The 72,089-nt window shown below is 40.0% G+C and overlaps 4 long non-coding RNA genes across 4 annotated transcripts in view; all 4 read right to left on the bottom strand.

The window, feature by feature from the left end:
- Positions 1-582, bottom strand: part of LOC121683189 — a 1,603-nt gene extending 1,021 nt beyond the window's left edge. The window contains exon 1 of the long non-coding RNA XR_006022694.1: positions 519-582. This is a non-coding gene — a long non-coding RNA (uncharacterized LOC121683189). The remainder of the gene's footprint in view (positions 1-518) is intronic.
- A 14,513-nt stretch (positions 583-15,095) lies between these two features.
- Positions 15,096-16,698, bottom strand: LOC121683181. The gene is made up of 3 exons (XR_006022690.1): positions 16,635-16,698; positions 15,903-16,016; positions 15,096-15,155 (listed from the first exon to the last, which is right to left on the bottom strand). It is a non-coding gene; the product is annotated as an uncharacterized LOC121683181 (long non-coding RNA).
- Positions 16,699-20,440: 3,742 nt separating this feature from the next.
- On the bottom strand, positions 20,441-22,043 carry LOC121683188. Its single transcript, XR_006022693.1, has 3 exons — positions 21,980-22,043; positions 21,248-21,361; positions 20,441-20,500 (listed from the first exon to the last, which is right to left on the bottom strand). It is a non-coding gene; the product is annotated as an uncharacterized LOC121683188 (long non-coding RNA).
- A 3,744-nt stretch (positions 22,044-25,787) lies between these two features.
- Positions 25,788-27,368, bottom strand: LOC121683180. The gene is made up of 3 exons (XR_006022689.1): positions 27,305-27,368; positions 26,573-26,686; positions 25,788-25,847 (listed from the first exon to the last, which is right to left on the bottom strand). It is a non-coding gene; the product is annotated as an uncharacterized LOC121683180 (long non-coding RNA).
- Between the last annotated feature and the right edge of the window lie 44,721 nt (positions 27,369-72,089).

Here is a 72,089-nt window from a genome sequence, read left to right as displayed (position 1 = left end):
GCAGTTGTAAACAAGACATTAATTAAACAGATTTTCTGCTGAAGAGTGCTGCCAGGTTTAGTAAATACTTAGAACTATATATGTAGTAAGAGTTAAGGTCACAGAAAGCTCAGTTTGTGTTTGCCATGCCTAGATGCATTTTCCATGAATGCAAAAATTTGACCCTGTAAACCAAATTTGGAGATTTGTTTGAAAACACTTACAGGTTAGAAAGATGCAAGCACTGCGATCTGCTTTCTACAGGAGATCATTCACAAGACAGGTGTCTTCAATTTACTCACACTTGCATAAGAAATGTGCCAATTAAAATCAGCTGGTTTAGAGAAAGATTGGAACCATTGTGGCCCAAGCAATCAGTGGACAGTAGACTTCCCTCAGCATTTAAGTCAAGTTGATACACAATAGCCTTTTTCCTTGATTGAAACCCAATTTAATGTACTTGACAATGTTTAACAAAACTCAAAGCAAATGTGTAAACTACAGAGTCTTCCAAGTAACAAATAAATAAATTCCCTTACCAGTTACTCCATCAGTGGCAGATGACGTTGTCTGGTTTTGGGCACTTGGGGTTGCAGTTACCACATCATCTTCACTTGCCCCATCTTTATATTCCACATAAGTGTAGTTTAGTGAGGGGTGGAAGTGGAATGGTCCATAACTACAACAACATGCTACATTTATGAAGCCACAAGTGACCCAAAGTCCTTACCAGCCTCTCCAGTTTGGGCAGCAGCTGTCTGGTTTTCGAGACTTGGGGTTGCAGTTACCACATCATCTTCACTTGCCCCATCTTTATATTCCACATAAGTGTAGTTTAGTGAGGGGTGGAAGTGGAATGGTCCATAACTACAACAACATGCTACATTTATGAAGCCACAAGTGACCCAAAGTCCTTACCAGCCTCTCCAGTTTGGGCAGCAGCTGTTGTCTGGTTTTGGAGACTTGGGGTTGCAGTTACCACATCATCTTCACTTGCCCCATCTTTATATTCCACATAAGTGTAGTTTAGTGAGGGGTGGAAGTGGAATGGTCCATAACTACAACAACATGCTACATTTATGAAGCCACAAGTGACCCAAAGTCCTTACCAGCCTCTCCAGTTTGGGCAGCAGCTGTTGTCTGGTTTTGGAGACTTGGGGTTGCAGTTACCACATCATCTTCACTTGCCCCATCTTTATATTCCACATAAGTGTAGAAGTCCTTACCAGCCTCTCCAGTTTGGGCAGCAGCTGTTGTCTGGTTTTGGAGACTTGGGGTTGCAGTTACAACATCAACATTTAGTTTTGTCGAAACATCAACCTCATGAGCACCTCCTTCCTTGACATGCCTCTTTGGAAGACAGAAGACTGCTCAAAAGAAAAAAGAAATTATTACTTAAATCAGGATTTCTAAAAAAATAATTAAACTGCAAAAAGACACTTAAAACACTAACCATTACTGAAAGTAGCAATCAGAACCAACACAACAACCTTTGCCATTACTGCCATGTTGAATCACCAAAAACAATGAGAAGGTTGAGTTCAAGCAGGCCTTATGGAGGCTTATAAAGGCATGACGCTCATGCTCAATTCAATGATAATTAGAATCACATGACTTCCAGGTGTATATCGTTTAGCGATTCATGGGGCTTAACAATAATGAGGAAGGCTAGTGTCGCAGGAGACATCTTGGACTATCTTGGATCAATTTGGCTTTGTTTTCAGCCAGAAAGCTTTTTTAACATGGTCTAACTGAATCAAGCTACAGTGGGTATTAGCAGAGCCCGTCTATGGAGAGCCTTGGCACTTCCTATTAAGCCCCATTGTATCGAAATTGGTTGCAGTTCCATTAGAATTCCACTGGGGGTGATCGCGGGCGAGCGCATGTTGAATGGGGGTCTATGGAGCTAGACGGCTAAATTTCTCTTTCACCTGCTTGTCGTGGAAGAATCATAGATTTTATTGTAGTTTATGCAAGTTCAATCTAGATTTTAGATCTGAAGTTGAATGAACGAGTACTTATGTCCTTTTCATTTCTTACAGGTTGGGTCGTTGTTGCCCATATCACGCAAGCATTGTGCTAATGAATGAAGTCATTGACATGGGCCTATTTGAAAGGCTTTTTAGAAGACTTACGTGACTTCAAAAAAGGAATGTGGAATCTGAGGAGGAACTGCAACCAGTCCAGAAACCGGAAGTAACCAGACAGTGCCAATACTCTTCCTATTAGACATTCTCTGGTATTAGTTAAGTTTGGACGGTTTTCTGCATGAATCATGCACGAATCACGCACGAATCGCGCACCATATTCTTGGCAGAAATGGCACAAACTGCAGTTGTCCCAAACAACAACCAGGTGGCACTTGGGAGTTCTGCCACCACTACTATTTTTGATGCGACTTGACTTACTGCTTCCATGACGCATCCAGTTGCCAAGTAGGCTACAGTAGGGGAGAACGGGGTAAGATGAGCCATTCTTTACACTCTTCATCATTCTAATGGGTCAAAGAGATTTTGTTTTGTAACCTTCACACCAAACAAAAATTCAAAATGTTCTACAACTTCTGTAACCAACAACTTTTTGATAACTTATAAGGGGATATAGATAAGGCTATAGGCCTACCCCATATGTAAGTAAGTTGATCCAAAACAAAGATTTCAGGTAAAACGTTTTTATTTTCTGAAAACGATCATTTAATTTCTACAAACAGTAGCCTAACATACACCAACATTTCACTGAGAATTTGTCAAATACATTCAACTGAAAATGTGCCAAGGCAGGTTTAGACCTAAAAAAAAAAAATGTTGCCTGTTTACCATTTCATTCACTTACAGTAAATAAGTCAGATTAATTTGCTGCCTAGTCTCTTTAGCTCTTACTAGGATAACACTCATGATTTCGTTTAGCCGTCACATCATAGCTTATAAGGGCACCAAGTGTAATGCATCTGAATGTTGTTCAGATGGACTTACTTCCCACTCATGGTGGTGGCTCTACGATGGGTACATCATTATGATTTATGATTTTTTAAGCAAGATCATGATTACATATCAGGTTAATTACTTATGAGTTCATCAGGTTTGTGGCCCCTCAACTAAAGTGTGAACAATGGCATGTGTTTAGAGAACTGCACAAGTTGTGTTCAAATCAGAATTTGAGTATAGTGATGACTACAATTTTGGCAGAAAAAGAAATCATGATCATTCTTAATAAATCATAATGATGCTCACCATACTTAATGCTTTAGTTGATGTGCTGTTTATGTATGAGGTCATGAATGAACTCATGTAAATTCCTGGTGATTCATGAGATATTAAGGAATGAAGTAATATGGAAATCATGGAATTCATGCATGAATTCATGATAATTCATGTACCCTTACCGTAAAGTGTTACCAAAAGTTCCCTTCCACATGTCAACTTTCGATTCCAAACAAGTTCATAAGGATTTATTTGCAACAATAAACTAGTAGATAGGCCAAGAAAAGCCCTTTGTATGCTGGAATCATGAACTACCATGCAAACTTTTAAAAAGTTCATACCCATTTTGTACACACATTGTATATAATAAGTATTCATTCATGTCTCAAGAACTAGAAAACATTAGCCTACCTCATTATCAGGGGTCAGTAAGTGGGATGAGTCCATGTTAATCACATTTTTTAGGCTTTGGCACAAGTTTATATTCTTTGCAATTTGCCTGTCTGTTGATTCTAGGCCAAGAGGTGATTTACTGCATCAGCAGTCAGTTTCTTGGAGTTTTATGCCCCCAACGTTGTCGCCAAGGCAGCGCTGCCTGGAAGGCACTAGGGTTAGGCATGGGTTAAGGTTGGGGTTAGGTTTAGGTGCCTTTAAGTCAGCGGTGGCAGCGCTGCCTGGAAGACGACGTTGGGGGCATAACACACCATCGAGCCTGTAGTTGACGGCTCTTAAAGTAATTTGTGAGTGAAGGAGACAGATACGGGATGTCCTGCTCATGCCTCCATCCTCCTATTGTTCCTTTCTCGTTCACAGTAGACACCTTAGATTTGTAATTAGACAAGCAAATTAGTTTGCCAGTGTGTTAGGAAAATTAACTAAAGCAAGGTCAATATCCACAAATTCCATTCTAAAGACAGACTCTAAAACAAACTTTGAACCAAAAATGATGTTCACATTACAGAATGAAGTCTTAAGTATATACTACAGGAGAGTCAGTAAAGAGGTTGCTAGTCAGCTTAACCACCAAACTAGACCCAAATCATGAAGACACTTCAAAAAAAGGAAAGACAATGTCTGATAAAATTTGGCCTTTATTGAATTCAAGATGGAGAAAGCCCAAGTGCAGAAAGTGACCCAGGATAAAGGAGAAGTTCCATTCACCATTAGCATTCTGAGCAGTCACTTCAGGAGTCATCATGGGAATCTACAGGGATAAAAAGCAGACTTCACTTTCAGTACAATAAGCCATTGCTTCAACCTGGGGTTAGTTAACTGGCAGACATTTTGTTGTGACTACTGGTTTATGAGGAAGCTACAGTCTGAAATATGAGCCAGGCCAGCCCACAATGTTCCATTTCTGCACCCTTGCTCTAAAGAGGGTCCTTGTACAGCATGTTGTTGGGCCAACATGAACTGCCTACAGTACATTTTTTACATAGTATAATGCAAGATGATAAAAACAGGAGATAAATACAACACTAGAAATCATTGGTGAGCAATCAATATGCTATTGTTCCAACCACAATATGCTATTGTTCCAATATGGGGCTGGATAATCACCAGAAGTTTGACTACTGGCACTGATTTTAAGAGACCTGCTGGGCTAAAATTTAACCACAACCAAGCCAGCCCACAGTGCTCAGTTTCTGTACCATTGCTCTGAAAATCCCTTGTGTGGAGTAGTAGCTAACGTGAACTGCACCTTCACAGCTCTACAATCTACAAGTAACTAGTATTTGCCTTCTGACACACCAAAAGTTCTGCACATTTCTTGCAGACACAAAATAGTCATGACTGAAATGCAGTAGAAAGTACTCAAATCTTAATAAAGCAGATTCTAATGCAGAGCACCAGGTCTGATCTGAGTCAACATTTCATCAAGATTGAAATTCTTGACAACCCAAAAATCTTCTTACACAACAGGAAATATGACAAAAAGCCAAACAATTACCAGTGATGGTGGTTCCATCTTGGGCAGAGGTAGTCCCATTTTGCAGATTCAGTACAGTGGTTAACACAACAGCATCCTCACTCGCACCATCTTGGGATTCCACGAGAGAGAGAGAGAGAAAAAAAAAAAAAAGCATGGATCCGATTTTAGAACCAAACTGTGGCGATCATAAAAGCCAGCTGAAATCCCACGAACAGCAGTTGTAAACAAGACATTAATTAAACAGATTTTCTGCTGAAGAATGCTGCCAGGTTTAGTAAATACTTAGAACTATATATGTAGTAAGAGTTAAGTCACAGAAAGCTCAGTTTGTGTTTGCCATGCCTAGATGCATTTTCCATGAATGCAAAAATTTGACCCTGTAAACCAAATTTGGAGATTTGTTTGAAAACACTTACAGGTTAGAAAGATGCAAGCACTGCGATCTGCTTTCTACAGGAGATCATTCACAAGACAGGTGTCTTCAATTTACTCACACTTGCATAAGAAATGTGCCAATTAAAATCAGCTGGTTTAGAGAAAGATTGGAACCATTGTGGCCCAAGCAATCAGTGGACAGTAGACTTCCCTCAGCATTTAAGTCAAGTTGATACACAATAGCCTTTTTCCTTGATTGAAACCCAATTTAATGTACTTGACAATGTTTAACAAAACTCAAAGCAAATGTGTAAACTACAGAGTCTTCCAAGTAACAAATAAATAAATTCCCTTACCAGTTACTCCATCAGTGGCAGATGACGTTGTCTGGTTTTGGGCACTTGGGGTTGCAGTTACCACATCATCTTCACTTGCCCCATCTTTATATTCCACATAAGTGTAGTTTAGTGAGGGGTGGAAGTGGAATGGTCCATAACTACAACAACATGCTACATTTATGAAGCCACAAGTGACCCAAAGTCCTTACCAGCCTCCAGTTTGGGCAGCAGCTGTTGTCTGGTTTTGGAGACTTGGGGTTGCAGTTACCACATCATCTTCACTTGCCCCATCTTTATATTCCACATAAGTGTAGTTTAGTGAGGGGTGGAAGTGGAATGGTCCATAACTACAACAACATGCTACATTTATGAAGCCACAAGTGACCCAAAGTCCTTACCAGCCTCTCCAGTTTGGGCAGCAGCTGTTGTCTGGTTTTGGAGACTTGGGGTTGCAGTTACCACATCATCTTCACTTGCCCCATCTTTATATTCCACATAAGTGTAGTTTAGTGAGGGGTGGAAGTGGAATGGTCCATAACTACAACAACATGCTACATTTATGAAGCCACAAGTGACCCAAAGTCCTTACCAGCCTCTCCAGTTTGGGCAGCAGCTGTTGTCTGGTTTTGGAGACTTGGGGTTGCAGTTACCACATCATCTTCACTTGCCCCATCTTTATATTCCACATAAGTGTAGAAGTCCTTACCAGCCTCTCCAGTTTGGGCAGCAGCTGTTGTCTGGTTTTGGAGACTTGGGGTTGCAGTTACAACATCAACATTTAGTTTTGTCGAAACATCAACCTCATGAGCACCTCCTTCCTTGACATGCCTCTTTGGAAGACAGAAGACTGCTCAAAAGAAAAAAGAAATTATTACTTAAATCAGGATTTCTAAAAAAATAATTAAACTGCAAAAAGACACTTAAAACACTAACCATTACTGAAAGTAGCAATCAGAACCAACACAACAACCTTTGCCATTACTGCCATGTTGAATCACCAAAAACAATGAGAAGGTTGAGTTCAAGCAGGCCTTATGGAGGCTTATAAAGGCATGACGCTCATGCTCAATTCAATGATAATTAGAATCACATGACTTCCAGGTGTATATCGTTTAGCGATTCATGGGGCTTAACAATAATGAGGAAGGCTAGTGTCGCAGGAGACATCTTGGACTATCTTGGATCAATTTGGCTTTGTTTTCAGCCAGAAAGATTTTTTAACATGGTCTAACTGAATCAAGCTACAGTGGGTATTAGCAGAGCCCGTCTATGGAGAGCCTTGGCACTTCCTATTAAGCCCCATTGTATCGAAATTGGTTGCAGTTCCATTAGAATTCCACTGGGGGTGATCGCGGGCGAGCGCATGTTGAATGGGGGTCTATGGAGCTAGACGGCTAAATTTCTCTTTCACCTGCTTGTCGTGGAAGAATCATAGATTTTATTGTAGTTTATGCAAGTTCAATCTAGATTTTAGATCTGAAGTTGAATGAACGAGTACTTATGTCCTTTTCATTTCTTACAGGTTGGGTCGTTGTTGCCCATATCACGCAAGCATTGTGCTAATGAATGAAGTCATTGACATGGGCCTATTTGAAAGGCTTTTTAGAAGACTTACGTGACTTCAAAAAAGGAATGTGGAATCTGAGGAGGAACTGCAACCAGTCCAGAAACCGGAAGTAACCAGACAGTGCCAATACTCTTCCTATTAGACATTCTCTGGTATTAGTTAAGTTTGGACGGTTTTCTGCATGAATCATGCACGAATCACGCACGAATCGCGCACCATATTCTTGGCAGAAATGGCACAAACTGCAGTTGTCCCAAACAACAACCAGGTGGCACTTGGGAGTTCTGCCACCACTACTATTTTTGATGCGACTTGACTTACTGCTTCCATGACGCATCCAGTTGCCAAGTAGGCTACAGTAGGGGAGAACGGGGTAAGATGAGCCATTCTTTACACTCTTCATCATTCTAATGGGTCAAAGAGATTTTGTTTTGTAACCTTCACACCAAACAAAAATTCAAAATGTTCTACAACTTCTGTAACCAACAACTTTTTGATAACTTATAAGGGGATATAGATAAGGGTATAGGCCTACCCCATATGTAAGTAAGTTGATCCAAAACAAAGATTTCAGGTAAAACGTTTTTATTTTCTGAAAACGATCATTTAATTTCTACAAACAGTAGCCTAACATACACCAACATTTCACTGAGAATTTGTCAAATACATTCAACTGAAAATGTGCCAAGGCAGGTTTAGACCTAAAAAAAAAAAATGTTGCCTGTTTACCATTTCATTCACTTACAGTAAATAAGTCAGATTAATTTGCTGCCTAGTCTCTTTAGCTCTTACTAGGATAACACTCATGATTTCGTTTAGCCGTCACATCATAGCTTATAAGGGCACCAAGTGTAATGCATCTGAATGTTGTTCAGATGGACTTACTTCCCACTCATGGTGGTGGCTCTACGATGGGTACATCATTATGATTTATGATTTTTTAAGCAAGATCATGATTACATATCAGGTTAATTACTTATGAGTTCATCAGGTTTGTGGCCCCTCAACTAAAGTGTGAACAATGGCATGTGTTTAGAGAACTGCACAAGTTGTGTTCAAATCAGAATTTGAGTATAGTGATGACTACAATTTTGGCAGAAAAAGAAATCATGATCATTCTTAATAAATCATAATGATGCTCACCATACTTAATGCTTTAGTTGATGTGCTGTTTATGTATGAGGTCATGAATGAACTCATGTAAATTCCTGGTGATTCATGAGATATTAAGGAATGAAGTAATATGGAAATCATGGAATTCATGCATGAATTCATGATAATTCATGTACCCTTACCGTAAAGTGTTACCAAAAGTTCCCTTCCACATGTCAACTTTCGATTCCAAACAAGTTCATAAGGATTTATTTGCAACAATAAACTAGTAGATAGGCCAAGAAAAGCCCTTTGTATGCTGGAATCATGAACTACCATGCAAACTTTTAAAAAGTTCATACCCATTTTGTACACACATTGTATATAATAAGTATTCATTCATGTCTCAAGAACTAGAAAACATTAGCCTACCTCATTATCAGGGGTCAGTAAGTGGGATGAGTCCATGTTAATCACATTTTTTAGGCTTTGGCACAAGTTTATATTCTTTGCAATTTGCCTGTCTGTTGATTCTAGGCCAAGAGGTGATTTACTGCATCAGCAGTCAGTTTCTTGGAGTTTTATGCCCCCAACGTTGTCGCCAAGGCAGCGCTGCCTGGAAGGCACTAGGGTTAGGCATGGGTTAAGGTTGGGGTTAGGTTTAGGTGCCTTTAAGTCAGCGGTGGCAGCGCTGCCTGGAAGACGACGTTGGGGGCATAACACACCATCGAGCCTGTAGTTGACGGCTCTTAAAGTAATTTGTGAGTGAAGGAGACAGATACGGGATGTCCTGCTCATGCCTCCATCCTCCTATTGTTCCTTTCTCGTTCACAGTAGACACCTTAGATTTGTAATTAGACAAGCAAATTAGTTTGCCAGTGTGTTAGGAAAATTAACTAAAGCAAGGTCAATATCCACAAATTCCATTCTAAAGACAGACTCTAAAACAAACTTTGAACCAAAAATGATGTTCACATTACAGAATGAAGTCTTAAGTATATACTACAGGAGAGTCAGTAAAGAGGTTGCTAGTCAGCTTAACCACCAAACTAGACCCAAATCATGAAGACACTTCAAAAAAAGGAAAGACAATGTCTGATAAAATTTGGCCTTTATTGAATTCAAGATGGAGAAAGCCCAAGTGCAGAAAGTGACCCAGGATAAAGGAGAAGTTCCATTCACCATTAGCATTCTGAGCAGTCACTTCAGGAGTCATCATGGGAATCTACAGGGATAAAAAGCAGACTTCACTTTCAGTACAATAAGCCATTGCTTCAACCTGGGGTTAGTTAACTGGCAGACATTTTGTTGTGACTACTGGTTTATGAGGAAGCTACAGTCTGAAATATGAGCCAGGCCAGCCCACAATGTTCCATTTCTGCACCCTTGCTCTAAAGAGGGTCCTTGTACAGCATGTTGTTGGGCCAACATGAACTGCCTACAGTACATTTTTTACATAGTATAATGCAAGATGATAAAAACAGGAGATAAATACAACACTAGAAATCATTGGTGAGCAATCAATATGCTATTGTTCCAACCACAATATGCTATTGTTCCAATATGGGGCTGGATAATCACCAGAAGTTTGACTACTGGCACTGATTTTAAGAGACCTGCTGGGCTAAAATTTAACCACAACCAAGCCAGCCCACAGTGCTCAGTTTCTGTACCATTGCTCTGAAAATCCCTTGTGTGGAGTAGTAGCTAACGTGAACTGCACCTTCACAGCTCTACAATCTACAAGTAACTAGTATTTGCCTTCTGACACACCAAAAGTTCTGCACATTTCTTGCAGACACAAAATAGTCATGACTGAAATGCAGTAGAAAGTACTCAAATCTTAATAAAGCAGATTCTAATGCAGAGCACCAGGTCTGATCTGAGTCAACATTTCATCAAGATTGAAATTCTTGACAACCCAAAAATCTTCTTACACAACAGGAAATATGACAAAAAGCCAAACAATTACCAGTGATGGTGGTTCCATCTTGGGCAGAGGTAGTCCCATTTTGCAGATTCAGTACAGTGGTTAACACAACAGCATCCTCACTCGCACCATCTTGGGATTCCACGAGAGAGAGAGAGAGAAAAAAAAAAAAAAAGCATGGATCCGATTTTAGAACCAAACTGTGGCGATCATAAAAGCCAGCTGAAATCCCACGAACAGCAGTTGTAAACAAGACATTAATTAAACAGATTTTCTGCTGAAGAATGCTGCCAGGTTTAGTAAATACTTAGAACTATATATGTAGTAAGAGTTAAGTCACAGAAAGCTCAGTTTGTGTTTGCCATGCCTAGATGCATTTTCCATGAATGCAAAAATTTGACCCTGTAAACCAAATTTGGAGATTTGTTTGAAAACACTTACAGGTTAGAAAGATGCAAGCACTGCGATCTGCTTTCTACAGGAGATCATTCACAAGACAGGTGTCTTCAATTTACTCACACTTGCATAAGAAATGTGCCAATTAAAATCAGCTGGTTTAGAGAAAGATTGGAACCATTGTGGCCCAAGCAATCAGTGGACAGTAGACTTCCCTCAGCATTTAAGTCAAGTTGATACACAATAGCCTTTTTCCTTGATTGAAACCCAATTTAATGTACTTGACAATGTTTAACAAAACTCAAAGCAAATGTGTAAACTACAGAGTCTTCCAAGTAACAAATAAATAAATTCCCTTACCAGTTACTCCATCAGTGGCAGATGACGTTGTCTGGTTTTGGGCACTTGGGGTTGCAGTTACCACATCATCTTCACTTGCCCCATCTTTATATTCCACATAAGTGTAGTTTAGTGAGGGGTGGAAGTGGAATGGTCCATAACTACAACAACATGCTACATTTATGAAGCCACAAGTGACCCAAAGTCCTTACCAGCCTCTCCAGTTTGGGCAGCAGCTGTTGTCTGGTTTTGGAGACTTGGGGTTGCAGTTACCACATCATCTTCACTTGCCCCATCTTTATATTCCACATAAGTGTAGAAGTCCTTACCAGCCTCTCCAGTTTGGGCAGCAGCTGTTGTCTGGTTTTGGAGACTTGGGGTTGCAGTTACCACATCATCTTCACTTGCCCCATCTTTATATTCCACATAAGTGTAGTTTAGTGAGGGGTGGAAGTGGAATGGTCCATAACTACAACAACATGCTACATTTATGAAGCCACAAGTGACCCAAAGTCCTTACCAGCCTCTCCAGTTTGGGCAGCAGCTGTTGTCTGGTTTTGGAGACTTGGGGTTGCAGTTACCACATCATCTTCACTTGCCCCATCTTTATATTCCACATAAGTGTAGTTTAGTGAGGGGTGGAAGTGGAATGGTCCATAACTACAACAACATGCTACATTTATGAAGCCACAAGTGACCCAAAGTCCTTACCAGCCTCTCCAGTTTGGGCAGCAGCTGTTGTCTGGTTTTGGAGACTTGGGGTTGCAGTTACCACATCATCTTCACTTGCCCCATCTTTATATTCCACATAAGTGTAGAAGTCCTTACCAGCCTCTCCAGTTTGGGCAGCAGCTGTTGTCTGGTTTTGGAGACTTGGGGTTGCAGTTACAACATCAACATTTAGTTTTGTCGAAACATCAACCTCATGAGCACCTCCTTCCTTGACATGCCTCTTTGGAAGACAGAAGACTGCTCAAAAGAAAAAAGAAATTATTACTTAAATCAGGATTTCTAAAAAAATAATTAAACTGCAAAAAGACACTTAAAACACTAACCATTACTGAAAGTAGCAATCAGAACCAACACAACAACCTTTGCCATTACTGCCATGTTGAATCACCAAAAACAATGAGAAGGTTGAGTTCAAGCAGGCCTTATGGAGGCTTATAAAGGCATGACGCTCATGCTCAATTCAATGATAATTAGAATCACATGACTTCCAGGTGTATATCGTTTAGCGATTCATGGGGCTTAACAATAATGAGGAAGGCTAGTGTCGCAGGAGACATCTTGGACTATCTTGGATCAATTTGGCTTTGTTTTCAGCCAGAAAGCTTTTTTAACATGGTCTAACTGAATCAAGCTACAGTGGGTATTAGCAGAGCCCGTCTATGGAGAGCCTTGGCACTTCCTATTAAGCCCCATTGTATCGAAATTGGTTGCAGTTCCATTAGAATTCCACTGGGGGTGATCGCGGGCGAGCGCATGTTGAATGGGGGTCTATGGAGCTAGACGGCTAAATTTCTCTTTCACCTGCTTGTCGTGGAAGAATCATAGATTTTATTGTAGTTTATGCAAGTTCAATCTAGATTTTAGATCTGAAGTTGAATGAACGAGTACTTATGTCCTTTTCATTTCTTACAGGTTGGGTCGTTGTTGCCCATATCACGCAAGCATTGTGCTAATGAATGAAGTCATTGACATGGGCCTATTTGAAAGGCTTTTTAGAAGACTTACGTGACTTCAAAAAAGGAATGTGGAATCTGAGGAGGAACTGCAACCAGTCCAGAAACCGGAAGTAACCAGACAGTGCCAATACTCTTCCTATTAGACATTCTCTGGTATTAGTTAAGTTTGGACGGTTTTCTGCATGAATCATGCACGAATCACGCACGAATCGCGCACCATATTCTTGGCAGAAATGGCACAAACTGCAGTTGTCCCAAACAACAACCAGGTGGCACTTGGGAGTTCTGCCACCACTACTATTTTTGATGCGACTTGACTTACTGCTTCCATGACGCATCCAGTTGCCAAGTAGGCTACAGTAGGGGAGAACGGGGTAAGATGAGCCATTCTTTACACTCTTCATCATTCTAATGGGTCAAAGAGATTTTGTTTTGTAACCTTCACACCAAACAAAAATTCAAAATGTTCTACAACTTCTGTAACCAACAACTTTTTGATAACTTATAAGGGGATATAGATAAGGGTATAGGCCTACCCCATATGTAAGTAAGTTGATCCAAAACAAAGATTTCAGGTAAAACGTTTTTATTTTCTGAAAACGATCATTTAATTTCTACAAACAGTAGCCTAACATACACCAACATTTCACTGAGAATTTGTCAAATACATTCAACTGAAAATGTGCCAAGGCAGGTTTAGACCTAAAAAAAAAAAATGTTGCCTGTTTACCATTTCATTCACTTACAGTAAATAAGTCAGATTAATTTGCTGCCTAGTCTCTTTAGCTCTTACTAGGATAACACTCATGATTTCGTTTAGCCGTCACATCATAGCTTATAAGGGCACCAAGTGTAATGCATCTGAATGTTGTTCAGATGGACTTACTTCCCACTCATGGTGGTGGCTCTACGATGGGTACATCATTATGATTTATGATTTTTTAAGCAAGATCATGATTACATATCAGGTTAATTACTTATGAGTTCATCAGGTTTGTGGCCCCTCAACTAAAGTGTGAACAATGGCATGTGTTTAGAGAACTGCACAAGTTGTGTTCAAATCAGAATTTGAGTATAGTGATGACTACAATTTTGGCAGAAAAAGAAATCATGATCATTCTTAATAAATCATAATGATGCTCACCATACTTAATGCTTTAGTTGATGTGCTGTTTATGTATGAGGTCATGAATGAACTCATGTAAATTCCTGGTGATTCATGAGATATTAAGGAATGAAGTAATATGGAAATCATGGAATTCATGCATGAATTCATGATAATTCATGTACCCTTACCGTAAAGTGTTACCAAAAGTTCCCTTCCACATGTCAACTTTCGATTCCAAACAAGTTCATAAGGATTTATTTGCAACAATAAACTAGTAGATAGGCCAAGAAAAGCCCTTTGTATGCTGGAATCATGAACTACCATGCAAACTTTTAAAAAGTTCATACCCATTTTGTACACACATTGTATATAATAAGTATTCATTCATGTCTCAAGAACTAGAAAACATTAGCCTACCTCATTATCAGGGGTCAGTAAGTGGGATGAGTCCATGTTAATCACATTTTTTAGGCTTTGGCACAAGTTTATATTCTTTGCAATTTGCCTGTCTGTTGATTCTAGGCCAAGAGGTGATTTACTGCATCAGCAGTCAGTTTCTTGGAGTTTTATGCCCCCAACGTTGTCGCCAAGGCAGCGCTGCCTGGAAGGCACTAGGGTTAGGCATGGGTTAAGGTTGGGGTTAGGTTTAGGTGCCTTTAAGTCAGCGGTGGCAGCGCTGCCTGGAAGACGACGTTGGGGGCATAACACACCATCGAGCCTGTAGTTGACGGCTCTTAAAGTAATTTGTGAGTGAAGGAGACAGATACGGGATGTCCTGCTCATGCCTCCATCCTCCTATTGTTCCTTTCTCGTTCACAGTAGACACCTTAGATTTGTAATTAGACAAGCAAATTAGTTTGCCAGTGTGTTAGGAAAATTAACTAAAGCAAGGTCAATATCCACAAATTCCATTCTAAAGACAGACTCTAAAACAAACTTTGAACCAAAAATGATGTTCACATTACAGAATGAAGTCTTAAGTATATACTACAGGAGAGTCAGTAAAGAGGTTGCTAGTCAGCTTAACCACCAAACTAGACCCAAATCATGAAGACACTTCAAAAAAAGGAAAGACAATGTCTGATAAAATTTGGCCTTTATTGAATTCAAGATGGAGAAAGCCCAAGTGCAGAAAGTGACCCAGGATAAAGGAGAAGTTCCATTCACCATTAGCATTCTGAGCAGTCACTTCAGGAGTCATCATGGGAATCTACAGGGATAAAAAGCAGACTTCACTTTCAGTACAATAAGCCATTGCTTCAACCTGGGGTTAGTTAACTGGCAGACATTTTGTTGTGACTACTGGTTTATGAGGAAGCTACAGTCTGAAATATGAGCCAGGCCAGCCCACAATGTTCCATTTCTGCACCCTTGCTCTAAAGAGGGTCCTTGTACAGCATGTTGTTGGGCCAACATGAACTGCCTACAGTACATTTTTTACATAGTATAATGCAAGATGATAAAAACAGGAGATAAATACAACACTAGAAATCATTGGTGAGCAATCAATATGCTATTGTTCCAACCACAATATGCTATTGTTCCAATATGGGGCTGGATAATCACCAGAAGTTTGACTACTGGCACTGATTTTAAGAGACCTGCTGGGCTAAAATTTAACCACAACCAAGCCAGCCCACAGTGCTCAGTTTCTGTACCATTGCTCTGAAAATCCCTTGTGTGGAGTAGTAGCTAACGTGAACTGCACCTTCACAGCTCTACAATCTACAAGTAACTAGTATTTGCCTTCTGACACACCAAAAGTTCTGCACATTTCTTGCAGACACAAAATAGTCATGACTGAAATGCAGTAGAAAGTACTCAAATCTTAATAAAGCAGATTCTAATGCAGAGCACCAGGTCTGATCTGAGTCAACATTTCATCAAGATTGAAATTCTTGACAACCCAAAAATCTTCTTACACAACAGGAAATATGACAAAAAGCCAAACAATTACCAGTGATGGTGGTTCCATCTTGGGCAGAGGTAGTCCCATTTTGCAGATTGCAGATTCAGAGGTGGTCCCATTTTGCAGATTCAATTAACACAACAGCATCCTCACTCGCACCATCTTGGGATTCCACGAGAGAGAGAGAGAAAAAAAAAAAGCATGGATCCGATTTTAGAACCAAACTGTGGTGATCATAAAAGCCAGCTGAAATCCCACGAACAGCAGTTGTAAACAAGACATTAATTAAACATATTTTCTGCTGAAGAGTGCTGCCAGGTTTAGTAAATACTTAGAACTATATATGTAGTAAGAGTTAAGTCACAGAAAGCTCAGTTTGTGTTTGCCATGCCTAGATGCATTTTCCATGAATGCAAAAATTTGACCCTGTAAACCAAATTTGGAGATTTGTTTGAAAACACTTACAGGTTAGAAAGATGCAAGCACTGCGATCTGCTTTCTACAGGAGATCATTCACAAGACAGGTGTCTTCAATTTACTCACACTTGCATAAGAAATGTGCCAATTAAAATCAGCTGGTTTAGAGAAAGATTGGAACCATTGTGGCCCAAGCAATCAGTGGACAGTAGACTTCCCTCAGCATTTAAGTCAAGTTGATACACAATAGCCTTTTTCCTTGATTGAAACCCAATTTAATGTACTTGACAATGTTTAACAAAACTCAAAGCAAATGTGTAAACTACAGAGTCTTCCAAGTAACAAATAAATAAATTCCCTTACCAGTTACTCCATCAGTGGCAGATGACGTTGTCTGGTTTTGGGCACTTGGGGTTGCAGTTACCACATCATCTTCACTTGCCCCATCTTTATATTCCACATAAGTGTAGTTTAGTGAGGGGTGGAAGTGGAATGGTCCATAACTACAACAACATGCTACATTTATGAAGCCACAAGTGACCCAAAGTCCTTACCAGCCTCTCCAGTTTGGGCAGCAGCTGTTGTCTGGTTTTGGAGACTTGGGGTTGCAGTTACCACATCATCTTCACTTGCCCCATCTTTATATTCCACATAAGTGTAGTTTAGTGAGGGGTGGAAGTGGAATGGTCCATAACTACAACAACATGCTACATTTATGAAGCCACAAGTGACCCAAAGTCCTTACCAGCCTCTCCAGTTTGGGCAGCAGCTGTTGTCTGGTTTTGGAGACTTGGGGTTGCAGTTACCACATCATCTTCACTTGCCCCATCTTTATATTCCACATAAGTGTAGTTTAGTGAGGGGTGGAAGTGGAATGGTCCATAACTACAACAACATGCTACATTTATGAAGCCACAAGTGACCCAAAGTCCTTACCAGCCTCTCCAGTTTGGGCAGCAGCTGTTGTCTGGTTTTGGAGACTTGGGGTTGCAGTTACCACATCATCTTCACTTGCCCCATCTTTATATTCCACATAAGTGTAGAAGTCCTTACCAGCCTCTCCAGTTTGGGCAGCAGCTGTTGTCTGGTTTTGGAGACTTGGGGTTGCAGTTACAACATCAACATTTAGTTTTGTCGAAACATCAACCTCATGAGCACCTCCTTCCTTGACATGCCTCTTTGGAAGACAGAAGACTGCTCAAAAGAAAAAAGAAATTATTACTTAAATCAGGATTTCTAAAAAAATAATTAAACTGCAAAAAGACACTTAAAACACTAACCATTACTGAAAGTAGCAATCAGAACCAACACAACAACCTTTGCCATTACTGCCATGTTGAATCACCAAAAACAATGAGAAGGTTGAGTTCAAGCAGGCCTTATGGAGGCTTATAAAGGCATGACGCTCATGCTCAATTCAATGATAATTAGAATCACATGACTTCCAGGTGTATATCGTTTAGCGATTCATGGGGCTTAACAATAATGAGGAAGGCTAGTGTCGCAGGAGACATCTTGGACTATCTTGGATCAATTTGGCTTTGTTTTCAGCCAGAAAGCTTTTTTAACATGGTCTAACTGAATCAAGCTACAGTGGGTATTAGCAGAGCCCGTCTATGGAGAGCCTTGGCACTTCCTATTAAGCCCCATTGTATCGAAATTGGTTGCAGTTCCATTAGAATTCCACTGGGGGTGATCGCGGGCGAGCGCATGTTGAATGGGGGTCTATGGAGCTAGACGGCTAAATTTCTCTTTCACCTGCTTGTCGTGGAAGAATCATAGATTTTATTGTAGTTTATGCAAGTTCAATCTAGATTTTAGATCTGAAGTTGAATGAACGAGTACTTATGTCCTTTTCATTTCTTACAGGTTGGGTCGTTGTTGCCCATATCACGCAAGCATTGTGCTAATGAATGAAGTCATTGACATGGGCCTATTTGAAAGGCTTTTTAGAAGACTTACGTGACTTCAAAAAAGGAATGTGGAATCTGAGGAGGAACTGCAACCAGTCCAGAAACCGGAAGTAACCAGACAGTGCCAATACTCTTCCTATTAGACATTCTCTGGTATTAGTTAAGTTTGGACGGTTTTCTGCATGAATCATGCACGAATCACGCACGAATCGCGCACCATATTCTTGGCAGAAATGGCACAAACTGCAGTTGTCCCAAACAACAACCAGGTGGCACTTGGGAGTTCTGCCACCACTACTATTTTTGATGCGACTTGACTTACTGCTTCCATGACGCATCCAGTTGCCAAGTAGGCTACAGTAGGGGAGAACGGGGTAAGATGAGCCATTCTTTACACTCTTCATCATTCTAATGGGTCAAAGAGATTTTGTTTTGTAACCTTCACACCAAACAAAAATTCAAAATGTTCTACAACTTCTGTAACCAACAACTTTTTGATAACTTATAAGGGGATATAGATAAGGGTATAGGCCTACCCCATATGTAAGTAAGTTGATCCAAAACAAAGATTTCAGGTAAAACGTTTTTATTTTCTGAAAACGATCATTTAATTTCTACAAACAGTAGCCTAACATACACCAACATTTCACTGAGAATTTGTCAAATACATTCAACTGAAAATGTGCCAAGGCAGGTTTAGACCTAAAAAAAAAAAATGTTGCCTGTTTACCATTTCATTCACTTACAGTAAATAAGTCAGATTAATTTGCTGCCTAGTCTCTTTAGCTCTTACTAGGATAACACTCATGATTTCGTTTAGCCGTCACATCATAGCTTATAAGGGCACCAAGTGTAATGCATCTGAATGTTGTTCAGATGGACTTACTTCCCACTCATGGTGGTGGCTCTACGATGGGTACATCATTATGATTTATGATTTTTTAAGCAAGATCATGATTACATATCAGGTTAATTACTTATGAGTTCATCAGGTTTGTGGCCCCTCAACTAAAGTGTGAACAATGGCATGTGTTTAGAGAACTGCACAAGTTGTGTTCAAATCAGAATTTGAGTATAGTGATGACTACAATTTTGGCAGAAAAAGAAATCATGATCATTCTTAATAAATCAATGATGCTCACCATACTTAATGCTTTAGTTGATGTGCTGTTTATGTATGAGGTCATGAATGAACTCATGTAAATTCCTGGTGATTCATGAGATATTAAGGAATGAAGTAATATGGAAATCATGGAATTCATGCATGAATTCATGATAATTCATGTACCCTTACCGTAAAGTGTTACCAAAAGTTCCCTTCCACATGTCAACTTTCGATTCCAAACAAGTTCATAAGGATTTATTTGCAACAATAAACTAGTAGATAGGCCAAGAAAAGCCCTTTGTATGCTGGAATCATGAACTACCATGCAAACTTTTAAAAAGTTCATACCCATTTTGTACACACATTGTATATAATAAGTATTCATTCATGTCTCAAGAACTAGAAAACATTAGCCTACCTCATTATCAGGGGTCAGTAAGTGGGATGAGTCCATGTTAATCACATTTTTTAGGCTTTGGCACAAGTTTATATTCTTTGCAATTTGCCTGTCTGTTGATTCTAGGCCAAGAGGTGATTTACTGCATCAGCAGTCAGTTTCTTGGAGTTTTATGCCCCCAACGTTGTCGCCAAGGCAGCGCTGCCTGGAAGGCACTAGGGTTAGGCATGGGTTAAGGTTGGGGTTAGGTTTAGGTGCCTTTAAGTCAGCGGTGGCAGCGCTGCCTGGAAGACGACGTTGGGGGCATAACACACCATCGAGCCTGTAGTTGACGGCTCTTAAAGTAATTTGTGAGTGAAGGAGACAGATACGGGATGTCCTGCTCATGCCTCCATCCTCCTATTGTTCCTTTCTCGTTCACAGTAGACACCTTAGATTTGTAATTAGACAAGCAAATTAGTTTGCCAGTGTGTTAGGAAAATTAACTAAAGCAAGGTCAATATCCACAAATTCCATTCTAAAGACAGACTCTAAAACAAACTTTGAACCAAAAATGATGTTCACATTACAGAATGAAGTCTTAAGTATATACTACAGGAGAGTCAGTAAAGAGGTTGCTAGTCAGCTTAACCACCAAACTAGACCCAAATCATGAAGACACTTCAAAAAAAGGAAAGACAATGTCTGATAAAATTTGGCCTTTATTGAATTCAAGATGGAGAAAGCCCAAGTGCAGAAAGTGACCCAGGATAAAGGAGAAGTTCCATTCACCATTAGCATTCTGAGCAGTCACTTCAGGAGTCATCATGGGAATCTACAGGGATAAAAAGCAGACTTCACTTTCAGTACAATAAGCCATTGCTTCAACCTGGGGTTAGTTAACTGGCAGACATTTTGTTGTGACTACTGGTTTATGAGGAAGCTACAGTCTGAAATATGAGCCAGGCCAGCCCACAATGTTCCATTTCTGCACCCTTGCTCTAAAGAGGGTCCTTGTACAGCATGTTGTTGGGCCAACATGAACTGCCTACAGTACATTTTTTACATAGTATAATGCAAGATGATAAAAACAGGAGATAAATACAACACTAGAAATCATTGGTGAGCAATCAATATGCTATTGTTCCAACCACAATATGCTATTGTTCCAATATGGGGCTGGATAATCACCAGAAGTTTGACTACTGGCACTGATTTTAAGAGACCTGCTGGGCTAAAATTTAACCACAACCAAGCCAGCCCACAGTGCTCAGTTTCTGTACCATTGCTCTGAAAATCCCTTGTGTGGAGTAGTAGCTAACGTGAACTGCACCTTCACAGCTCTACAATCTACAAGTAACTAGTATTTGCCTTCTGACACACCAAAAGTTCTGCACATTTCTTGCAGACACAAAATAGTCATGACTGAAATGCAGTAGAAAGTACTCAAATCTTAATAAAGCAGATTCTAATGCAGAGCACCAGGTCTGATCTGAGTCAACATTTCATCAAGATTGAAATTCTTGACAACCCAAAAATCTTCTTACACAACAGGAAATATGACAAAAAGCCAAACAATTACCAGTGATGGTGGTTCCATCTTGGGCAGAGGTAGTCCCATTTTGCAGATTGCAGATTCAGAGGTGGTCCCATTTTGCAGATTCAATTAACACAACAGCATCCTCACTCGCACCATCTTGGGATTCCACGAGAGAGAGAGAGAAAAAAAAAAAGCATGGATCCGATTTTAGAACCAAACTGTGGTGATCATAAAAGCCAGCTGAAATCCCACGAACAGCAGTTGTAAACAAGACATTAATTAAACATATTTTCTGCTGAAGAGTGCTGCCAGGTTTAGTAAATACTTAGAACTATATATGTAGTAAGAGTTAAGTCACAGAAAGCTCAGTTTGTGTTTGCCATGCCTAGATGCATTTTCCATGAATGCAAAAATTTGACCCTGTAAACCAAATTTGGAGATTTGTTTGAAAACACTTACAGGTTAGAAAGATGCAAGCACTGCGATCTGCTTTCTACAGGAGATCATTCACAAGACAGGTGTCTTCAATTTACTCACACTTGCATAAGAAATGTGCCAATTAAAATCAGCTGGTTTAGAGAAAGATTGGAACCATTGTGGCCCAAGCAATCAGTGGACAGTAGACTTCCCTCAGCATTTAAGTCAAGTTGATACACAATAGCCTTTTTCCTTGATTGAAACCCAATTTAATGTACTTGACAATGTTTAACAAAACTCAAAGCAAATGTGTAAACTACAGAGTCTTCCAAGTAACAAATAAATAAATTCCCTTACCAGTTACTCCATCAGTGGCAGATGACGTTGTCTGGTTTTGGGCACTTGGGGTTGCAGTTACCACATCATCTTCACTTGCCCCATCTTTATATTCCACATAAGTGTAGTTTAGTGAGGGGTGGAAGTGGAATGGTCCATAACTACAACAACATGCTACATTTATGAAGCCACAAGTGACCCAAAGTCCTTACCAGCCTCTCCAGTTTGGGCAGCAGCTGTTGTCTGGTTTTGGAGACTTGGGGTTGCAGTTACCACATCATCTTCACTTGCCCCATCTTTATATTCCACATAAGTGTAGTTTAGTGAGGGGTGGAAGTGGAATGGTCCATAACTACAACAACATGCTACATTTATGAAGCCACAAGTGACCCAAAGTCCTTACCAGCCTCTCCAGTTTGGGCAGCAGCTGTTGTCTGGTTTTGGAGACTTGGGGTTGCAGTTACCACATCATCTTCACTTGCCCCATCTTTATATTCCACATAAGTGTAGTTTAGTGAGGGGTGGAAGTGGAATGGTCCATAACTACAACAACATGCTACATTTATGAAGCCACAAGTGACCCAAAGTCCTTACCAGCCTCTCCAGTTTGGGCAGCAGCTGTTGTCTGGTTTTGGAGACTTGGGGTTGCAGTTACCACATCATCTTCACTTGCCCCATCTTTATATTCCACATAAGTGTAGAAGTCCTTACCAGCCTCTCCAGTTTGGGCAGCAGCTGTTGTCTGGTTTTGGAGACTTGGGGTTGCAGTTACAACATCAACATTTAGTTTTGTCGAAACATCAACCTCATGAGCACCTCCTTCCTTGACATGCCTCTTTGGAAGACAGAAGACTGCTCAAAAGAAAAAAGAAATTATTACTTAAATCAGGATTTCTAAAAAAATAATTAAACTGCAAAAAGACACTTAAAACACTAACCATTACTGAAAGTAGCAATCAGAACCAACACAACAACCTTTGCCATTACTGCCATGTTGAATCACCAAAAACAATGAGAAGGTTGAGTTCAAGCAGGCCTTATGGAGGCTTATAAAGGCATGACGCTCATGCTCAATTCAATGATAATTAGAATCACATGACTTCCAGGTGTATATCGTTTAGCGATTCATGGGGCTTAACAATAATGAGGAAGGCTAGTGTCGCAGGAGACATCTTGGACTATCTTGGATCAATTTGGCTTTGTTTTCAGCCAGAAAGCTTTTTTAACATGGTCTAACTGAATCAAGCTACAGTGGGTATTAGCAGAGCCCGTCTATGGAGAGCCTTGGCACTTCCTATTAAGCCCCATTGTATCGAAATTGGTTGCAGTTCCATTAGAATTCCACTGGGGGTGATCGCGGGCGAGCGCATGTTGAATGGGGGTCTATGGAGCTAGACGGCTAAATTTCTCTTTCACCTGCTTGTCGTGGAAGAATCATAGATTTTATTGTAGTTTATGCAAGTTCAATCTAGATTTTAGATCTGAAGTTGAATGAACGAGTACTTATGTCCTTTTCATTTCTTACAGGTTGGGTCGTTGTTGCCCATATCACGCAAGCATTGTGCTAATGAATGAAGTCATTGACATGGGCCTATTTGAAAGGCTTTTTAGAAGACTTACGTGACTTCAAAAAAGGAATGTGGAATCTGAGGAGGAACTGCAACCAGTCCAGAAACCGGAAGTAACCAGACAGTGCCAATACTCTTCCTATTAGACATTCTCTGGTATTAGTTAAGTTTGGACGGTTTTCTGCATGAATCATGCACGAATCACGCACGAATCGCGCACCATATTCTTGGCAGAAATGGCACAAACTGCAGTTGTCCCAAACAACAACCAGGTGGCACTTGGGAGTTCTGCCACCACTACTATTTTTGATGCGACTTGACTTACTGCTTCCATGACGCATCCAGTTGCCAAGTAGGCTACAGTAGGGGAGAACGGGGTAAGATGAGCCATTCTTTACACTCTTCATCATTCTAATGGGTCAAAGAGATTTTGTTTTGTAACCTTCACACCAAACAAAAATTCAAAATGTTCTACAACTTCTGTAACCAACAACTTTTTGATAACTTATAAGGGGATATAGATAAGGGTATAGGCCTACCCCATATGTAAGTAAGTTGATCCAAAACAAAGATTTCAGGTAAAACGTTTTTATTTTCTGAAAACGATCATTTAATTTCTACAAACAGTAGCCTAACATACACCAACATTTCACTGAGAATTTGTCAAATACATTCAACTGAAAATGTGCCAAGGCAGGTTTAGACCTAAAAAAAAAAAATGTTGCCTGTTTACCATTTCATTCACTTACAGTAAATAAGTCAGATTAATTTGCTGCCTAGTCTCTTTAGCTCTTACTAGGATAACACTCATGATTTCGTTTAGCCGTCACATCATAGCTTATAAGGGCACCAAGTGTAATGCATCTGAATGTTGTTCAGATGGACTTACTTCCCACTCATGGTGGTGGCTCTACGATGGGTACATCATTATGATTTATGATTTTTTAAGCAAGATCATGATTACATATCAGGTTAATTACTTATGAGTTCATCAGGTTTGTGGCCCCTCAACTAAAGTGTGAACAATGGCATGTGTTTAGAGAACTGCACAAGTTGTGTTCAAATCAGAATTTGAGTATAGTGATGACTACAATTTTGGCAGAAAAAGAAATCATGATCATTCTTAATAAATCATAATGATGCTCACCATACTTAATGCTTTAGTTGATGTGCTGTTTATGTATGAGGTCATGAATGAACTCATGTAAATTCCTGGTGATTCATGAGATATTAAGGAATGAAGTAATATGGAAATCATGGAATTCATGCATGAATTCATGATAATTCATGTACCCTTACCGTAAAGTGTTACCAAAAGTTCCCTTCCACATGTCAACTTTCGATTCCAAACAAGTTCATAAGGATTTATTTGCAACAATAAACTAGTAGATAGGCCAAGAAAAGCCCTTTGTATGCTGGAATCATGAACTACCATGCAAACTTTTAAAAAGTTCATACCCATTTTGTACACACATTGTATATAATAAGTATTCATTCATGTCTCAAGAACTAGAAAACATTAGCCTACCTCATTATCAGGGGTCAGTAAGTGGGATGAGTCCATGTTAATCACATTTTTTAGGCTTTGGCACAAGTTTATATTCTTTGCAATTTGCCTGTCTGTTGATTCTAGGCCAAGAGGTGATTTACTGCATCAGCAGTCAGTTTCTTGGAGTTTTATGCCCCCAACGTTGTCGCCAAGGCAGCGCTGCCTGGAAGGCACTAGGGTTAGGCATGGGTTAAGGTTGGGGTTAGGTTTAGGTGCCTTTAAGTCAGCGGTGGCAGCGCTGCCTGGAAGACGACGTTGGGGGCATAACACACCATCGAGCCTGTAGTTGACGGCTCTTAAAGTAATTTGTGAGTGAAGGAGACAGATACGGGATGTCCTGCTCATGCCTCCATCCTCCTATTGTTCCTTTCTCGTTCACAGTAGACACCTTAGATTTGTAATTAGACAAGCAAATTAGTTTGCCAGTGTGTTAGGAAAATTAACTAAAGCAAGGTCAATATCCACAAATTCCATTCTAAAGACAGACTCTAAAACAAACTTTGAACCAAAAATGATGTTCACATTACAGAATGAAGTCTTAAGTATATACTACAGGAGAGTCAGTAAAGAGGTTGCTAGTCAGCTTAACCACCAAACTAGACCCAAATCATGAAGACACTTCAAAAAAAGGAAAGACAATGTCTGATAAAATTTGGCCTTTATTGAATTCAAGATGGAGAAAGCCCAAGTGCAGAAAGTGACCCAGGATAAAGGAGAAGTTCCATTCACCATTAGCATTCTGAGCAGTCACTTCAGGAGTCATCATGGGAATCTACAGGGATAAAAAGCAGACTTCACTTTCAGTACAATAAGCCATTGCTTCAACCTGGGGTTAGTTAACTGGCAGACATTTTGTTGTGACTACTGGTTTATGAGGAAGCTACAGTCTGAAATATGAGCCAGGCCAGCCCACAATGTTCCATTTCTGCACCCTTGCTCTAAAGAGGGTCCTTGTACAGCATGTTGTTGGGCCAACATGAACTGCCTACAGTACATTTTTTACATAGTATAATGCAAGATGATAAAAACAGGAGATAAATACAACACTAGAAATCATTGGTGAGCAATCAATATGCTATTGTTCCAATATGGGGCTGGATAATCACCAGAAGTTTGACTACTGGCACTGATTTTAAGAGACCTGCTGGGCTAAAATTTAACCACAACCAAGCCAGCCCACAGTGCTCAGTTTCTGTACCATTGCTCTGAAAATCCCTTGTGTGGAGTAGTAGCTAACGTGAACTGCACCTTCACAGCTCTACAATCTACAAGTAACTAGTATTTGCCTTCTGACACACCAAAAGTTCTGCACATTTCTTGCAGACACAAAATAGTCATGACTGAAATGCAGTAGAAAGTACTCAAATCTTAATAAAGCAGATTCTAATGCAGAGCACCAGGTCTGATCTGAGTCAACATTTCATCAAGATTGAAATTCTTGACAACCCAAAAATCTTCTTACACAACAGGAAATATGACAAAAAGCCAAACAATTACCAGTGATGGTGGTTCCATCTTGGGCAGAGGTAGTCCCATTTTGCAGATTGCAGATTCAGAGGTGGTCCCATTTTGCAGATTCAATTAACACAACAGCATCCTCACTCGCACCATCTTGGGATTCCACGAGAGAGAGAGAGAAAAAAAAAAAGCATGGATCCGATTTTAGAACCAAACTGTGGTGATCATAAAAGCCAGCTGAAATCCCACGAACAGCAGTTGTAAACAAGACATTAATTAAACAGATTTTCTGCTGAAGAGTGCTGCCAGGTTTAGTAAATACTTAGAACTATATATGTAGTAAGAGTTAAGTCACAGAAAGCTCAGTTTGTGTTTGCCATGCCTAGATGCATTTTCCATGAATGCAAAAATTTGACCCTGTAAACCAAATTTGGAGATTTGTTTGAAAACACTTACAGGTTAGAAAGATGCAAGCACTGCGATCTGCTTTCTACAGGAGATCATTCACAAGACAGGTGTCTTCAATTTACTCACACTTGCATAAGAAATGTGCCAATTAAAATCAGCTGGTTTAGAGAAAGATTGGAACCATTGTGGCCCAAGCAATCAGTGGACAGTAGACTTCCCTCAGCATTTAAGTCAAGTTGATACACAATAGCCTTTTTCCTTGATTGAAACCCAATTTAATGTACTTGACAATGTTTAACAAAACTCAAAGCAAATGTGTAAACTACAGAGTCTTCCAAGTAACAAATAAATAAATTCCCTTACCAGTTACTCCATCAGTGGCAGATGACGTTGTCTGGTTTTGGGCACTTGGGGTTGCAGTTACCACATCATCTTCACTTGCCCCATCTTTATATTCCACATAAGTGTAGTTTAGTGAGGGGTGGAAGTGGAATGGTCCATAACTACAACAACATGCTACATTTATGAAGCCACAAGTGACCCAAAGTCCTTACCAGCCTCTCCAGTTTGGGCAGCAGCTGTTGTCTGGTTTTGGAGACTTGGGGTTGCAGTTACCACATCATCTTCACTTGCCCCATCTTTATATTCCACATAAGTGTAGAAGTCCTTACCAGCCTCTCCAGTTTGGGCAGCAGCTGTTGTCTGGTTTTGGAGACTTGGGGTTGCAGTTACCACATCATCTTCACTTGCCCCATCTTTATATTCCACATAAGTGTAGTTTAGTGAGGGGTGGAAGTGGAATGGTCCATAACTACAACAACATGCTACATTTATGAAGCCACAAGTGACCCAAAGTCCTTACCAGCCTCTCCAGTTTGGGCAGCAGCTGTTGTCTGGTTTTGGAGACTTGGGGTTGCAGTTACCACATCATCTTCACTTGCCCCATCTTTATATTCCACATAAGTGTAGTTTAGTGAGGGGTGGAAGTGGAATGGTCCATAACTACAACAACATGCTACATTTATGAAGCCACAAGTGACCCAAAGTCCTTACCAGCCTCTCCAGTTTGGGCAGCAGCTGTTGTCTGGTTTTGGAGACTTGGGGTTGCAGTTACCACATCATCTTCACTTGCCCCATCTTTATATTCCACATAAGTGTAGAAGTCCTTACCAGCCTGTCCAGTTTGGGCAGCAGCTGTTGTCTGGTTTTGGAGACTTGGGGTTGCAGTTACAACATCAACATTTAGTTTTGTCGAAACATCAACCTCATGAGCACCTCCTTCCTTGACATGCCTCTTTGGAAGACAGAAGACTGCTCAAAAGAAAAAAGAAATTATTACTTAAATCAGGATTTCTAAAAAAATAATTAAACTGCAAAAAGACACTTAAAACACTAACCATTACTGAAAGTAGCAATCAGAACCAACACAACAACCTTTGCCATTACTGCCATGTTGAATCACCAAAAACAATGAGAAGGTTGAGTTCAAGCAGGCCTTATGGAGGCTTATAAAGGCATGACGCTCATGCTCAATTCAATGATAATTAGAATCACATGACTTCCAGGTGTATATCGTTTAGCGATTCATGGGGCTTAACAATAATGAGGAAGGCTAGTGTCGCAGGAGACATCTTGGACTATCTTGGATCAATTTGGCTTTGTTTTCAGCCAGAAAGCTTTTTTAACATGGTCTAACTGAATCAAGCTACAGTGGGTATTAGCAGAGCCCGTCTATGGAGAGCCTTGGCACTTCCTATTAAGCCCCATTGTATCGAAATTGGTTGCAGTTCCATTAGAATTCCACTGGGGGTGATCGCGGGCGAGCGCATGTTGAATGGGGGTCTATGGAGCTAGACGGCTAAATTTCTCTTTCACCTGCTTGTCGTGGAAGAATCATAGATTTTATTGTAGTTTATGCAAGTTCAATCTAGATTTTAGATCTGAAGTTGAATGAACGAGTACTTATGTCCTTTTCATTTCTTACAGGTTGGGTCGTTGTTGCCCATATCACGCAAGCATTGTGCTAATGAATGAAGTCATTGACATGGGCCTATTTGAAAGGCTTTTTAGAAGACTTACGTGACTTCAAAAAAGGAATGTGGAATCTGAGGAGGAACTGCAACCAGTCCAGAAACCGGAAGTAACCAGACAGTGCCAATACTCTTCCTATTAGACATTCTCTGGTATTAGTTAAGTTTGGACGGTTTTCTGCATGAATCATGCACGAATCACGCACGAATCGCGCACCATATTCTTGGCAGAAATGGCACAAACTGCAGTTGTCCCAAACAACAACCAGGTGGCACTTGGGAGTTCTGCCACCACTACTATTTTTGATGCGACTTGACTTACTGCTTCCATGACGCATCCAGTTGCCAAGTAGGCTACAGTAGGGGAGAACGGGGTAAGATGAGCCATTCTTTACACTCTTCATCATTCTAATGGGTCAAAGAGATTTTGTTTTGTAACCTTCACACCAAACAAAAATTCAAAATGTTCTACAACTTCTGTAACCAACAACTTTTTGATAACTTATAAGGGGATATAGATAAGGCTATAGGCCTACCCCATATGTAAGTAAGTTGATCCAAAACAAAGATTTCAGGTAAAACGTTTTTATTTTCTGAAAACGATCATTTAATTTCTACAAACAGTAGCCTAACATACACCAACATTTCACTGAGAATTTGTCAAATACATTCAACTGAAAATGTGCCAAGGCAGGTTTAGACCTAAAAAAAAAAAATGTTGCCTGTTTACCATTTCATTCACTTACAGTAAATAAGTCAGATTAATTTGCTGCCTAGTCTCTTTAGCTCTTACTAGGATAACACTCATGATTTCGTTTAGCCGTCACATCATAGCTTATAAGGGCACCAAGTGTAATGCATCTGAATGTTGTTCAGATGGACTTACTTCCCACTCATGGTGGTGGCTCTACGATGGGTACATCATTATGATTTATGATTTTTTAAGCAAGATCATGATTACATATCAGGTTAATTACTTATGAGTTCATCAGGTTTGTGGCCCCTCAACTAAAGTGTGAACAATGGCATGTGTTTAGAGAACTGCACAAGTTGTGTTCAAATCAGAATTTGAGTATAGTGATGACTACAATTTTGGCAGAAAAAGAAATCATGATCATTCTTAATAAATCATAATGATGCTCACCATACTTAATGCTTTAGTTGATGTGCTGTTTATGTATGAGGTCATGAATGAACTCATGTAAATTCCTGGTGATTCATGAGATATTAAGGAATGAAGTAATATGGAAATCATGGAATTCATGCATGAATTCATGATAATTCATGTACCCTTACCGTAAAGTGTTACCAAAAGTTCCCTTCCACATGTCAACTTTCGATTCCAAACAAGTTCATAAGGATTTATTTGCAACAATAAACTAGTAGATAGGCCAAGAAAAGCCCTTTGTATGCTGGAATCATGAACTACCATGCAAACTTTTAAAAAGTTCATACCCATTTTGTACACACATTGTATATAATAAGTATTCATTCATGTCTCAAGAACTAGAAAACATTAGCCTACCTCATTATCAGGGGTCAGTAAGTGGGATGAGTCCATGTTAATCACATTTTTTAGGCTTTGGCACAAGTTTATATTCTTTGCAATTTGCCTGTCTGTTGATTCTAGGCCAAGAGGTGATTTACTGCATCAGCAGTCAGTTTCTTGGAGTTTTATGCCCCCAACGTTGTCGCCAAGGCAGCGCTGCCTGGAAGGCACTAGGGTTAGGCATGGGTTAAGGTTGGGGTTAGGTTTAGGTGCCTTTAAGTCAGCGGTGGCAGCGCTGCCTGGAAGACGACGTTGGGGGCATAACACACCATCGAGCCTGTAGTTGACGGCTCTTAAAGTAATTTGTGAGTGAAGGAGACAGATACGGGATGTCCTGCTCATGCCTCCATCCTCCTATTGTTCCTTTCTCGTTCACAGTAGACACCTTAGATTTGTAATTAGACAAGCAAATTAGTTTGCCAGTGTGTTAGGAAAATTAACTAAAGCAAGGTCAATATCCACAAATTCCATTCTAAAGACAGACTCTAAAACAAACTTTGAACCAAAAATGATGTTCACATTACAGAATGAAGTCTTAAGTATATACTACAGGAGAGTCAGTAAAGAGGTTGCTAGTCAGCTTAACCACCAAACTAGACCCAAATCATGAAGACACTTCAAAAAAAGGAAAGACAATGTCTGATAAAATTTGGCCTTTATTGAATTCAAGATGGAGAAAGCCCAAGTGCAGAAAGTGACCCAGGATAAAGGAGAAGTTCCATTCACCATTAGCATTCTGAGCAGTCACTTCAGGAGTCATCATGGGAATCTACAGGGATAAAAAGCAGACTTCACTTTCAGTACAATAAGCCATTGCTTCAACCTGGGGTTAGTTAACTGGCAGACATTTTGTTGTGACTACTGGTTTATGAGGAAGCTACAGTCTGAAATATGAGCCAGGCCAGCCCACAATGTTCCATTTCTGCACCCTTGCTCTAAAGAGGGTCCTTGTACAGCATGTTGTTGGGCCAACATGAACTGCCTACAGTACATTTTTTACATAGTATAATGCAAGATGATAAAAACAGGAGATAAATACAACACTAGAAATCATTGGTGAGCAATCAATATGCTATTGTTCCAACCACAATATGCTATTGTTCCAATATGGGGCTGGATAATCACCAGAAGTTTGACTACTGGCACTGATTTTAAGAGACCTGCTGGGCTAAAATTTAACCACAACCAAGCCAGCCCACAGTGCTCAGTTTCTGTACCATTGCTCTGAAAATCCCTTGTGTGGAGTAGTAGCTAACGTGAACTGCACCTTCACAGCTCTACAATCTACAAGTAACTAGTATTTGCCTTCTGACACACCAAAAGTTCTGCACATTTCTTGCAGACACAAAATAGTCATGACTGAAATGCAGTAGAAAGTACTCAAATCTTAATAAAGCAGATTCTAATGCAGAGCACCAGGTCTGATCTGAGTCAACATTTCATCAAGATTGAAATTCTTGACAACCCAAAAATCTTCTTACACAACAGGAAATATGACAAAAAGCCAAACAATTACCAGTGATGGTGGTTCCATCTTGGGCAGAGGTAGTCCCATTTTGCAGATTCAGTACAGTGGTTAACACAACAGCATCCTCACTCGCACCATCTTGGGATTCCACGAGAGAGAGAGAGAGAAAAAAAAAAAAAAAAAGCATGGATCCGATTTTAGAACCAAACTGTGGCGATCATAAAAGCCAGCTGAAATCCCACGAACAGCAGTTGTAAACAAGACATTAATTAAACAGATTTTCTGCTGAAGAGTGCTGCCAGGTTTAGTAAATACTTAGAACTATATATGTAGTAAGAGTTAAGTCACAGAAAGCTCAGTTTGTGTTTGCCATGCCTAGATGCATTTTCCATGAATGCAAAAATTTGACCCTGTAAACCAAATTTGGAGATTTGTTTGAAAACACTTACAGGTTAGAAAGATGCAAGCACTGCGATCTGCTTTCTACAGGAGATCATTCACAAGACAGGTGTCTTCAATTTACTCACACTTGCATAAGAAATGTGCCAATTAAAATCAGCTGGTTTAGAGAAAGATTGGAACCATTGTGGCCCAAGCAATCAGTGGACAGTAGACTTCCCTCAGCATTTAAGTCAAGTTGATACACAATAGCCTTTTTCCTTGATTGAAACCCAATTTAATGTACTTGACAATGTTTAACAAAACTCAAAGCAAATGTGTAAACTACAGAGTCTTCCAAGTAACAAATAAATAAATTCCCTTACCAGTTACTCCATCAGTGGCAGATGACGTTGTCTGGTTTTGGGCACTTGGGGTTGCAGTTACCACATCATCTTCACTTGCCCCATCTTTATATTCCACATAAGTGTAGTTTAGTGAGGGGTGGAAGTGGAATGGTCCATAACTACAACAACATGCTACATTTATGAAGCCACAAGTGACCCAAAGTCCTTACCAGCCTCTCCAGTTTGGGCAGCAGCTGTTGTCTGGTTTTGGAGACTTGGGGTTGCAGTTACCACATCATCTTCACTTGCCCCATCTTTATATTCCACATAAGTGTAGTTTAGTGAGGGGTGGAAGTGGAATGGTCCATAACTACAACAACATGCTACATTTATGAAGCCACAAGTGACCCACAGTCCTTACCAGCCTCTCCAGTTTGGGCAGCAGCTGTTGTCTGGTTTTGGAGACTTGGGGTTGCAGTTACCACATCATCTTCACTTGCCCCATCTTTATATTCCACATAAGTGTAGAAGTCCTTACCAGCCTCTCCAGTTTGGGCAGCAGCTGTTGTCTGGTTTTGGAGACTTGGGGTTGCAGTTACAACATCAACATTTAGTTTTGTCGAAACATCAACCTCATGAGCACCTCCTTCCTTGACATGCCTCTTTGGAAGACAGAAGACTGCTCAAAAGAAAAAAGAAATTATTACTTAAATCAGGATTTCTAAAAAAATAATTAAACTGCAAAAAGACACTTAAAACACTAACCATTACTGAAAGTAGCAATCAGAACCAACACAACAACCTTTGCCATTACTGCCATGTTGAATCACCAAAAACAATGAGAAGGTTGAGTTCAAGCAGGCCTTATGGAGGCTTATAAAGGCATGACGCTCATGCTCAATTCAATGATAATTAGAATCACATGACTTCCAGGTGTATATCGTTTAGCGATTCATGGGGCTTAACAATAATGAGGAAGGCTAGTGTCGCAGGAGACATCTTGGACTATCTTGGATCAATTTGGCTTTGTTTTCAGCCAGAAAGCTTTTTTAACATGGTCTAACTGAATCAAGCTACAGTGGGTATTAGCAGAGCCCGTCTATGGAGAGCCTTGGCACTTCCTATTAAGCCCCATTGTATCGAAATTGGTTGCAGTTCCATTAGAATTCCACTGGGGGTGATCGCGGGCGAGCGCATGTTGAATGGGGGTCTATGGAGCTAGACGGCTAAATTTCTCTTTCACCTGCTTGTCGTGGAAGAATCATAGATTTTATTGTAGTTTATGCAAGTTCAATCTAGATTTTAGATCTGAAGTTGAATGAACGAGTACTTATGTCCTTTTCATTTCTTACAGGTTGGGTCGTTGTTGCCCATATCACGCAAGCATTGTGCTAATGAATGAAGTCATTGACATGGGCCTATTTGAAAGGCTTTTTAGAAGACTTACGTGACTTCAAAAAAGGAATGTGGAATCTGAGGAGGAACTGCAACCAGTCCAGAAACCGGAAGTAACCAGACAGTGCCAATACTCTTCCTATTAGACATTCTCTGGTATTAGTTAAGTTTGGACGGTTTTCTGCATGAATCATGCACGAATCACGCACGAATCGCGCACCATATTCTTGGCAGAAATGGCACAAACTGCAGTTGTCCCAAACAACAACCAGGTGGCACTTGGGAGTTCTGCCACCACTACTATTTTTGATGCGACTTGACTTACTGCTTCCATGACGCATCCAGTTGCCAAGTAGGCTACAGTAGGGGAGAACGGGGTAAGATGAGCCATTCTTTACACTCTTCATCATTCTAATGGGTCAAAGAGATTTTGTTTTGTAACCTTCACACCAAACAAAAATTCAAAATGTTCTACAACTTCTGTAACCAACAACTTTTTGATAACTTATAAGGGGATATAGATAAGGGTATAGGCCTACCCCATATGTAAGTAAGTTGATCCAAAACAAAGATTTCAGGTAAAACGTTTTTATTTTCTGAAAACGATCATTTAATTTCTACAAACAGTAGCCTAACATACACCAACATTTCACTGAGAATTTGTCAAATACATTCAACTGAAAATGTGCCAAGGCAGGTTTAGACCTAAAAAAAAAAAATGTTGCCTGTTTACCATTTCATTCACTTACAGTAAATAAGTCAGATTAATTTGCTGCCTAGTCTCTTTAGCTCTTACTAGGATAACACTCATGATTTCGTTTAGCCGTCACATCATAGCTTATAAGGGCACCAAGTGTAATGCATCTGAATGTTGTTCAGATGGACTTACTTCCCACTCATGGTGGTGGCTCTACGATGGGTACATCATTATGATTTATGATTTTTTAAGCAAGATCATGATTACATATCAGGTTAATTACTTATGAGTTCATCAGGTTTGTGGCCCCTCAACTAAAGTGTGAACAATGGCATGTGTTTAGAGAACTGCACAAGTTGTGTTCAAATCAGAATTTGAGTATAGTGATGACTACAATTTTGGCAGAAAAAGAAATCATGATCATTCTTAATAAATCATAATGATGCTCACCATACTTAATGCTTTAGTTGATGTGCTGTTTATGTATGAGGTCATGAATGAACTCATGTAAATTCCTGGTGATTCATGAGATATTAAGGAATGAAGTAATATGGAAATCATGGAATTCATGCATGAATTCATGATAATTCATGTACCCTTACCGTAAAGTGTTACCAAAAGTTCCCTTCCACATGTCAACTTTCGATTCCAAACAAGTTCATAAGGATTTATTTGCAACAATAAACTAGTAGATAGGCCAAGAAAAGCCCTTTGTATGCTGGAATCATGAACTACCATGCAAACTTTTAAAAAGTTCATACCCATTTTGTACACACATTGTATATAATAAGTATTCATTCATGTCTCAAGAACTAGAAAACATTAGCCTACCTCATTATCAGGGGTCAGTAAGTGGGATGAGTCCATGTTAATCACATTTTTTAGGCTTTGGCACAAGTTTATATTCTTTGCAATTTGCCTGTCTGTTGATTCTAGGCCAAGAGGTGATTTACTGCATCAGCAGTCAGTTTCTTGGAGTTTTATGCCCCCAACGTTGTCGCCAAGGCAGCGCTGCCTGGAAGGCACTAGGGTTAGGCATGGGTTAAGGTTGGGGTTAGGTTTAGGTGCCTTTAAGTCAGCGGTGGCAGCGCTGCCTGGAAGACGACGTTGGGGGCATAACACACCATCGAGCCTGTAGTTGACGGCTCTTAAAGTAATTTGTGAGTGAAGGAGACAGATACGGGATGTCCTGCTCATGCCTCCATCCTCCTATTGTTCCTTTCTCGTTCACAGTAGACACCTTAGATTTGTAATTAGACAAGCAAATTAGTTTGCCAGTGTGTTAGGAAAATTAACTAAAGCAAGGTCAATATCCACAAATTCCATTCTAAAGACAGACTCTAAAACAAACTTTGAACCAAAAATGATGTTCACATTACAGAATGAAGTCTTAAGTATATACTACAGGAGAGTCAGTAAAGAGGTTGCTAGTCAGCTTAACCACCAAACTAGACCCAAATCATGAAGACACTTCAAAAAAAGGAAAGACAATGTCTGATAAAATTTGGCCTTTATTGAATTCAAGATGGAGAAAGCCCAAGTGCAGAAAGTGACCCAGGATAAAGGAGAAGTTCCATTCACCATTAGCATTCTGAGCAGTCACTTCAGGAGTCATCATGGGAATCTACAGGGATAAAAAGCAGACTTCACTTTCAGTACAATAAGCCATTGCTTCAACCTGGGGTTAGTTAACTGGCAGACATTTTGTTGTGACTACTGGTTTATGAGGAAGCTACAGTCTGAAATATGAGCCAGGCCAGCCCACAATGTTCCATTTCTGCACCCTTGCTCTAAAGAGGGTCCTTGTACAGCATGTTGTTGGGCCAACATGAACTGCCTACAGTACATTTTTTACATAGTATAATGCAAGATGATAAAAACAGGAGATAAATACAACACTAGAAATCATTGGTGAGCAATCAATATGCTATTGTTCCAACCACAATATGCTATTGTTCCAATATGGGGCTGGATAATCACCAGAAGTTTGACTACTGGCACTGATTTTAAGAGACCTGCTGGGCTAAAATTTAACCACAACCAAGCCAGCCCACAGTGCTCAGTTTCTGTACCATTGCTCTGAAAATCCCTTGTGTGGAGTAGTAGCTAACGTGAACTGCACCTTCACAGCTCTACAATCTACAAGTAACTAGTATTTGCCTTCTGACACACCAAAAGTTCTGCACATTTCTTGCAGACACAAAATAGTCATGACTGAAATGCAGTAGAAAGTACTCAAATCTTAATAAAGCAGATTCTAATGCAGAGCACCAGGTCTGATCTGAGTCAACATTTCATCAAGATTGAAATTCTTGACAACCCAAAAATCTTCTTACACAACAGGAAATATGACAAAAAGCCAAACAATTACCAGTGATGGTGGTTCCATCTTGGGCAGAGGTAGTCCCATTTTGCAGATTCAGTACAGTGGTTAACACAACAGCATCCTCACTCGCACCATCTTGGGATTCCACGAGAGAGAGAGAGAGAAAAAAAAAAAAAAAAAGCATGGATCCGATTTTAGAACCAAACTGTGGCGATCATAAAAGCCAGCTGAAATCCCACGAACAGCAGTTGTAAACAAGACATTAAACAGATTTTCTGCTGAAGAGTGCTGCCAGGTTTAGTAAATACTTAGAACTATATATGTAGTAAGAGTTAAGTCACAGAAAGCTCAGTTTGTGTTTGCCATGCCTAGATGCATTTTCCATGAATGCAAAAATTTGACCCTGTAAACCAAATTTGGAGATTTGTTTGAAAACACTTACAGGTTAGAAAGATGCAAGCACTGCGATCTGCTTTCTACAGGAGATCATTCACAAGACAGGTGTCTTCAATTTACTCACACTTGCATAAGAAATGTGCCAATTAAAATCAGCTGGTTTAGAGAAAGATTGGAACCATTGTGGCCCAAGCAATCAGTGGACAGTAGACTTCCCTCAGCATTTAAGTCAAGTTGATACACAATAGCCTTTTTCCTTGATTGAAACCCAATTTAATGTACTTGACAATGTTTAACAAAACTCAAAGCAAATGTGTAAACTACAGAGTCTTCCAAGTAACAAATAAATAAATTCCCTTACCAGTTACTCCATCAGTGGCAGATGACGTTGTCTGGTTTTGGGCACTTGGGGTTGCAGTTACCACATCATCTTCACTTGCCCCATCTTTATATTCCACATAAGTGTAGTTTAGTGAGGGGTGGAAGTGGAATGGTCCATAACTACAACAACATGCTACATTTATGAAGCCACAAGTGACCCAAAGTCCTTACCAGCCTCTCCAGTTTGGGCAGCAGCTGTTGTCTGGTTTTGGAGACTTGGGGTTGCAGTTACCACATCATCTTCACTTGCCCCATCTTTATATTCCACATAAGTGTAGTTTAGTGAGGGGTGGAAGTGGAATGGTCCATAACTACAACAACATGCTACATTTATGAAGCCACAAGTGACCCACAGTCCTTACCAGCCTCTCCAGTTTGGGCAGCAGCTGTTGTCTGGTTTTGGAGACTTGGGGTTGCAGTTACCACATCATCTTCACTTGCCCCATCTTTATATTCCACATAAGTGTAGAAGTCCTTACCAGCCTCTCCAGTTTGGGCAGCAGCTGTTGTCTGGTTTTGGAGACTTGGGGTTGCAGTTACAACATCAACATTTAGTTTTGTCGAAACATCAACCTCATGAGCACCTCCTTCCTTGACATGCCTCTTTGGAAGACAGAAGACTGCTCAAAAGAAAAAAGAAATTATTACTTAAATCAGGATTTCTAAAAAAATAATTAAACTGCAAAAAGACACTTAAAACACTAACCATTACTGAAAGTAGCAATCAGAACCAACACAACAACCTTTGCCATTACTGCCATGTTGAATCACCAAAAACAATGAGAAGGTTGAGTTCAAGCAGGCCTTATGGAGGCTTATAAAGGCATGACGCTCATGCTCAATTCAATGATAATTAGAATCACATGACTTCCAGGTGTATATCGTTTAGCGATTCATGGGGCTTAACAATAATGAGGAAGGCTAGTGTCGCAGGAGACATCTTGGACTATCTTGGATCAATTTGGCTTTGTTTTCAGCCAGAAAGCTTTTTTAACATGGTCTAACTGAATCAAGCTACAGTGGGTATTAGCAGAGCCCGTCTATGGAGAGCCTTGGCACTTCCTATTAAGCCCCATTGTATCGAAATTGGTTGCAGTTCCATTAGAATTCCACTGGGGGTGATCGCGGGCGAGCGCATGTTGAATGGGGGTCTATGGAGCTAGACGGCTAAATTTCTCTTTCACCTGCTTGTCGTGGAAGAATCATAGATTTTATTGTAGTTTATGCAAGTTCAATCTAGATTTTAGATCTGAAGTTGAATGAACGAGTACTTATGTCCTTTTCATTTCTTACAGGTTGGGTCGTTGTTGCCCATATCACGCAAGCATTGTGCTAATGAATGAAGTCATTGACATGGGCCTATTTGAAAGGCTTTTTAGAAGACTTACGTGACTTCAAAAAAGGAATGTGGAATCTGAGGAGGAACTGCAACCAGTCCAGAAACCGGAAGTAACCAGACAGTGCCAATACTCTTCCTATTAGACATTCTCTGGTATTAGTTAAGTTTGGACGGTTTTCTGCATGAATCATGCACGAATCACGCACGAATCGCGCACCATATTCTTGGCAGAAATGGCACAAACTGCAGTTGTCCCAAACAACAACCAGGTGGCACTTGGGAGTTCTGCCACCACTACTATTTTTGATGCGACTTGACTTACTGCTTCCATGACGCATCCAGTTGCCAAGTAGGCTACAGTAGGGGAGAACGGGGTAAGATGAGCCATTCTTTACACTCTTCATCATTCTAATGGGTCAAAGAGATTTTGTTTTGTAACCTTCACACCAAACAAAAATTCAAAATGTTCTACAACTTCTGTAACCAACAACTTTTTGATAACTTATAAGGGGATATAGATAAGGGTATAGGCCTACCCCATATGTAAGTAAGTTGATCCAAAACAAAGATTTCAGGTAAAACGTTTTTATTTTCTGAAAACGATCATTTAATTTCTACAAACAGTAGCCTAACATACACCAACATTTCACTGAGAATTTGTCAAATACATTCAACTGAAAATGTGCCAAGGCAGGTTTAGACCTAAAAAAAAAAAATGTTGCCTGTTTACCATTTCATTCACTTACAGTAAATAAGTCAGATTAATTTGCTGCCTAGTCTCTTTAGCTCTTACTAGGATAACACTCATGATTTCGTTTAGCCGTCACATCATAGCTTATAAGGGCACCAAGTGTAATGCATCTGAATGTTGTTCAGATGGACTTACTTCCCACTCATGGTGGTGGCTCTACGATGGGTACATCATTATGATTTATGATTTTTTAAGCAAGATCATGATTACATATCAGGTTAATTACTTATGAGTTCATCAGGTTTGTGGCCCCTCAACTAAAGTGTGAACAATGGCATGTGTTTAGAGAACTGCACAAGTTGTGTTCAAATCAGAATTTGAGTATAGTGATGACTACAATTTTGGCAGAAAAAGAAATCATGATCATTCTTAATAAATCATAATGATGCTCACCATACTTAATGCTTTAGTTGATGTGCTGTTTATGTATGAGGTCATGAATGAACTCATGTAAATTCCTGGTGATTCATGAGATATTAAGGAATGAAGTAATATGGAAATCATGGAATTCATGCATGAATTCATGATAATTCATGTACCCTTACCGTAAAGTGTTACCAAAAGTTCCCTTCCACATGTCAACTTTCGATTCCAAACAAGTTCATAAGGATTTATTTGCAACAATAAACTAGTAGATAGGCCAAGAAAAGCCCTTTGTATGCTGGAATCATGAACTACCATGCAAACTTTTAAAAAGTTCATACCCATTTTGTACACACATTGTATATAATAAGTATTCATTCATGTCTCAAGAACTAGAAAACATTAGCCTACCTCATTATCAGGGGTCAGTAAGTGGGATGAGTCCATGTTAATCACATTTTTTAGGCTTTGGCACAAGTTTATATTCTTTGCAATTTGCCTGTCTGTTGATTCTAGGCCAAGAGGTGATTTACTGCATCAGCAGTCAGTTTCTTGGAGTTTTATGCCCCCAACGTTGTCGCCAAGGCAGCGCTGCCTGGAAGGCACTAGGGTTAGGCATGGGTTAAGGTTGGGGTTAGGTTTAGGTGCCTTTAAGTCAGCGGTGGCAGCGCTGCCTGGAAGACGACGTTGGGGGCATAACACACCATCGAGCCTGTAGTTGACGGCTCTTAAAGTAATTTGTGAGTGAAGGAGACAGATACGGGATGTCCTGCTCATGCCTCCATCCTCCTATTGTTCCTTTCTCGTTCACAGTAGACACCTTAGATTTGTAATTAGACAAGCAAATTAGTTTGCCAGTGTGTTAGGAAAATTAACTAAAGCAAGGTCAATATCCACAAATTCCATTCTAAAGACAGACTCTAAAACAAACTTTGAACCAAAAATGATGTTCACATTACAGAATGAAGTCTTAAGTATATACTACAGGAGAGTCAGTAAAGAGGTTGCTAGTCAGCTTAACCACCAAACTAGACCCAAATCATGAAGACACTTCAAAAAAAGGAAAGACAATGTCTGATAAAATTTGGCCTTTATTGAATTCAAGATGGAGAAAGCCCAAGTGCAGAAAGTGACCCAGGATAAAGGAGAAGTTCCATTCACCATTAGCATTCTGAGCAGTCACTTCAGGAGTCATCATGGGAATCTACAGGGATAAAAAGCAGACTTCACTTTCAGTACAATAAGCCATTGCTTCAACCTGGGGTTAGTTAACTGGCAGACATTTTGTTGTGACTACTGGTTTATGAGGAAGCTACAGTCTGAAATATGAGCCAGGCCAGCCCACAATGTTCCATTTCTGCACCCTTGCTCTAAAGAGGGTCCTTGTACAGCATGTTGTTGGGCCAACATGAACTGCCTACAGTACATTTTTTACATAGTATAATGCAAGATGATAAAAACAGGAGATAAATACAACACTAGAAATCATTGGTGAGCAATCAATATGCTATTGTTCCAACCACAATATGCTATTGTTCCAATATGGGGCTGGATAATCACCAGAAGTTTGACTACTGGCACTGATTTTAAGAGACCTGCTGGGCTAAAATTTAACCACAACCAAGCCAGCCCACAGTGCTCAGTTTCTGTACCATTGCTCTGAAAATCCCTTGTGTGGAGTAGTAGCTAACGTGAACTGCACCTTCACAGCTCTACAATCTACAAGTAACTAGTATTTGCCTTCTGACACACCAAAAGTTCTGCACATTTCTTGCAGACACAAAATAGTCATGACTGAAATGCAGTAGAAAGTACTCAAATCTTAATAAAGCAGATTCTAATGCAGAGCACCAGGTCTGATCTGAGTCAACATTTCATCAAGATTGAAATTCTTGACAACCCAAAAATCTTCTTACACAACAGGAAATATGACAAAAAGCCAAACAATTACCAGTGATGGTGGTTCCATCTTGGGCAGAGGTAGTCCCATTTTGCAGATTCAGTACAGTGGTTAACACAACAGCATCCTCACTCGCACCATCTTGGGATTCCACGAGAGAGAGAGAGAAAAAAAAAAAAAGCATGGATCCGATTTTAGAACCAAACTGTGGTGATCATAAAAGCCAGCTGAAATCCCACGAACAGCAGTTGTAAACAAGACATTAATTAAACAGATTTTCTGCTGAAGAGTGCTGCCAGGTTTAGTAAATACTTAGAACTATATATGTAGTAAGAGTTAAGTCACAGAAAGCTCAGTTTGTGTTTGCCATGCCTAGATGCATTTTCCATGAATGCAAAAATTTGACCCTGTAAACCAAATTTGGAGATTTGTTTGAAAACACTTACAGGTTAGAAAGATGCAAGCACTGCGATCTGCTTTCTACAGGAGATCATTCACAAGACAGGTGTCTTCAATTTACTCACACTTGCATAAGAAATGTGCCAATTAAAATCAGCTGGTTTAGAGAAAGATTGGAACCATTGTGGCCCAAGCAATCAGTGGACAGTAGACTTCCCTCAGCATTTAAGTCAAGTTGATACACAATAGCCTTTTTCCTTGATTGAAACCCAATTTAATGTACTTGACAATGTTTAACAAAACTCAAAGCAAATGTGTAAACTACAGAGTCTTCCAAGTAACAAATAAATAAATTCCCTTACCAGTTACTCCATCAGTGGCAGATGACGTTGTCTGGTTTTGGGCACTTGGGGTTGCAGTTACCACATCATCTTCACTTGCCCCATCTTTATATTCCACATAAGTGTAGTTTAGTGAGGGGTGGAAGTGGAATGGTCCATAACTACAACAACATGCTACATTTATGAAGCCACAAGTGACCCAAAGTCCTTACCAGCCTCTCCAGTTTGGGCAGCAGCTGTTGTCTGGTTTTGGAGACTTGGGGTTGCAGTTACCACATCATCTTCACTTGCCCCATCTTTATATTCCACATAAGTGTAGAAGTCCTTACCAGCCTCTCCAGTTTGGGCAGCAGCTGTTGTCTGGTTTTGGAGACTTGGGGTTGCAGTTACAACATCAACATTTAGTTTTGTCGAAACATCAACCTCATGAGCACCTCCTTCCTTGACATGCCTCTTTGGAAGACAGAAGACTGCTCAAAAGAAAAAAGAAATTATTACTTAAATCAGGATTTCTAAAAAAATAATTAAACTGCAAAAAGACACTTAAAACACTAACCATTACTGAAAGTAGCAATCAGAACCAACACAACAACCTTTGCCATTACTGCCATGTTGAATCACCAAAAACAATGAGAAGGTTGAGTTCAAGCAGGCCTTATGGAGGCTTATAAAGGCATGACGCTCATGCTCAATTCAATGATAATTAGAATCACATGACTTCCAGGTGTATATCGTTTAGCGATTCATGGGGCTTAACAATAATGAGGAAGGCTAGTGTCGCAGGAGACATCTTGGACTATCTTGGATCAATTTGGCTTTGTTTTCAGCCAGAAAGCTTTTTTAACATGGTCTAACTGAATCAAGCTACAGTGGGTATTAGCAGAGCCCGTCTATGGAGAGCCTTGGCACTTCCTATTAAGCCCCATTGTATCGAAATTGGTTGCAGTTCCATTAGAATTCCACTGGGGGTGATCGCGGGCGAGCGCATGTTGAATGGGGGTCTATGGAGCTAGACGGCTAAATTTCTCTTTCACCTGCTTGTCGTGGAAGAATCATAGATTTTATTGTAGTTTATGCAAGTTCAATCTAGATTTTAGATCTGAAGTTGAATGAACGAGTACTTATGTCCTTTTCATTTCTTACAGGTTGGGTCGTTGTTGCCCATATCACGCAAGCATTGTGCTAATGAATGAAGTCATTGACATGGGCCTATTTGAAAGGCTTTTTAGAAGACTTACGTGACTTCAAAAAAGGAATGTGGAATCTGAGGAGGAACTGCAACCAGTCCAGAAACCGGAAGTAACCAGACAGTGCCAATACTCTTCCTATTAGACATTCTCTGGTATTAGTTAAGTTTGGACGGTTTTCTGCATGAATCATGCACGAATCACGCACGAATCGCGCACCATATTCTTGGCAGAAATGGCACAAACTGCAGTTGTCCCAAACAACAACCAGGTGGCACTTGGGAGTTCTGCCACCACTACTATTTTTGATGCGACTTGACTTACTGCTTCCATGACGCATCCAGTTGCCAAGTAGGCTACAGTAGGGGAGAACGGGGTAAGATGAGCCATTCTTTACACTCTTCATCATTCTAATGGGTCAAAGAGATTTTGTTTTGTAACCTTCACACCAAACAAAAATTCAAAATGTTCTACAACTTCTGTAACCAACAACTTTTTGATAACTTATAAGGGGATATAGATAAGGGTATAGGCCTACCCCATATGTAAGTAAGTTGATCCAAAACAAAGATTTCAGGTAAAACGTTTTTATTTTCTGAAAACGATCATTTAATTTCTACAAACAGTAGCCTAACATACACCAACATTTCACTGAGAATTTGTCAAATACATTCAACTGAAAATGTGCCAAGGCAGGTTTAGACCTAAAAAAAAAAAATGTTGCCTGTTTACCATTTCATTCACTTACAGTAAATAAGTCAGATTAATTTGCTGCCTAGTCTCTTTAGCTCTTACTAGGATAACACTCATGATTTCGTTTAGCCGTCACATCATAGCTTATAAGGGCACCAAGTGTAATGCATCTGAATGTTGTTCAGATGGACTTACTTCCCACTCATGGTGGTGGCTCTACGATGGGTACATCATTATGATTTATGATTTTTTAAGCAAGATCATGATTACATATCAGGTTAATTACTTATGAGTTCATCAGGTTTGTGGCCCCTCAACTAAAGTGTGAACAATGGCATGTGTTTAGAGAACTGCACAAGTTGTGTTCAAATCAGAATTTGAGTATAGTGATGACTACAATTTTGGCAGAAAAAGAAATCATGATCATTCTTAATAAATCATAATGATGCTCACCATACTTAATGCTTTAGTTGATGTGCTGTTTATGTATGAGGTCATGAATGAACTCATGTAAATTCCTGGTGATTCATGAGATATTAAGGAATGAAGTAATATGGAAATCATGGAATTCATGCATGAATTCATGATAATTCATGTACCCTTACCGTAAAGTGTTACCAAAAGTTCCCTTCCACATGTCAACTTTCGATTCCAAACAAGTTCATAAGGATTTATTTGCAACAATAAACTAGTAGATAGGCCAAGAAAAGCCCTTTGTATGCTGGAATCATGAACTACCATGCAAACTTTTAAAAAGTTCATACCCATTTTGTACACACATTGTATATAATAAGTATTCATTCATGTCTCAAGAACTAGAAAACATTAGCCTACCTCATTATCAGGGGTCAGTAAGTGGGATGAGTCCATGTTAATCACATTTTTTAGGCTTTGGCACAAGTTTATATTCTTTGCAATTTGCCTGTCTGTTGATTCTAGGCCAAGAGGTGATTTACTGCATCAGCAGTCAGTTTCTTGGAGTTTTATGCCCCCAACGTTGTCGCCAAGGCAGCGCTGCCTGGAAGGCACTAGGGTTAGGCATGGGTTAAGGTTGGGGTTAGGTTTAGGTGCCTTTAAGTCAGCGGTGGCAGCGCTGCCTGGAAGACGACGTTGGGGGCATAACACACCATCGAGCCTGTAGTTGACGGCTCTTAAAGTAATTTGTGAGTGAAGGAGACAGATACGGGATGTCCTGCTCATGCCTCCATCCTCCTATTGTTCCTTTCTCGTTCACAGTAGACACCTTAGATTTGTAATTAGACAAGCAAATTAGTTTGCCAGTGTGTTAGGAAAATTAACTAAAGCAAGGTCAATATCCACAAATTCCATTCTAAAGACAGACTCTAAAACAAACTTTGAACCAAAAATGATGTTCACATTACAGAATGAAGTCTTAAGTATATACTACAGGAGAGTCAGTAAAGAGGTTGCTAGTCAGCTTAACCACCAAACTAGACCCAAATCATGAAGACACTTCAAAAAAAGGAAAGACAATGTCTGATAAAATTTGGCCTTTATTGAATTCAAGATGGAGAAAGCCCAAGTGCAGAAAGTGACCCAGGATAAAGGAGAAGTTCCATTCACCATTAGCATTCTGAGCAGTCACTTCAGGAGTCATCATGGGAATCTACAGGGATAAAAAGCAGACTTCACTTTCAGTACAATAAGCCATTGCTTCAACCTGGGGTTAGTTAACTGGCAGACATTTTGTTGTGACTACTGGTTTATGAGGAAGCTACAGTCTGAAATATGAGCCAGGCCAGCCCACAATGTTCCATTTCTGCACCCTTGCTCTAAAGAGGGTCCTTGTACAGCATGTTGTTGGGCCAACATGAACTGCCTACAGTACATTTTTTACATAGTATAATGCAAGATGATAAAAACAGGAGATAAATACAACACTAGAAATCATTGGTGAGCAATCAATATGCTATTGTTCCAACCACAATATGCTATTGTTCCAATATGGGGCTGGATAATCACCAGAAGTTTGACTACTGGCACTGATTTTAAGAGACCTGCTGGGCTAAAATTTAACCACAACCAAGCCAGCCCACAGTGCTCAGTTTCTGTACCATTGCTCTGAAAATCCCTTGTGTGGAGTAGTAGCTAACGTGAACTGCACCTTCACAGCTCTACAATCTACAAGTAACTAGTATTTGCCTTCTGACACACCAAAAGTTCTGCACATTTCTTGCAGACACAAAATAGTCATGACTGAAATGCAGTAGAAAGTACTCAAATCTTAATAAAGCAGATTCTAATGCAGAGCACCAGGTCTGATCTGAGTCAACATTTCATCAAGATTGAAATTCTTGACAACCCAAAAATCTTCTTAAACAGGAAATATGACAAAAAGCCAAACAATTACCAGTGATGGTGGTTCCATCTTGGGCAGAGGTAGTCCCATTTTGCAGATTCAGTACAGTGGTTAACACAACAGCATCCTCACTCGCACCATCTTGGGATTCCACGAGAGAGAGAGAGAAAAAAAAAAAAAGCATGGATCCGATTTTAGAACCAAACTGTGGTGATCATAAAAGCCAGCTGAAATCCCACGAACAGCAGTTGTAAACAAGACATTAATTAAACAGATTTTCTGCTGAAGAGTGCTGCCAGGTTTAGTAAATACTTAGAACTATATATGTAGTAAGAGTTAAGTCACAGAAAGCTCAGTTTGTGTTTGCCATGCCTAGATGCATTTTCCATGAATGCAAAAATTTGACCCTGTAAACCAAATTTGGAGATTTGTTTGAAAACACTTACAGGTTAGAAAGATGCAAGCACTGCGATCTGCTTTCTACAGGAGATCATTCACAAGACAGGTGTCTTCAATTTACTCACACTTGCATAAGAAATGTGCCAATTAAAATCAGCTGGTTTAGAGAAAGATTGGAACCATTGTGGCCCAAGCAATCAGTGGACAGTAGACTTCCCTCAGCATTTAAGTCAAGTTGATACACAATAGCCTTTTTCCTTGATTGAAACCCAATTTAATGTACTTGACAATGTTTAACAAAACTCAAAGCAAATGTGTAAACTACAGAGTCTTCCAAGTAACAAATAAATAAATTCCCTTACCAGTTACTCCATCAGTGGCAGATGACGTTGTCTGGTTTTGGGCACTTGGGGTTGCAGTTACCACATCATCTTCACTTGCCCCATCTTTATATTCCACATAAGTGTAGTTTAGTGAGGGGTGGAAGTGGAATGGTCCATAACTACAACAACATGCTACATTTATGAAGCCACAAGTGACCCAAAGTCCTTACCAGCCTCTCCAGTTTGGGCAGCAGCTGTTGTCTGGTTTTGGAGACTTGGGGTTGCAGTTACCACATCATCTTCACTTGCCCCATCTTTATATTCCACATAAGTGTAGTTTAGTGAGGGGTGGAAGTGGAATGGTCCATAACTACAACAACATGCTACATTTATGAAGCCACAAGTGACCCAAAGTCCTTACCAGCCTCTCCAGTTTGGGCAGCAGCTGTTGTCTGGTTTTGGAGACTTGGGGTTGCAGTTACCACATCATCTTCACTTGCCCCATCTTTATATTCCACATAAGTGTAGAAGTCCTTACCAGCCTCTCCAGTTTGGGCAGCAGCTGTTGTCTGGTTTTGGAGACTTGGGGTTGCAGTTACAACATCAACATTTAGTTTTGTCGAAACATCAACCTCATGAGCACCTCCTTCCTTGACATGCCTCTTTGGAAGACAGAAGACTGCTCAAAAGAAAAAAGAAATTATTACTTAAATCAGGATTTCTAAAAAAATAATTAAACTGCAAAAAGACACTTAAAACACTAACCATTACTGAAAGTAGCAATCAGAACCAACACAACAACCTTTGCCATTACTGCCATGTTGAATCACCAAAAACAATGAGAAGGTTGAGTTCAAGCAGGCCTTATGGAGGCTTATAAAGGCATGACGCTCATGCTCAATTCAATGATAATTAGAATCACATGACTTCCAGGTGTATATCGTTTAGCGATTCATGGGGCTTAACAATAATGAGGAAGGCTAGTGTCGCAGGAGACATCTTGGACTATCTTGGATCAATTTGGCTTTGTTTTCAGCCAGAAAGCTTTTTTAACATGGTCTAACTGAATCAAGCTACAGTGGGTATTAGCAGAGCCCGTCTATGGAGAGCCTTGGCACTTCCTATTAAGCCCCATTGTATCGAAATTGGTTGCAGTTCCATTAGAATTCCACTGGGGGTGATCGCGGGCGAGCGCATGTTGAATGGGGGTCTATGGAGCTAGACGGCTAAATTTCTCTTTCACCTGCTTGTCGTGGAAGAATCATAGATTTTATTGTAGTTTATGCAAGTTCAATCTAGATTTTAGATCTGAAGTTGAATGAACGAGTACTTATGTCCTTTTCATTTCTTACAGGTTGGGTCGTTGTTGCCCATATCACGCAAGCATTGTGCTAATGAATGAAGTCATTGACATGGGCCTATTTGAAAGGCTTTTTAGAAGACTTACGTGACTTCAAAAAAGGAATGTGGAATCTGAGGAGGAACTGCAACCAGTCCAGAAACCGGAAGTAACCAGACAGTGCCAATACTCTTCCTATTAGACATTCTCTGGTATTAGTTAAGTTTGGACGGTTTTCTGCATGAATCATGCACGAATCACGCACGAATCGCGCACCATATTCTTGGCAGAAATGGCACAAACTGCAGTTGTCCCAAACAACAACCAGGTGGCACTTGGGAGTTCTGCCACCACTACTATTTTTGATGCGACTTGACTTACTGCTTCCATGACGCATCCAGTTGCCAAGTAGGCTACAGTAGGGGAGAACGGGGTAAGATGAGCCATTCTTTACACTCTTCATCATTCTAATGGGTCAAAGAGATTTTGTTTTGTAACCTTCACACCAAACAAAAATTCAAAATGTTCTACAACTTCTGTAACCAACAACTTTTTGATAACTTATAAGGGGATATAGATAAGGGTATAGGCCTACCCCATATGTAAGTAAGTTGATCCAAAACAAAGATTTCAGGTAAAACGTTTTTATTTTCTGAAAACAATCATTTAATTTCTACAAACAGTAGCCTAACATACACCAACATTTCACTGAGAATTTGTCAAATACATTCAACTGAAAATGTGCCAAGGCAGGTTTAGACCTAAAAAAAAAAAATGTTGCCTGTTTACCATTTCATTCACTTACAGTAAATAAGTCAGATTAATTTGCTGCCTAGTCTCTTTAGCTCTTACTAGGATAACACTCATGATTTCGTTTAGCCGTCACATCATAGCTTATAAGGGCACCAAGTGTAATGCATCTGAATGTTGTTCAGATGGACTTACTTCCCACTCATGGTGGTGGCTCTACGATGGGTACATCATTATGATTTATGATTTTTTAAGCAAGATCATGATTACATATCAGGTTAATTACTTATGAGTTCATCAGGTTTGTGGCCCCTCAACTAAAGTGTGAACAATGGCATGTGTTTAGAGAACTGCACAAGTTGTGTTCAAATCAGAATTTGAGTATAGTGATGACTACAATTTTGGCAGAAAAAGAAATCATGATCATTCTTAATAAATCATAATGATGCTCACCATACTTAATGCTTTAGTTGATGTGCTGTTTATGTATGAGGTCATGAATGAACTCATGAATCACCAGGAATTTACATGAGATATTAAGGAATGAAGTAATATGGAAATCATGGAATTCATGCATGAATTCATGATAATTCATGTACCCTTACCGTAAAGTGTTACCAAAAGTTCCCTTCCACATGTCAACTTTCGATTCCAAACAAGTTCATAAGGATTTATTTGCAACAATAAACTAGTAGATAGGCCAAGAAAAGCCCTTTGTATGCTGGAATCATGAACTACCATGCAAACTTTTAAAAAGTTCATACCCATTTTGTACACACATTGTATATAATAAGTATTCATTCATGTCTCAAGAACTAGAAAACATTAGCCTACCTCATTATCAGGGGTCAGTAAGTGGGATGAGTCCATGTTAATCACATTTTTTAGGCTTTGGCACAAGTTTATATTCTTTGCAATTTGCCTGTCTGTTGATTCTAGGCCAAGAGGTGATTTACTGCATCAGCAGTCAGTTTCTTGGAGTTTTATGCCCCCAACGTTGTCGCCAAGGCAGCGCTGCCTGGAAGGCACTAGGGTTAGGCATGGGTTAAGGTTGGGGTTAGGTTTAGGTGCCTTTAAGTCAGCGGTGGCAGCGCTGCCTGGAAGACGACGTTGGGGGCATAACACACCATCGAGCCTGTAGTTGACGGCTCTTAAAGTAATTTGTGAGTGAAGGAGACAGATACGGGATGTCCTGCTCATGCCTCCATCCTCCTATTGTTCCTTTCTCGTTCACAGTAGACACCTTAGATTTGTAATTAGACAAGCAAATTAGTTTGCCAGTGTGTTAGGAAAATTAACTAAAGCAAGGTCAATATCCACAAATTCCATTCTAAAGACAGACTCTAAAACAAACTTTGAACCAAAAATGATGTTCACATTACAGAATGAAGTCTTAAGTATATACTACAGGAGAGTCAGTAAAGAGGTTGCTAGTCAGCTTAACCACCAAACTAGACCCAAATCATGAAGACACTTCAAAAAAAGGAAAGACAATGTCTGATAAAATTTGGCCTTTATTGAATTCAAGATGGAGAAAGCCCAAGTGCAGAAAGTGACCCAGGATAAAGGAGAAGTTCCATTCACCATTAGCATTCTGAGCAGTCACTTCAGGAGTCATCATGGGAATCTACAGGGATAAAAAGCAGACTTCACTTTCAGTACAATAAGCCATTGCTTCAACCTGGGGTTAGTTAACTGGCAGACATTTTGTTGTGACTACTGGTTTATGAGGAAGCTACAGTCTGAAATATGAGCCAGGCCAGCCCACAATGTTCCATTTCTGCACCCTTGCTCTAAAGAGGGTCCTTGTACAGCATGTTGTTGGGCCAACATGAACTGCCTACAGTACATTTTTTACATAGTATAATGCAAGATGATAAAAACAGGAGATAAATACAACACTAGAAATCATTGGTGAGCAATCAATATGCTATTGTTCCAACCACAATATGCTATTGTTCCAATATGGGGCTGGATAATCACCAGAAGTTTGACTACTGGCACTGATTTTAAGAGACCTGCTGGGCTAAAATTTAACCACAACCAAGCCAGCCCACAGTGCTCAGTTTCTGTACCATTGCTCTGAAAATCCCTTGTGTGGAGTAGTAGCTAACGTGAACTGCACCTTCACAGCTCTACAATCTACAAGTAACTAGTATTTGCCTTCTGACACACCAAAAGTTCTGCACATTTCTTGCAGACACAAAATAGTCATGACTGAAATGCAGTAGAAAGTACTCAAATCTTAATAAAGCAGATTCTAATGCAGAGCACCAGGTCTGATCTGAGTCAACATTTCATCAAGATTGAAATTCTTGACAACCCAAAAATCTTCTTACACAACAGGAAATATGACAAAAAGCCAAACAATTACCAGTGATGGTGGTTCCATCTTGGGCAGAGGTAGTCCCATTTTGCAGATTCAGTACAGTGGTTAACACAACAGCATCCTCACTCGCACCATCTTGGGATTCCACGAGAGAGAGAGAGAAAAAAAAAAAAAAAAGCATGGATCCGATTTTAGAACCAAACTGTGGTGATCATAAAAGCCAGCTGAAATCCCACGAACAGCAGTTGTAAACAAGACATTAATTAAACAGATTTTCTGCTGAAGAGTGCTGCCAGGTTTAGTAAATACTTAGAACTATATATGTAGTAAGAGTTAAGTCACAGAAAGCTCAGTTTGTGTTTGCCATGCCTAGATGCATTTTCCATGAAAAAAAAATTTGACCCTGTAAACCAAATTTGGAGATTTGTTTGAAAACACTTACAGGTTAGAAAGATGCAAGCACTGCGATCTGCTTTCTACAGGAGATCATTCACAAGACAGGTGTCTTCAATTTACTCACACTTGCATAAGAAATGTGCCAATTAAAATCAGCTGGTTTAGAGAAAGATTGGAACCATTGTGGCCCAAGCAATCAGTGGACAGTAGACTTCCCTCAGCATTTAAGTCAAGTTGATACACAATAGCCTTTTTCCTTGATTGAAACCCAATTTAATGTACTTGACAATGTTTAACAAAACTCAAAGCAAATGTGTAAACTACAGAGTCTTCCAAGTAACAAATAAATAAATTCCCTTACCAGTTACTCCATCAGTGGCAGATGACGTTGTCTGGTTTTGGGCACTTGGGGTTGCAGTTACCACATCATCTTCACTTGCCCCATCTTTATATTCCACATAAGTGTAGTTTAGTGAGGGGTGGAAGTGGAATGGTCCATAACTACAACAACATGCTACATTTATGAAGCCACAAGTGACCCAAAGTCCTTACCAGCCTCTCCAGTTTGGGCAGCAGCTGTTGTCTGGTTTTGGAGACTTGGGGTTGCAGTTACCACATCATCTTCACTTGCCCCATCTTTATATTCCACATAAGTGTAGAAGTCCTTACCAGCCTCTCCAGTTTGGGCAGCAGCTGTTGTCTGGTTTTGGAGACTTGGGGTTGCAGTTACCACATCATCTTCACTTGCCCCATCTTTATATTCCACATAAGTGTAGTTTAGTGAGGGGTGGAAGTGGAATGGTCCATAACTACAACAACATGCTACATTTATGAAGCCACAAGTGACCCACAGTCCTTACCAGCCTCTCCAGTTTGGGCAGCAGCTGTTGTCTGGTTTTGGAGACTTGGGGTTGCAGTTACCACATCATCTTCACTTGCCCCATCTTTATATTCCACATAAGTGTAGAAGTCCTTACCAGCCTCTCCAGTTTGGGCAGCAGCTGTTGTCTGGTTTTGGAGACTTGGGGTTGCAGTTACAACATCAACATTTAGTTTTGTCGAAACATCAACCTCATGAGCACCTCCTTCCTTGACATGCCTCTTTGGAAGACAGAAGACTGCTCAAAAGAAAAAAGAAATTATTACTTAAATCAGGATTTCTAAAAAAATAATTAAACTGCAAAAAGACACTTAAAACACTAACCATTACTGAAAGTAGCAATCAGAACCAACACAACAACCTTTGCCATTACTGCCATGTTGAATCACCAAAAACAATGAGAAGGTTGAGTTCAAGCAGGCCTTATGGAGGCTTATAAAGGCATGACGCTCATGCTCAATTCAATGATAATTAGAATCACATGACTTCCAGGTGTATATCGTTTAGCGATTCATGGGGCTTAACAATAATGAGGAAGGCTAGTGTCGCAGGAGACATCTTGGACTATCTTGGATCAATTTGGCTTTGTTTTCAGCCAGAAAGCTTTTTTAACATGGTCTAACTGAATCAAGCTACAGTGGGTATTAGCAGAGCCCGTCTATGGAGAGCCTTGGCACTTCCTATTAAGCCCCATTGTATCGAAATTGGTTGCAGTTCCATTAGAATTCCACTGGGGGTGATCGCGGGCGAGCGCATGTTGAATGGGGGTCTATGGAGCTAGACGGCTAAATTTCTCTTTCACCTGCTTGTCGTGGAAGAATCATAGATTTTATTGTAGTTTATGCAAGTTCAATCTAGATTTTAGATCTGAAGTTGAATGAACGAGTACTTATGTCCTTTTCATTTCTTACAGGTTGGGTCGTTGTTGCCCATATCACGCAAGCATTGTGCTAATGAATGAAGTCATTGACATGGGCCTATTTGAAAGGCTTTTTAGAAGACTTACGTGACTTCAAAAAAGGAATGTGGAATCTGAGGAGGAACTGCAACCAGTCCAGAAACCGGAAGTAACCAGACAGTGCCAATACTCTTCCTATTAGACATTCTCTGGTATTAGTTAAGTTTGGACGGTTTTCTGCATGAATCATGCACGAATCACGCACGAATCGCGCACCATATTCTTGGCAGAAATGGCACAAACTGCAGTTGTCCCAAACAACAACCAGGTGGCACTTGGGAGTTCTGCCACCACTACTATTTTTGATGCGACTTGACTTACTGCTTCCATGACGCATCCAGTTGCCAAGTAGGCTACAGTAGGGGAGAACGGGGTAAGATGAGCCATTCTTTACACTCTTCATCATTCTAATGGGTCAAAGAGATTTTGTTTTGTAACCTTCACACCAAACAAAAATTCAAAATGTTCTACAACTTCTGTAACCAACAACTTTTTGATAACTTATAAGGGGATATAGATAAGGGTATAGGCCTACCCCATATGTAAGTAAGTTGATCCAAAACAAAGATTTCAGGTAAAACGTTTTTATTTTCTGAAAACGATCATTTAATTTCTACAAACAGTAGCCTAACATACACCAACATTTCACTGAGAATTTGTCAAATACATTCAACTGAAAATGTGCCAAGGCAGGTTTAGACCTAAAAAAAAAAAATGTTGCCTGTTTACCATTTCATTCACTTACAGTAAATAAGTCAGATTAATTAAAGATTCTCTTTAGCTCTTACTAGGATAACACTCATGATTTCGTTTAGCCGTCACATCATAGCTTATAAGGGCACCAAGTGTAATGCATCTGAATGTTGTTCAGATGGACTTACTTCCCACTCATGGTGGTGGCTCTACGATGGGTACATCATTATGATTTATGATTTTTTAAGCAAGATCATGATTACATATCAGGTTAATTACTTATGAGTTCATCAGGTTTGTGGCCCCTCAACTAAAGTGTGAACAATGGCATGTGTTTAGAGAACTGCACAAGTTGTGTTCAAATCAGAATTTGAGTATAGTGATGACTACAATTTTGGCAGAAAAAGAAATCATGATCATTCTTAATAAATCATAATGATGCTCACCATACTTAATGCTTTAGTTGATGTGCTGTTTATGTATGAGGTCATGAATGAACTCATGTAAATTCCTGGTGATTCATGAGATATTAAGGAATGAAGTAATATGGAAATCATGGAATTCATGCATGAATTCATGATAATTCATGTACCCTTACCGTAAAGTGTTACCAAAAGTTCCCTTCCACATGTCAACTTTCGATTCCAAACAAGTTCATAAGGATTTATTTGCAACAATAAACTAGTAGATAGGCCAAGAAAAGCCCTTTGTATGCTGGAATCATGAACTACCATGCAAACTTTTAAAAAGTTCATACCCATTTTGTACACACATTGTATATAATAAGTATTCATTCATGTCTCAAGAACTAGAAAACATTAGCCTACCTCATTATCAGGGGTCAGTAAGTGGGATGAGTCCATGTTAATCACATTTTTTAGGCTTTGGCACAAGTTTATATTCTTTGCAATTTGCCTGTCTGTTGATTCTAGGCCAAGAGGTGATTTACTGCATCAGCAGTCAGTTTCTTGGAGTTTTATGCCCCCAACGTTGTCGCCAAGGCAGCGCTGCCTGGAAGGCACTAGGGTTAGGCATGGGTTAAGGTTGGGGTTAGGTTTAGGTGCCTTTAAGTCAGCGGTGGCAGCGCTGCCTGGAAGACGACGTTGGGGGCATAACACACCATCGAGCCTGTAGTTGACGGCTCTTAAAGTAATTTGTGAGTGAAGGAGACAGATACGGGATGTCCTGCTCATGCCTCCATCCTCCTATTGTTCCTTTCTCGTTCACAGTAGACACCTTAGATTTGTAATTAGACAAGCAAATTAGTTTGCCAGTGTGTTAGGAAAATTAACTAAAGCAAGGTCAATATCCACAAATTCCATTCTAAAGACAGACTCTAAAACAAACTTTGAACCAAAAATGATGTTCACATTACAGAATGAAGTCTTAAGTATATACTACAGGAGAGTCAGTAAAGAGGTTGCTAGTCAGCTTAACCACCAAACTAGACCCAAATCATGAAGACACTTCAAAAAAAGGAAAGACAATGTCTGATAAAATTTGGCCTTTATTGAATTCAAGATGGAGAAAGCCCAAGTGCAGAAAGTGACCCAGGATAAAGGAGAAGTTCCATTCACCATTAGCATTCTGAGCAGTCACTTCAGGAGTCATCATGGGAATCTACAGGGATAAAAAGCAGACTTCACTTTCAGTACAATAAGCCATTGCTTCAACCTGGGGTTAGTTAACTGGCAGACATTTTGTTGTGACTACTGGTTTATGAGGAAGCTACAGTCTGAAATATGAGCCAGGCCAGCCCACAATGTTCCATTTCTGCACCCTTGCTCTAAAGAGGGTCCTTGTACAGCATGTTGTTGGGCCAACATGAACTGCCTACAGTACATTTTTTACATAGTATAATGCAAGATGATAAAAACAGGAGATAAAGACAACACTAGAAATCATTGGTGAGCAATCAATATGCTATTGTTCCAACCACAATATGCTATTGTTCCAATATGGGGCTGGATAATCACCAGAAGTTTGACTACTGGCACTGATTTTAAGAGACCTGCTGGGCTAAAATTTAACCACAACCAAGCCAGCCCACAGTGCTCAGTTTCTGTACCATTGCTCTGAAAATCCCTTGTGTGGAGTAGTAGCTAACGTGAACTGCACCTTCACAGCTCTACAATCTACAAGTAACTAGTTTTTGCCTTCTGACACACCAAAAGTTCTGCACATTTCTTGCAGACACAAAATAGTCATGACTGAAATGCAGTAGAAAGTACTCAAATCTTAATAAAGCAGATTCTAATGCAGAGCACCAGGTCTGATCTGAGTCAACATTTCATCAAGATTGAAATTCTTGACAACCCAAAAATCTTCTTACACAACAGGAAATATGACAAAAAGCCAAACAATTACCAGTGATGGTGGTTCCATCTTGGGCAGAGGTAGTCCCATTTTGCAGATTCAGTACAGTGGTTAACACAACAGCATCCTCACTCGCACCATCTTGGGATTCCACGAGAGACAGAGAAAAAAAAAAAAAAAGCATGGATCCGATTTTAGAACCAAACTGTGGTGATCATAAAAGCCAGCTGAAATCCCACGAACAGCAGTTGTAAACAAGACATTAATTAAACAGATTTTCTGCTGAAGAGTGCTGCCAGGTTTAGTAAATACTTAGAACTATATATGTAGTAAGAGTTAAGTCACAGAAAGCTCAGTTTGTGTTTGCCATGCCTAGATGCATTTTCCATGAATGCAAAAATTTGACCCTGTAAACCAAATTTGGAGATTTGTTTGAAAACACTTACAGGTTAGAAAGATGCAAGCACTGCGATCTGCTTTCTACAGGAGATCATTCACAAGACAGGTGTCTTCAATTTACTCACACTTGCATAAGAAATGTGCCAATTAAAATCAGCTGGTTTAGAGAAAGATTGGAACCATTGTGGCCCAAGCAATCAGTGGACAGTAGACTTCCCTCAGCATTTAAGTCAAGTTGATACACAATAGCCTTTTTCCTTGATTGAAACCCAATTTAATGTACTTGACAATGTTTAACAAAACTCAAAGCAAATGTGTAAACTACAGAGTCTTCCAAGTAACAAATAAATAAATTCCCTTACCAGTTACTCCATCAGTGGCAGATGACGTTGTCTGGTTTTGGGCACTTGGGGTTGCAGTTACCACATCATCTTCACTTGCCCCATCTTTATATTCCACATAAGTGTAGTTTAGTGAGGGGTGGAAGTGGAATGGTCCATAACTACAACAACATGCTACATTTATGAAGCCACAAGTGACCCAAAGTCCTTACCAGCCTCTCCAGTTTGGGCAGCAGCTGTTGTCTGGTTTTGGAGACTTGGGGTTGCAGTTACCACATCATCTTCACTTGCCCCATCTTTATATTCCACATAAGTGTAGTTTAGTGAGGGGTGGAAGTGGAATGGTCCATAACTACAACAACATGCTACATTTATGAAGCCACAAGTGACCCAAAGTCCTTACCAGCCTCTCCAGTTTGGGCAGCAGCTGTTGTCTGGTTTTGGAGACTTGGGGTTGCAGTTACCACATCATCTTCACTTGCCCCATCTTTATATTCCACATAAGTGTAGAAGTCCTTACCAGCCTCTCCAGTTTGGGCAGCAGCTGTTGTCTGGTTTTGGAGACTTGGGGTTGCAGTTACCACATCATCTTCACTTGCCCCATCTTTATATTCCACATAAGTGTAGTTTAGTGAGGGGTGGAAGTGGAATGGTCCATAACTACAAACAACATGCTACATTTATGAAGCCACAAGTGACCCAAAGTCCTTACCAGCCTCTCCAGTTTGGGCAGCAGCTGTTGTCTGGTTTTGGAGACTTGGGGTTGCAGTTACCACATCATCTTCACTTGCCCCATCTTTATATTCCACATAAGTGTAGTTTAGTGAGGGGTGGAAGTGGAATGGTCCATAACTACAACAACATACTACATTTATGAAGCCACAAGTGACCCAAAGTCCTTACCAGCCTCTCCAGTTTGGGCAGCAGCTGTTGTCTGGTTTTGGAGACTTGGGGTTGCAGTTACCACATCATCTTCACTTGCCCCATCTTTATATTCCACATAAGTGTAGTTTAGTGAGGGGTGGAAGTGGAATGGTCCATAACTACAACAACATGCTACATTTATGAAGCCACAAGTGACCCAAAGTCCTTACCAGCCTCTCCAGTTTGGGCAGCAGCTGTTGTCTGGTTTTGGAGACTTGGGGTTGCAGTTACCACATCATCTTCACTTGCCCCATCTTTATATTCCACATAAGTGTAGAAGTCCTTACCAGCCTCTCCAGTTTGGGCAGCAGCTGTTGTCTGGTTTTGGAGACTTGGGGTTGCAGTTACCACATCATCTTCACTTGCCCCATCTTTATATTCCACATAAGTGTAGTTTAGTGAGGGGTGGAAGTGGAATGGTCCATAACTACAACAACATGCTACATTTATGAAGCCACAAGTGACCCAAAGTCCTTACCAGCCTCTCCAGTTTGGGCAGCAGCTGTTGTCTGGTTTTGGATACTTGGGGTTGCAGTTACCACATCATCTTCACTTGCCCCATCTTTATATTCCACATAAGTGTAGAAGTCCTTACCAGCCTCTCCAGTTTGGGCAGCAGCTGTTGTCTGGTTTTGGAGACTTGGGGTTGCAGTTACAACATCAACATTTAGTTTTGTCGAAACATCAACCTCATGAGCACCTCCTTCCTTGACATGCCTCTTTGGAAGACAGAAGACTGCTCAAAAGAAAAAAGAAATTATTACTTAAATCAGGATTTCTAAAAAAATAATTACACTGCAAAAAGACACTTAAAACACTAACCATTACTGAAAGTAGCAATCAGAACCAACACAACAACCTTTGCCATTACTGCCATGTTGAATCACCAAAAACAATGAGAAGGTTGAGTTCAAGCAGGCCTTATGGAGGCTTATAAAGGCATGACGCTCATGCTCAATTCAATGATAATTAGAATCACATGACTTCCAGGTGTATATCGTTTAGCGATTCATGGGGCTTAACAATAATGAGGAAGGCTAGTGTCGCAGGAGACATCTTGGACTATCTTGGATCAATTTGGCTTTGTTTTCAGCCAGAAAGCTTTTTTAACATGGTCTAACTGAATCAAGCTACAGTGGGTATTAGCAGAGCCCGTCTATGGAGAGCCTTGGCACTTCCTATTAAGCCCCATTGTATCGAAATTGGTTGCAGTTCCATTAGAATTCCACTGGGGGTGATCGCGGGCGAGCGCATGTTGAATGGGGGTCTATGGAGCTAGACGGCTAAATTTCTCTTTCACCTGCTTGTCGTGGAAGAATCATAGATTTTATTGTAGTTTATGCAAGTTCAATCTAGATTTTAGATCTGAAGTTGAATGAACGAGTACTTATGTCCTTTTCATTTCTTACAGGTTGGGTCGTTGTTGCCCATATCACGCAAGCATTGTGCTAATGAATGAAGTCATTGACATGGGCCTATTTGAAAGGCTTTTTAGAAGACTTACGTGACTTCAAAAAAGGAATGTGGAATCTGAGGAGGAACTGCAACCAGTCCAGAAACCGGAAGTAACCAGACAGTGCCAATACTCTTCCTATTAGACATTCTCTGGTATTAGTTAAGTTTGGACGGTTTTCTGCATGAATCATGCACGAATCACGCACGAATCGCGCACCATATTCTTGGCAGAAATGGCACAAACTGCAGTTGTCCCAAACAACAACCAGGTGGCACTTGGGAGTTCTGCCACCACTACTATTTTTGATGCGACTTGACTTACTGCTTCCATGACGCATCCAGTTGCCAAGTAGGCTACAGTAGGGGAGAACGGGGTAAGATGAGCCATTCTTTACACTCTTCATCATTCTAATGGGTCAAAGAGATTTTGTTTTGTAACCTTCACACCAAACAAAAATTCAAAATGTTCTACAACTTCTGTAACCAACAACTTTTTGATAACTTATAAGGGGATATAGATAAGGGTATAGGCCTACCCCATATGTAAGTAAGTTGATCCAAAACAAAGATTTCAGGTAAAACGTTTTTATTTTCTGAAAACGATCATTTAATTTCTACAAACAGTAGCCTAACATACACCAACATTTCACTGAGAATTTGTCAAATACATTCAACTGAAAATGTGCCAAGGCAGGTTTAGACCTAAAAAAAAAAAATGTTGCCTGTTTACCATTTCATTCACTTACAGTAAATAAGTCAGATTAATTTGCTGCCTAGTCTCTTTAGCTCTTACTAGGATAACACTCATGATTTCGTTTAGCCGTCACATCATAGCTTATAAGGGCACCAAGTGTAATGCATCTGAATGTTGTTCAGATGGACTTACTTCCCCACTCATGGTGGTGGCTCTACGATGGGTACATCATTATGATTTATGATTTTTTAAGCAAGATCATGATTACATATCAGGTTAATTACTTATGAGTTCATCAGGTTTGTGGCCCCTCAACTAAAGTGTGAACAATGGCATGTGTTTAGAGAACTGCACAAGTTGTGTTCAAATCAGAATTTGAGTATAGTGATGACTACAATTTTGGCAGAAAAAGAAATCATGATCATTCTTAATAAATCATAATGATGCTCACCATACTTAATGCTTTAGTTGATGTGCTGTTTATGTATGAGGTCATGAATGAACTCATGTAAATTCCTGGTGATTCATGAGATATTAAGGAATGAAGTAATATGGAAATCATGGAATTCATGCATGAATTCATGATAATTCATGTACCCTTACCGTAAAGTGTTACCAAAAGTTCCCTTCCACATGTCAACTTTCGATTCCAAACAAGTTCATAAGGATTTATTTGCAACAATAAACTAGTAGATAGGCCAAGAAAAGCCCTTTGTATGCTGGAATCATGAACTACCATGCAAACTTTTAAAAAGTTCATACCCATTTTGTACACACATTGTATATAATAAGTATTCATTCATGTCTCAAGAACTAGAAAACATTAGCCTACCTCATTATCAGGGGTCAGTAAGTGGGATGAGTCCATGTTAATCACATTTTTTAGGCTTTGGCACAAGTTTATATTCTTTGCAATTTGCCTGTCTGTTGATTCTAGGCCAAGAGGTGATTTACTGCATCAGCAGTCAGTTTCTTGGAGTTTTATGCCCCCAACGTTGTCGCCAAGGCAGCGCTGCCTGGAAGGCACTAGGGTTAGGCATGGGTTAAGGTTGGGGTTAGGTTTAGGTGCCTTTAAGTCAGCGGTGGCAGCGCTGCCTGGAAGACGACGTTGGGGGCATAACACACCATCGAGCCTGTAGTTGACGGCTCTTAAAGTAATTTGTGAGTGAAGGAGACAGATACGGGATGTCCTGCTCATGCCTCCATCCTCCTATTGTTCCTTTCTCGTTCACAGTAGACACCTTAGATTTGTAATTAGACAAGCAAATTAGTTTGCCAGTGTGTTAGGAAAATTAACTAAAGCAAGGTCAATATCCACAAATTCCATTCTAAAGACAGACTCTAAAACAAACTTTGAACCAAAAATGATGTTCACATTACAGAATGAAGTCTTAAGTATATACTACAGGAGAGTCAGTAAAGAGGTTGCTAGTCAGCTTAACCACCAAACTAGACCCAAATCATGAAGACACTTCAAAAAAAGGAAAGACAATGTCTGATAAAATTTGGCCTTTATTGAATTCAAGATGGAGAAAGCCCAAGTGCAGAAAGTGACCCAGGATAAAGGAGAAGTTCCATTCACCATTAGCATTCTGAGCAGTCACTTCAGGAGTCATCATGGGAATCTACAGGGATAAAAAGCAGACTTCACTTTCAGTACAATAAGCCATTGCTTCAACCTGGGGTTAGTTAACTGGCAGACATTTTGTTGTGACTACTGGTTTATGAGGAAGCTACAGTCTGAAATATGAGCCAGGCCAGCCCACAATGTTCCATTTCTGCACCCTTGCTCTAAAGAGGGTCCTTGTACAGCATGTTGTTGGGCCAACATGAACTGCCTACAGTACATTTTTTACATAGTATAATGCAAGATGATAAAAACAGGAGATAAATACAACACTAGAAATCATTGGTGAGCAATCAATATGCTATTGTTCCAACCACAATATGCTATTGTTCCAATATGGGGCTGGATAATCACCAGAAGTTTGACTACTGGCACTGATTTTAAGAGACCTGCTGGGCTAAAATTTAACCACAACCAAGCCAGCCCACAGTGCTCAGTTTCTGTACCATTGCTCTGAAAATCCCTTGTGTGGAGTAGTAGCTAACGTGAACTGCACCTTCACAGCTCTACAATCTACAAGTAACTAGTATTTGCCTTCTGACACACCAAAAGTTCTGCACATTTCTTGCAGACACAAAATAGTCATGACTGAAATGCAGTAGAAAGTACTCAAATCTTAATAAAGCAGATTCTAATGCAGAGCACCAGGTCTGATCTGAGTCAACATTTCATCAAGATTGAAATTCTTGACAACCCAAAAATCTTCTTACACAACAGGAAATATGACAAAAAGCCAAACAATTACCAGTGATGGTGGTTCCATCTTGGGCAGAGGTAGTCCCATTTTGCAGATTCAGTACAGTGGTTAACACAACAGCATCCTCACTCGCACCATCTTGGGATTCCACGAGAGAGAGAGAGAGAAAAAAAAAAAAAGCATGGATCCGATTTTAGAACCAAACTGTGGTGATCATAAAAGCCAGCTGAAATCCCACGAACAGCAGTTGTAAACAAGACATTAATTAAACAGATTTTCTGCTGAAGAGTGCTGCCAGGTTTAGTAAATACTTAGAACTATATATGTAGTAAGAGTTAAGTCACAGAAAGCTCAGTTTGTGTTTGCCATGCCTAGATGCATTTTCCATGAATGCAAAAATTTGACCCTGTAAACCAAATTTGGAGATTTGTTTGAAAACACTTACAGGTTAGAAAGATGCAAGCACTGCGATCTGCTTTCTACAGGAGATCATTCACAAGACAGGTGTCTTCAATTTACTCACACTTGCATAAGAAATGTGCCAATTAAAATCAGCTGGTTTAGAGAAAGATTGGAACCATTGTGGCCCAAGCAATCAGTGGACAGTAGACTTCCCTCAGCATTTAAGTCAAGTTGATACACAATAGCCTTTTTCCTTGATTGAAACCCAATTTAATGTACTTGACAATGTTTAACAAAACTCAAAGCAAATGTGTAAACTACAGAGTCTTCCAAGTAACAAATAAATAAATTCCCTTACCAGTTACTCCATCAGTGGCAGATGACGTTGTCTGGTTTTGGGCACTTGGGGTTGCAGTTACCACATCATCTTCACTTGCCCCATCTTTATATTCCACATAAGTGTAGTTTAGTGAGGGGTGGAAGTGGAATGGTCCATAACTACAACAACATGCTACATTTATGAAGCCACAAGTGACCCAAAGTCCTTACCAGCCTCTCCAGTTTGGGCAGCAGCTGTTGTCTGGTTTTGGAGACTTGGGGTTGCAGTTACCACATCATCTTCACTTGCCCCATCTTTATATTCCACATAAGTGTAGTTTAGTGAGGGGTGGAAGTGGAATGGTCCATAACTACAACAACATGCTACATTTATGAAGCCACAAGTGACCCAAAGTCCTTACCAGCCTCTCCAGTTTGGGCAGCAGCTGTTGTCTGGTTTTGGAGACTTGGGGTTGCAGTTACCACATCATCTTCACTTGCCCCATCTTTATATTCCACATAAGTGTAGAAGTCCTTACCAGCCTCTCCAGTTTGGGCAGCAGCTGTTGTCTGGTTTTGGAGACTTGGGGTTGCAGTTACAACATCAACATTTAGTTTTGTCGAAACATCAACCTCATGAGCACCTCCTTCCTTGACATGCCTCTTTGGAAGACAGAAGACTGCTCAAAAGAAAAAAGAAATTATTACTTAAATCAGGATTTCTAAAAAAATAATTAAACTGCAAAAAGACACTTAAAACACTAACCATTACTGAAAGTAGCAATCAGAACCAACACAACAACCTTTGCCATTACTGCCATGTTGAATCACCAAAAACAATGAGAAGGTTGAGTTCAAGCAGGCCTTATGGAGGCTTATAAAGGCATGACGCTCATGCTCAATTCAATGATAATTAGAATCACATGACTTCCAGGTGTATATCGTTTAGCGATTCATGGGGCTTAACAATAATGAGGAAGGCTAGTGTCGCAGGAGACATCTTGGACTATCTTGGATCAATTTGGCTTTGTTTTCAGCCAGAAAGCTTTTTTAACATGGTCTAACTGAATCAAGCTACAGTGGGTATTAGCAGAGCCCGTCTATGGAGAGCCTTGGCACTTCCTATTAAGCCCCATTGTATCGAAATTGGTTGCAGTTCCATTAGAATTCCACTGGGGGTGATCGCGGGCGAGCGCATGTTGAATGGGGGTCTATGGAGCTAGACGGCTAAATTTCTCTTTCACCTGCTTGTCGTGGAAGAATCATAGATTTTATTGTAGTTTATGCAAGTTCAATCTAGATTTTAGATCTGAAGTTGAATGAACGAGTACTTATGTCCTTTTCATTTCTTACAGGTTGGGTCGTTGTTGCCCATATCACGCAAGCATTGTGCTAATGAATGAAGTCATTGACATGGGCCTATTTGAAAGGCTTTTTAGAAGACTTACGTGACTTCAAAAAAGGAATGTGGAATCTGAGGAGGAACTGCAACCAGTCCAGAAACCGGAAGTAACCAGACAGTGCCAATACTCTTCCTATTAGACATTCTCTGGTATTAGTTAAGTTTGGACGGTTTTCTGCATGAATCATGCACGAATCACGCACGAATCGCGCACCATATTCTTGGCAGAAATGGCACAAACTGCAGTTGTCCCAAACAACAACCAGGTGGCACTTGGGAGTTCTGCCACCACTACTATTTTTGATGCGACTTGACTTACTGCTTCCATGACGCATCCAGTTGCCAAGTAGGCTACAGTAGGGGAGAACGGGGTAAGATGAGCCATTCTTTACACTCTTCATCATTCTAATGGGTCAAAGAGATTTTGTTTTGTAACCTTCACACCAAACAAAAATTCAAAATGTTCTACAACTTCTGTAACCAACAACTTTTTGATAACTTATAAGGGGATATAGATAAGGGTATAGGCCTACCCCATATGTAAGTAAGTTGATCCAAAACAAAGATTTCAGGTAAAACGTTTTTATTTTCTGAAAACGATCATTTAATTTCTACAAACAGTAGCCTAACATACACCAACATTTCACTGAGAATTTGTCAAATACATTCAACTGAAAATGTGCCAAGGCAGGTTTAGACCTAAAAAAAAAAAATGTTGCCTGTTTACCATTTCATTCACTTACAGTAAATAAGTCAGATTAATTTGCTGCCTAGTCTCTTTAGCTCTTACTAGGATAACACTCATGATTTCGTTTAGCCGTCACATCATAGCTTATAAGGGCACCAAGTGTAATGCATCTGAATGTTGTTCAGATGGACTTACTTCCCACTCATGGTGGTGGCTCTACGATGGGTACATCATTATGATTTATGATTTTTTAAGCAAGATCATGATTACATATCAGGTTAATTACTTATGAGTTCATCAGGTTTGTGGCCCCTCAACTAAAGTGTGAACAATGGCATGTGTTTAGAGAACTGCACAAGTTGTGTTCAAATCAGAATTTGAGTATAGTGATGACTACAATTTTGGCAGAAAAAGAAATCATGATCATTCTTAATAAATCATAATGATGCTCACCATACTTAATGCTTTAGTTGATGTGCTGTTTATGTATGAGGTCATGAATGAACTCATGTAAATTCCTGGTGATTCATGAGATATTAAGGAATGAAGTAATATGGAAATCATGGAATTCATGCATGAATTCATGATAATTCATGTACCCTTACCGTAAAGTGTTACCAAAAGTTCCCTTCCACATGTCAACTTTCGATTCCAAACAAGTTCATAAGGATTTATTTGCAACAATAAACTAGTAGATAGGCCAAGAAAAGCCCTTTGTATGCTGGAATCATGAACTACCATGCAAACTTTTAAAAAGTTCATACCCATTTTGTACACACATTGTATATAATAAGTATTCATTCATGTCTCAAGAACTAGAAAACATTAGCCTACCTCATTATCAGGGGTCAGTAAGTGGGATGAGTCCATGTTAATCACATTTTTTAGGCTTTGGCACAAGTTTATATTCTTTGCAATTTGCCTGTCTGTTGATTCTAGGCCAAGAGGTGATTTACTGCATCAGCAGTCAGTTTCTTGGAGTTTTATGCCCCCAACGTTGTCGCCAAGGCAGCGCTGCCTGGAAGGCACTAGGGTTAGGCATGGGTTAAGGTTGGGGTTAGGTTTAGGTGCCTTTAAGTCAGCGGTGGCAGCGCTGCCTGGAAGACGACGTTGGGGGCATAACACACCATCGAGCCTGTAGTTGACGGCTCTTAAAGTAATTTGTGAGTGAAGGAGACAGATACGGGATGTCCTGCTCATGCCTCCATCCTCCTATTGTTCCTTTCTCGTTCACAGTAGACACCTTAGATTTGTAATTAGACAAGCAAATTAGTTTGCCAGTGTGTTAGGAAAATTAACTAAAGCAAGGTCAATATCCACAAATTCCATTCTAAAGACAGACTCTAAAACAAACTTTGAACCAAAAATGATGTTCACATTACAGAATGAAGTCTTAAGTATATACTACAGGAGAGTCAGTAAAGAGGTTGCTAGTCAGCTTAACCACCAAACTAGACCCAAATCATGAAGACACTTCAAAAAAAGGAAAGACAATGTCTGATAAAATTTGGCCTTTATTGAATTCAAGATGGAGAAAGCCCAAGTGCAGAAAGTGACCCAGGATAAAGGAGAAGTTCCATTCACCATTAGCATTCTGAGCAGTCACTTCAGGAGTCATCATGGGAATCTACAGGGATAAAAAGCAGACTTCACTTTCAGTACAATAAGCCATTGCTTCAACCTGGGGTTAGTTAACTGGCAGACATTTTGTTGTGACTACTGGTTTATGAGGAAGCTACAGTCTGAAATATGAGCCAGGCCAGCCCACAATGTTCCATTTCTGCACCCTTGCTCTAAAGAGGGTCCTTGTACAGCATGTTGTTGGGCCAACATGAACTGCCTACAGTACATTTTTTACATAGTATAATGCAAGATGATAAAAACAGGAGATAAATACAACACTAGAAATCATTGGTGAGCAATCAATATGCTATTGTTCCAACCACAATATGCTATTGTTCCAATATGGGGCTGGATAATCACCAGAAGTTTGACTACTGGCACTGATTTTAAGAGACCTGCTGGGCTAAAATTTAACCACAACCAAGCCAGCCCACAGTGCTCAGTTTCTGTACCATTGCTCTGAAAATCCCTTGTGTGGAGTAGTAGCTAACGTGAACTGCACCTTCACAGCTCTACAATCTACAAGTAACTAGTATTTGCCTTCTGACACACCAAAAGTTCTGCACATTTCTTGCAGACACAAAATAGTCATGACTGAAATGCAGTAGAAAGTACTCAAATCTTAATAAAGCAGATTCTAATGCAGAGCACCAGGTCTGATCTGAGTCAACATTTCATCAAGATTGAAATTCTTGACAACCCAAAAATCTTCTTACACAACAGGAAATATGACAAAAAGCCAAACAATTACCAGTGATGGTGGTTCCATCTTGGGCAGAGGTAGTCCCATTTTGCAGATTCAGTACAGTGGTTAACACAACAGCATCCTCACTCGCACCATCTTGGGATTCCACGAGAGAGAGAGAGAGAAAAAAAAAAAAGCATGGATCCGATTTTAGAACCAAACTGTGGTGATCATAAAAGCCAGCTGAAATCCCACGAACAGCAGTTGTAAACAAGACATTAATTAAACAGATTTTCTGCTGAAGAGTGCTGCCAGGTTTAGTAAATACTTAGAACTATATATGTAGTAAGAGTTAAGTCACAGAAAGCTCAGTTTGTGTTTGCCATGCCTAGATGCATTTTCCATGAATGCAAAAATTTGACCCTGTAAACCAAATTTGGAGATTTGTTTGAAAACACTTACAGGTTAGAAAGATGCAAGCACTGCGATCTGCTTTCTACAGGAGATCATTCACAAGACAGGTGTCTTCAATTTACTCACACTTGCATAAGAAATGTGCCAATTAAAATCAGCTGGTTTAGAGAAAGATTGGAACCATTGTGGCCCAAGCAATCAGTGGACAGTAGACTTCCCTCAGCATTTAAGTCAAGTTGATACACAATAGCCTTTTTCCTTGATTGAAACCCAATTTAATGTACTTGACAATGTTTAACAAAACTCAAAGCAAATGTGTAAACTACAGAGTCTTCCAAGTAACAAATAAATAAATTCCCTTACCAGTTACTCCATCAGTGGCAGATGACGTTGTCTGGTTTTGGGCACTTGGGGTTGCAGTTACCACATCATCTTCACTTGCCCCATCTTTATATTCCACATAAGTGTAGTTTAGTGAGGGGTGGAAGTGGAATGGTCCATAACTACAACAACATGCTACATTTATGAAGCCACAAGTGACCCAAAGTCCTTACCAGCCTCTCCAGTTTGGGCAGCAGCTGTTGTCTGGTTTTGGAGACTTGGGGTTGCAGTTACCACATCATCTTCACTTGCCCCATCTTTATATTCCACATAAGTGTAGAAGTCCTTACCAGCCTCTCCAGTTTGGGCAGCAGCTGTTGTCTGGTTTTGGAGACTTGGGGTTGCAGTTACCACATCATCTTCACTTGCCCCATCTTTATATTCCACATAAGTGTAGTTTAGTGAGGGGTGGAAGTGGAATGGTCCATAACTACAACAACATGCTACATTTATGAAGCCACAAGTGACCCAAAGTCCTTACCAGCCTCTCCAGTTTGGGCAGCAGCTGTTGTCTGGTTTTGGAGACTTGGGGTTGCAGTTACCACATCATCTTCACTTGCCCCATCTTTATATTCCACATAAGTGTAGAAGTCCTTACCAGCCTCTCCAGTTTGGGCAGCAGCTGTTGTCTGGTTTTGGAGACTTGGGGTTGCAGTTACAACATCAACATTTAGTTTTGTCGAAACATCAACCTCATGAGCACCTCCTTCCTTGACATGCCTCTTTGGAAGACAGAAGACTGCTCAAAAGAAAAAAGAAATTATTACTTAAATCAGGATTTCTAAAAAAATAATTAAACTGCAAAAAGACACTTAAAACACTAACCATTACTGAAAGTAGCAATCAGAACCAACACAACAACCTTTGCCATTACTGCCATGTTGAATCACCAAAAACAATGAGAAGGTTGAGTTCAAGCAGGCCTTATGGAGGCTTATAAAGGCATGACGCTCATGCTCAATTCAATGATAATTAGAATCACATGACTTCCAGGTGTATATCGTTTAGCGATTCATGGGGCTTAACAATAATGAGGAAGGCTAGTGTCGCAGGAGACATCTTGGACTATCTTGGATCAATTTGGCTTTGTTTTCAGCCAGAAAGCTTTTTTAACATGGTCTAACTGAATCAAGCTACAGTGGGTATTAGCAGAGCCCGTCTATGGAGAGCCTTGGCACTTCCTATTAAGCCCCATTGTATCGAAATTGGTTGCAGTTCCATTAGAATTCCACTGGGGGTGATCGCGGGCGAGCGCATGTTGAATGGGGGTCTATGGAGCTAGACGGCTAAATTTCTCTTTCACCTGCTTGTCGTGGAAGAATCATAGATTTTATTGTAGTTTATGCAAGTTCAATCTAGATTTTAGATCTGAAGTTGAATGAACGAGTACTTATGTCCTTTTCATTTCTTACAGGTTGGGTCGTTGTTGCCCATATCACGCAAGCATTGTGCTAATGAATGAAGTCATTGACATGGGCCTATTTGAAAGGCTTTTTAGAAGACTTACGTGACTTCAAAAAAGGAATGTGGAATCTGAGGAGGAACTGCAACCAGTCCAGAAACCGGAAGTAACCAGACAGTGCCAATACTCTTCCTATTAGACATTCTCTGGTATTAGTTAAGTTTGGACGGTTTTCTGCATGAATCATGCACGAATCACGCACGAATCGCGCACCATATTCTTGGCAGAAATGGCACAAACTGCAGTTGTCCCAAACAACAACCAGGTGGCACTTGGGAGTTCTGCCACCACTACTATTTTTGATGCGACTTGACTTACTGCTTCCATGACGCATCCAGTTGCCAAGTAGGCTACAGTAGGGGAGAACGGGGTAAGATGAGCCATTCTTTACACTCTTCATCATTCTAATGGGTCAAAGAGATTTTGTTTTGTAACCTTCACACCAAACAAAAATTCAAAATGTTCTACAACTTCTGTAACCAACAACTTTTTGATAACTTATAAGGGGATATAGATAAGGGTATAGGCCTACCCCATATGTAAGTAAGTTGATCCAAAACAAAGATTTCAGGTAAAACGTTTTTATTTTCTGAAAACGATCATTTAATTTCTACAAACAGTAGCCTAACATACACCAACATTTCACTGAGAATTTGTCAAATACATTCAACTGAAAATGTGCCAAGGCAGGTTTAGACCTAAAAAAAAAAAATGTTGCCTGTTTACCATTTCATTCACTTACAGTAAATAAGTCAGATTAATTTGCTGCCTAGTCTCTTTAGCTCTTACTAGGATAACACTCATGATTTCGTTTAGCCGTCACATCATAGCTTATAAGGGCACCAAGTGTAATTCATCTGAATGTTGTTCAGATGGACTTACTTCCCACTCATGGTGGTGGCTCTACGATGGGTACATCATTATGATTTATGATTTTTTAAGCAAGATCATGATTACATATCAGGTTAATTACTTATGAGTTCATCAGGTTTG

This window comes from Alosa sapidissima, chromosome 15, assembly GCF_018492685.1.
Source record: "Alosa sapidissima isolate fAloSap1 chromosome 15, fAloSap1.pri, whole genome shotgun sequence".
Lineage (NCBI taxonomy): Eukaryota > Metazoa > Chordata > Actinopteri > Clupeiformes > Clupeidae > Alosa > Alosa sapidissima.
This window is presented reverse-complemented; position numbering and strand designations above follow the sequence as displayed.